The sequence below is a fragment of the Oncorhynchus nerka genome, linkage group LG22 (assembly GCF_034236695.1).
Source record: "Oncorhynchus nerka isolate Pitt River linkage group LG22, Oner_Uvic_2.0, whole genome shotgun sequence".
NCBI lineage: Eukaryota > Metazoa > Chordata > Actinopteri > Salmoniformes > Salmonidae > Oncorhynchus > Oncorhynchus nerka.
The window spans coordinates 69,703,684-69,764,631 of NC_088417.1; the positions used below are offsets into that span (position 1 = coordinate 69,703,684).

Here is a 60,948-nt window from a genome sequence, read left to right on the forward strand (position 1 = left end):
ACAAAGTTCATAGAAATCCTTGATGAAAACATGCTCCAGAGCGCTCAGGACCACAGACTGGGGTGAAGGTTCACCTTCCAATAGGACAACGACCCTAAGCACACAGCCAAGACAATGCAGGAGTCTCTGAATGACCTTGAGTGGCCCAGCCTGGACTTGAACCCGATCAAACATCTCTGGAGAGACCTGAAAATAGCTGTGCAGCGACGCTCCCCATCCAACCTGACAGAGCTTGAGAGGATCTGCAGAGAAGGTGCTTTAACAAAGTACTGAGTAAAGGGTCTGAATATTTCTGTAAATGTTATATTTCAGTTTTTTCTTCTCGCTTTTTCATTATGGGTTATTGTGTGTAGATTGATGAGGGAAAATAATTATTGAATCTATTTTAGGATATGGCTGTAATGTAACAAAATGTGGCAAAACTCAAGGGGTCTGAATACTTTCCGAATGGACTGTATGCTCAAATAGTCATCCATATATCCATCTTTCAAGCCAAACTACTACTGCTACTCCTACTACTACTACTACTACTACTAGCCTTAACCCTTGTGTGGTGTTCAGGTCTGTGGGACACATTTTCAATGTTATATGAAGAACATGTAAAATAACAACTTTTCATTGAGTGCACACTGCACCGCCCTACACATTTTTATTACATATGTGGTGTTCGGGTCCACTGGACCCAAGGGTAATAAAAGTGTGGAAAAGTGTATGTGTAGGTGAAAACAAGTCTAAATTAAACCAAAAGTTTTAGTGTGTGCCTTCTCTCTGTCTTCCTCCTCCTAACCTGGCTCTCTCCCTGCCTGTCTGCCTGTATCCTGCTATTCTCGCACTCTTTACCATTTGTAGTGTGTGAAACTACACAATGTCTTGCGGGAACCTGCACAATGTTATTATAATACATTAGTCTGATACATTGTAGCTCCTTACCACAATCAATCAGTATGGCAAAAATAATCTCTGCTCAGAGGGCCTTAGAAATAATTTTTGCAGAGAGAGAAGCTACAGTAGTGCGGAAGGAGCATCTTCCACTTTGGAAGATGAAGACATTTCAGAATATGAGGATTAAGTCTCTGTCAATTCAAAGTCTGACAGTGAGTTGGAAGAAGAGGATGAGATTGCCCCTCAGCCAGCCCCAGAACCAGCCCATCAGCAGCCAGCCAGTGGGCAACCAGCTCGTCAGCAGCCTGCAGGAGGAGAGATATAGATGTAAAACAAATGGTGACATTGAATGGTCTTCTTGCCCAAAGAATGAGCCACCCCGCATGGCTGCCAATGTGATACGGATGCAACCAGGGCCGGCGTGGATGATGGTTAGTCATGTGCAGGACATAAAGTCTTCTTTTGAACTGTTCATCCCAGACACCATCCAGAAAATCATTCTGGACACTAATTTGGAGGGAAGGTGTGTTTTTGGATAGAGATGGAAGGAGATGGACAAAACACATTTACATTTTTAGATCCAATGGGAAATCCTCAGAATCCCTGTGGAATGCAGAAACTAGCAGATAACATTTCCGTGCAACAATGTCTCTGGAAAATGTACACATTATTTCCAGGATTATCCGCTTTCGATAACTGAGCCACCAGACCAGCTCAGCGGCAGAGAGACAAGCTAGCTGCAATCAGGTCAGTGCAGAGAGACAAGCTAGCTGCAATCAGGTCAGTGCAGAGAGACAAGCTAGCTGCAATCAGGTCAGTGTAGAGAGACAAGCTAGCTGCAATCAGGTCAGTGCAGAGAGACAAGCTAGCTGCAATCAGGTCAGTGCAGAGAGACAAGCTAGCTGCAATCAGGTCAGTGTGGGACACGTGGGTGGACTGCTTGTGATGCTTCTTCATCATATGCGTGGAACTTGCAAGTGTATACAGGGAAGCCAGATGGAGGAGCCCCTGAGAAGAACCAAGGGATGCGGGTTGTCCTGGATGTGACACAAGGACTCGGTGGACACAACATCACATGCGATAACTTTTTTACTTCGCACAAGCTGGGACAGGAGTTCCTCAAGAGGAAGCTGACGATGGTAGGAACCGTATGAAAAAACAAGCCAGAGCTCCCACCTCAGGCCGACACGTCCCTAGTGTCCTACGTGCTAAAGAAAGGCAAAAATGTGGTACTCATGCTACATAGGGATGGGAGAATCTGTGGCCAGGAACAACAAAAAACAGAAATCATAATGGATTACAATGCCACAAAAGGAGGGGTGGACAATTTAAACAAGCTGCTTTCCAGACGATCCTGCAAACTCCACTTTTTACAGGTAGGCAGTATTTTGCTTGCCCTGGACTCCAGAGAAGTGACATAATATCCCTAGTTGTTATTGGCTGCTAACAGGAATGGTTGTAATGGCTGTAATGTCAGGCTACATTTGCGCAGCGATTATGTGCACGTGTTAGCGTATGTGCCTCGGGCATGTGTGTGTGTGGGTCGCAAACTTTTAACCAACTATTTTTGGGATCTTGCAGGTCAAAACGTTTGAGAACCACTAAGCTAGCTAGGGAGAGAATATTGCCATAAATATATATCTAGCTCCAAATATTGTTTGGTGATCAAAAATATTAAGTGTTTACTTTGCAAGCTCACCAGCAATGGGGCATCAGTCATAAATTACTAGCATAGGCCTAGCTACTGTTCTTTTGGTATGTCAAAACTGCTTGAAATGTATAATTGACTTACATTATGAATTAGTTGGAATTAGTTGCAAAGTATGTTATAACATAATCAAAATGTGTTATAGACAAGATAATGAAAAGGGCTGTCTGGAAGCCTCAATAAACAGTCATTGCATGTATAGGTTTTATTTTTTTACTTGACTTGAAAAAACATGTGACTTGACTCAACTTGAATTGTTCTTGGAAAGCATGATTTAGATTTGACTCGAGACTCGACTTGTTTGACTTGAGACTCAGATCTTGTGACTTGCTCGTGACTCAAATAATAGTGACTTTTATTTTACTAAGCAAGTCCGTTAAGAACAAATTCTTATTTTCAATGACGGCAGTGGGTTAACTGCCTGTTCAGGGGCAGAACGACAGATTTGTACCTTGTCAACTCGGGGATATAAACTTGCAACCTTTTGGTTACTAGTCCAATGATCTAACCACTAGGCTACCCTGCCGTCCCACCTCTGAATACTACTACATAGAATGAACAGTAAGTCATCAGTGATCTGTGATAATAAGATTACTTTGTACCTGTCTCCCCACTTCACTGTTGTGCAGATGCATCAGCTTGTTGGCGTGGGAGCCTGCCTTCTTCATCTTCATCGGGGCGTCAGAGAACTTGGAGCCCATGACCAGGCCATAGTGCAGGTTGTCTGCACATCCGCCCCAGCGGTAGCCCGGCTCAGGGATCTCCCCGGGGATGGGGCCGCATGAACACAGGCGCAGGTCCCCCGACGTGCACGCCTGCGCTATGGTGTGGCTGATGGCCGCCGCAGACAGGGCATACACAAACGCTGACTCCCTCGTGCCTGTTTGGAACAAGACAAGGCCTTTTGAGTGAGGGAAAATACATCAGTGAGTATAATTTTTGTAGTAGAATCTAACCTTTATCTATTGTATCATTGAACAGTTTGCCAAGTGAAACCTCAGTAAAAGTAACATCAGATAGTCACTAGACAGATATGGTTATACAGCCGGAGTGGATCATATGGATCTAATGTAGGTGAAGTGTGTACACAAAGAGGGCAGATATGTCAATGCTGGACGATGGAGGTGGGAGACAGGAAGAACCAGCCAGACCACAAAAACATCCCTGTATGAAGAAGACCACGAGTTTATTATTGGCCAGTGGCTTCTCAAGATTGGTCTAACAGTTGACAGATGGAGCTTGTCTTCTCCTGAGGCGTATCATCGTGGAGCTATCTCCTTAAATCTTTGATTAGGAGCCAGATCTTTGTTGTGTTTTTATATATATATATATATATATATATATATATATATATATATATATATATATATATCTTCACCCAAACTCAGTCAAACTGGAACTGACATTGGCTCTGCCTGGCTCAGCAAAGATCCCTTTGGCAATGGAAATAAACCCATCAAAGTAGAAGTACAGAACATGGAAAGACTCTCAGACAAATCACTGAAAGGAGTGTGCATATAATGAGACAATGATCGATCAAAATCTGTAGGCACGTACTGTATACATTACTAATGCTTTGTACTGGAAGGAGCAACTAAGAGCCTGCCTTTTCATACGACGTATGTTCAGTTGAGTTCGCAGATAATATTTAACATCTTGCAGTACTATAGAAAACCAGATGCGTGTAGGTAATGTGTGACATAAAAGGGATTTAAAACTGAGAAGGATGAGTTGTCACGAAAAAAGATGTCTAGATCCCTTCTAATAGTCACTGTCAAACTCAATACTATCTCTCACATGAAGAATGGAATCTATTGTGCCACAAAAGAGAGTCAAGGCACTGTTAAGCTATGAAGACAACCACATCAAGTACTTGGAACATAAAGAGAAGGACTTTGTAGCACGGATATTAGGGAGGTGGGTGGCTAGGGTGATAAAGGACTATTTTCTTTCTTTCAAGGGGACACAAAGAAGAATGGTAGCCTTTGCTTGGCCCAGTCTGCTCTGCCCTCAGAGCACAAAAGACCCCCAAGGACGATGATTAAGGCTTTAAACTCTCGCTTGTAAATGATCTCCTGCAACACTTGAATTAGCTTTTTGAATCCCACCAAGGACACAGAGTTTCTACTGTGCTGATAATTTGGTCTGAGATAATCACTCCTACTTCTATTGAAAAAAACGTTTGGGTTGCACACCTAGCACAATGGATCTCACACCACCATTTCAATCAATTGATCTCACAGCACCATAAACAGTAGGGGAGACTGGGGTATGTTGTCTCACTGGTTTTGGTATTTGGCATTTTATTAGGATCCCCATTAGTTACTGCTGAAGCAGCAGCTCCTCTTCCTGGGGTCCCACACAAAACATAAAACATGACATAATACAGATCATTAATAGACAAGAACAACTCAAGGACAATCTAAATGGCACTGTGCAATATTTGTAAGGTTAACATGTGTGCATTCTTTGAAAGAACCAATCCATCTGGTCTATTCATGTCAGCATGTCAAAACAGTGAGGTTAGGAGAATTTGTGTTTTACATAGATGAGGGGGAATTTTCTTTACTTTTTTTGTTTTAATTACGGGAGTATCCATGAACAATTATGTTTGTTGAAAAGAAGAGAGGGAGAGCTATATTTCAAACCTATTTTCTGAGTTCCAAGGTCCAGTCATGTAGTAACTAACATCTTTATTAGCATTGGGGTTGGTTGTCACTATCAACTCCATTATAATAAATCCCAAGCTCTTTTGTGCTTGTGCTATAAAAAGTTCCCTTCCTTGCCGCTCTCTCACACACTTATTTTTTATGTCTCCCCCCAATGTTGAATTTGTTAGAAATATCCTTAGTTCAAAGAAAGGCTTTTTCTAAGATGATGTATGCTATATTGCTTCATTTCCTGTTACAAAAAGAATAAGCTACTAGCAAACATTGTGACAACCAACAACATAATGTGTGACATCCTATCCCACGATGGGACTGGTTGTCACAGGTGGACAGAGTGTGTTTTGATGGCTTGTAACTCCATGTTGGAATAAGATATGAGGGTCCCCATTTCAACCCAATACCTTGGTCTTTCTCCTAATATTGAAAATAGCCTTTTAAGATATACTGGTGCTGAGAAATACACACAAGAGTAAAAAGTGTGACAGCCAACCCCGGTCTCCCCTAGATTGTGACCAGTAGGCCTACCTCTGTCAAGATCTGGACGATACCTCGAGGAGTCACTGGGGATTTCAATAGAGGAACAGTTCCAGCGCATGTCAGCGAAGGTCTTCTGGCAGGTCTTCTTGACCTCGCGGGCTGCAGCGATGATGGTCTGCATGAGCTCCAGGTTGCTCCGACACAGTTGGGCTTGTGACGACACCAGGCCGGGCAGCAGCTTGCAGTGTTGGGTCTGGTTGATGTGTAGGGACGTGGGTGTGTGAGATAGGGCCCTGGAACAGAAACAGACGTAATTATAAGTACTTCATTATGATGGCTTCAACTCAGAGGTTTCTATACTGCAAACATGTCATCTGAAAAATTCCAAGATCAAAATATTTCACGTTTTTGATATGAAATATGACATGATTTTATGAATACAAAATCCGATGCCATAGTTAAAAATCATTTTCTCACTTCTAACATACATACATTTTTAGGCCCATAACTATAGTTATGATACATACTGAACCATTGCGCTTCAAACGTGTTTTGAACCAGTCAAACAGATTATCAGAACTGTTGGAACTTTTTTAATTTTTGGCATTCGTACCACTTGACTTGGAAGATACAAAAATACCAGAGAGAGGATGCCAATGAAAATCTCTCAAGAAGTCACGAACAGGTAAAACATAACAGACCACAGCTTGGCATCAGACTATTCTCCTGATTTAGTTCAGCAGAGGAGGTTCCAGAACATGCCAAATGATGAATTCATCATAGGCAAAAACCCTGACCCAGATCTAACTGACAGCACTACATCTATCCATCTATCATCATCTACATTCTTCATTGTTAAAAGGATTGCATTCTACCGAGAATTTTGTTTGGCATAAATCATCTGATTACGAAATCTAAAAGGGGGGCACACATACTTGATTTGCACATAGACAGAACAGAAGATTAGTTCATAGAAAAACCACCAGAGAACCTGGTCAGTCAGTGTCTGACTGTTTTCTATGTCTTGTAGCAGCACTGCGAGGGAGAGAGAGTTCCGTGAGAACCAGCCAGTGCCTCCTGCACTATGGCCTGTTTCGGATTAGGAGTGAGGGGAGTGGCCACTCCATGCCCAACGATAAGTTGTGACAGACTCCCCTGTGCTCGTGGTAACCCAGAGCTCACAGGTGTTTATGGCCGCATCTGGTTCACATCCAGGCCCCGTAGAAATATCAAGGCTGGGAGAGACCCTTTCTACTATAGGATTTAGCACAATGTCATGCAATCTCCATCTCTTTCTCTGAGGCACATTTGCTGTTCGACTGTTATAGCCTATAGAAATCTTACAACAACTCACTCATAGGTTTCAGATGCTACAGATGGTAAAAGAAAACATCCCAAATCATGTGCAGGCATAAAATGTCAATCAATCTATGAACCAAAGAAAAATATGTACCAAAGTCAATGAGGAATATGTATATCTAAGGGAAGAACTTCCAAATGATGTCACTCTTGGTTATACTGATGTTTAACACACAAGCTGCGTGTTGCTTTCGAGTACTCTGTTCTAACAGAGTATTAATTTTTCACTCCATAATTCCCATTCAAATCTTCTCATTAACATTCATCAGGGGACAAATTGAGAACCTGGACTGAAATAACGCACAGCCTTTCTTTTAGTTTACCAGCAGAAAATGTGGCAAATGTTCATCCTCAGATGGACAATAAAGTTATATTATATTTTTCTGCAGGTGTAGAATAAATACAGTAGGAAACAAGAAGGACTTGGAGAGCCCCAGCTTCTGTTTTGCTGCCTATGCACAACACAAGCCACAATAAACAGTAAAGCAAAAGGAAGAATGCACACACATAAAAGACAACATAAAAGTTCCTTACAGCCATTTGATGCCGGAGCAGATCTGGGACAGCAGCAGAATGGTAAGCAGACAGAGTGGGAGGGTGTTAGACGTTTTCTTCATAATGATAGTGTTCCAACTTAGAGATGACAGTAATGCAGGTGGCTGTTGGCTTTTAGGCTCTTATAGGTGCAATCACAAGTCAACTGCCATGACACCGTCTCCCCCTCTTCCCCCTGTTTGGTGGAATACAAAAATACACCATTAAAGGAACACTCCACACTATTCAAAGCAAAATGTCAAAAGATAATCTATGCTATAATGGTTTTGTTCACTGCCATATTTCTTATGTATAGTGGAAAAGTCATAGAGATATCTAAAACCCTATTTCAAGAAATGTATTCATTGTGGAACTCCCCCCACACACACACAAACTGAATTGTATTTTCTGCTTAACTTCAGATACATTTCAGATAGTAATGTGATCAGTGGATGGCAACACCAGCAGCGCACACTACTCTACAGCAGACACGGTTGTACTTGTACAGGGCATTACCTCCATCAGATAGGGTTTTTAATTGTCTTGATAAGGAAGCTCTTTGAAAATAACTTTAATTTTATGCCTTAAACAAAACACTAATCTCACTGATTATAGTGATATTTAAAGTGGAAATAATAGTTGCATAACAGTATAATAACACTATTATTTGACTCTATTTTCACCATGTTGCAAATCTTCCTAAGCATCTCTAACCATGTGGGTAATACAAACCTATAGCCTAATTTATTACATGTTGCGAATTGTGATCTAAATTGGCTACGCTGTACAGGAGCACAACATCAGACCCTTTGGACATGTCAGCTACAGCACATGTGGTATAACGGTTAGCAAGCAATCAACTATCAGCAGGCAATCAGTTTAGGTAAGAATATCCGATTTTACATTAAAAACATCTATTCAACATTTAAACACATTTAATATTTCTTCACAAAACCTTAAAGTTGTGGTAGTTCCATTTGTCCCGATCTCCCATTTTATATAAGGTGCATTGGGTTTATGCGAGGGAAACCCCTCTATGCATGCAGAGGTTACTTTGGTATTTTGTGTGGGGTGAAACTGTCAATGAAATGAATAGTTTTCCCCATGATCACCTTCAACGAATATCTATTAAATTCCCGTTTAGCCGTATCAGCCACTAAACCTAAACATTGGAACTTTATTCCACATCGTTCTCTTTCAAATTCCCCTCCATCTGCATGTTTGAAGCTGTCTCCTTGTTATTATAGCCTTCTACCTCTATTCAGTCGCAGTGGGAACAATAGGTAAATAAAGTTACTCTTAAAATGTAGTTTGAGTCACGTTCAAGTTAATAAGGCAGCCTACACTCGAGTCCTTATTCGAAAATATCTTGGATATTATCTATCCAAACTCAAATCAGATATATAATAGCCTAATCTTTTAAATAGCCTAGTTCGTGTTCAACCAATTAAAAGCTATCAAACTCTGAAAATAAGCATGTCATCGATAACTTTAGACTTTGATAGTCATGTCATGAAACTAGACCATTGCTCCTCACCTTTAATGATGATTCGTGTCAGTGTAATATCCTTTTGAATTCAATATCCTCCACAAATTCGTATAAATCCACAATTTCGCAATTCAAATGAATCCAAAGAAGTAAGCATCGTTTACTCCCCAGCAACAGTGGCTACCTCTTCTCTCTCCGCAGGTTATTCAGCGTGCAGTGCCTCTCGCTGCGGAATGTGTTGGACTCATGGCAGTGGGGCAGCCTCAACTCATAAGTACTCCTGCGCCGCTTTGATCTCGCTGGTGATGTCAGGCACAATTAGCATAACAAAGCGGGTTGAATTTGGACTTCCAAGGAGATACGTAAGATACCCACACTGTCATTGTCCAATCTTGCTCTACATGTTAGATAATTTTAACCAGTTGCGCTATAGTTTTTGTTATATATTTTCGCAGTTTTATTTTCTAGGTTGCCCCCAACACTAATGCTCACAATAATGATAATAGTTTAATATATAATAGAAACCACGAATAGGTTCCAGTTTTAATGTCACATACACAAGTACAGTGAAATGCCTTTCTTGCAAATTCAAAACCCGACAATGCAATAATAAATAACAATGTAATACTAGAAAAAAACCCATGAGAAATAAGACGAAATATGAAAAACACAATAAGTAAGTAAGCATACTGCAGAGTCTGTTCCAATACCATATTTACAATGTGCAGGGATACTGCAGTAAATACTGTATGTATAGGTAAGGTGAAAAGGCAACATTATATAAGATTAACAGAGTAGCAGCAGCTTGTATGTGAATGAATGTCCGTGTGTGTAGAGTCTGTACAAACGTATGCGCATATTATGTGTGAGTGAACAGATGTTGTGTAAGTGTGTAGGGCCCTGTGAGTGTGCATAGACAGAGTACAAAACTAAAACAAAAGGTCAATAACGATACAAGGTTAACTCAGATAGTCCGTGTAGCTATTTTGTTAACTATTTATAAGTCTTATTGCTTGGGGATAGAAGCTGTCCAAGAGCCTGTTGGTGCCAGACTTGATGCACCGGTACCACTTGCCGTGCGGAAGCAGAGAGAATAGTCTATGGCTTGGGAGGTTAGTCTTTAACGATTTCCCGGGCCTTCCCACCACACCGCCTGATATAGATATCCTGGATGGCAAGGAGCTCAGCCTAATAGGCCCAATAATATATGATGATGATGATTATTATTTCTATTTTTAGTATTATGCTATTACCATCATGGGCCTGTTGTTTTATTATCAGCATTATGCATAAAAAAAAACTGAAATGTAATTCCAACTCAATGTGGACAACTTGAATATGCTGAGTTTTGTTAAATATATTCAATAATAATAAACAAAAACAGGGGCGTACTGAAAATGTTTCATGCACATAATGATTCCACCATGGTCACCTTATTAATAATTTTACAAGCAAGGCAGGTAACTGTTTCTGTGTTTTAATATCAGTGAATGTTCCCATGCATCGCCATATGCATTTTCTATTAACCAATAACTTGGCTCTCTTTGCTCACTTTGCCTCATGCAGAGAATTCTGTAACGCTCAGTGCTCTCCCCTCAGTAAAACAACCACACACCCAAGCGCTGTAACAACCATGCAACTAAGACACCTTCATTAAGAATGTTTCCACTGTTAACACGGTTCCAGTGTGTTGTTGTCTGACTGAGGCAGAGCTCCGCAGGTCATTTGTGTTTTTATTTTATTTATTTTATGGGGACAAACTTAATGAGAAAGGAGCGCACAACAATGTAGGCTACAATTACATTTCAGAACGCATGGTCCTATAGGACCATTAACTATGAGTGTAATTTATGTACATTGGATTACGAGGGTAAAAACGCACATGACAGAATAAAAAGTAGGATGGCATTTTATTTTACTGGCTAAACCAGCCCAGAATGAAATGTAATCATTTATAAATGAAAATGTAGAAAACAACGTTTATTAAGATGGGAAATGTTTTATGAACAGTCCTACTGGAATGTTACATTACATTATGGAATACTTTGCCGGCTAATTTTTGATACAGTCTTTGCAAAAACAAAAGACAAACTGGAAAAGTTATTTCGTGATATTTAAACAACACCACAATTCATCAGATTTTACAATGCTGGAGTAGGAACCTAAATCAACTTTAATATCCATGTTCCATTTTTTTTATACCTTTAATACCAGTATAATGACAGCCTTTTTCTTCTGTTTGGAAATTGTATGAAAACAGAAATGACATGTCCATTGAATATAACTGGCTTAAAAATGATCCAGGGAGGCTCCAGTTGCTAGCTGGTGGAGCCAGAATACACGGATGAGAAATAGAATCATGACATTATACAAAAATATGAAGTATTTTCAGCGTAAAGGAAATTCTATTGTCAACTGAAACTAGTAACACTATCACAGCCGCTCTTTCTCACATCATCTGTTTTTACTCAACAGGGGTCCTCTACCAAACAGTATTATTTTTCTGGTCGGGTATCATGAAACTTTCTTGAAACGCAATAATGGGAAAACAAATTAATACGCACGCGCACGCGCGCGCACTCGCCCCCCCAGTGTAGAGTGGGCTGGGCTCCAGACTGGCCTGCAGGCATGGTTTAAACCACTGACCTTGCTCCCTGCCCCACGCCCAACATGCTAGCAGATCCTCTACTGGCTGCTCCAGAGGGGAGAAGGATTAAGATCTGTCACAGTTTCTTACTGCCGGTTTGATCATGTGGGGTAGACACATTTACGAACCAGGACATGCCCACTTTCCCTCTGCACAGGGGGATTCTGTGGCCCAAATCTCTTTGGCAAACATGATACAATCCAAGGTTGTTATTTGACAGTAACGTGTCTAGGGAACGCTTGGAGTTTGAGTTAACCTTTTACTGCAGTGGGCTAAATCAGGGTCACACAGAGTAGACTTAAACAAATCCTATTTGTAGTGTGACTGCACTATGCCATGTTTCTGGTTCCGGCGGAGTGGGTGAAATGTGTTTTATGGCAGTAAACTGTGAATGGACATGGGTTGTACTGTGTGTGGGGAAGGAGGGGGCTGCAGCAGAGCTTACTGTAGCTGGAGCACTACAGCACCGTCCCAGGGTTGACCGTTTTACACAGAGGCTCTCCATTCCTGTCTGAGCCAGGATCAACATACAGGCCTTTGATCTCCCATCTCACCTTTCAACCAACACACAGGGGAAAGGAATCCTTGTGGCTGTTCTGACTGGACAGCAAAGCCACACGACTTCATAAAAATGAAAAACCTTAGTTGTTTTACCCAATAACAGCCAAACCTTCATCAAACCTTTGTTTGGATTTAGCACCTGCAATTATTCTCTGTATATGTATAACAAACTCACAATGCCTTGTTCTACCCCACCGAAAGAGCCTGAAGAGGTCTGAATACAATGCTTAAGCGTTTGGGAGGAATGGATTGTCCAGCTCACAATGTTGTGCCATTGTCTCCCCAATCACAAGTGTACCAGAGCTATAGCAAGAGGAGATAAGACCACTCACCTTTCGCCTCCTGGGATACAGGCCTGAATGGGCCCTGAGTCACAGCTACCCAGCAACTACCCCCTGAAAAGACTAACCTGTCTGGCATCCATTCAACCCTTTCCTTTTATTTCTCTATCACTCCTGTTCCATGTTTCTAAGCATCACCACCAGACTGGCAAGTTTCATCATGGTGTTGCATATACTTGTTTTAGCGCTCACATCAAATCAAATCGTATTTGTCACATGCCCTGATTACAACCGTATCGTGAAATGCTTACTTACAAGACCTTAACCAACAATGCAGTTCAAGGAATAGAGTTAAGAAAATATTTACGAAATAAACTAAAGTAAAAAGTAAATAAATAAGAAGGTAACACAACAAAATTACATAACAATTAACAAGGCTATATACAGGGGGTACTGGTACTGAGTCAATTTGCGGGGGTACAGGTTACTCCCATCTACAGGCACATCATTTTTTTGTTAGTTCAATCAAGTAACCAATGTGAATGCCATTGTATTATTGTGAGAAAGATCTGAAAGTTGATATATGCTTATGTTTGTAGCTCCCACAATGCAGTATACCTAACAATACAAAACAATACACAGAAATCCAAACACTAAAAAGAAAGAAATTAACTAATATCAGTACGAGCAATGTCAGAGTCGGGAATATAAATATATATATGGATATAATGTTGTGTATAGACAGTATGGACAGGATATGAATATGAAAGATGTGTACAGCAGTAGTTATATAGGATGAGACTTGACTAGAATACAGTATGTACATATGAAGTGGATAAACATTATTAAAGTGACCAGTGTTCAATGACTATGTACATAGGGCAGTAGTCTCTAAGGTGCAGGGTAATGTATCGGGTGTTAAGCAGCTAGTAACAGTGCCTAAGTTCAGGGCAGGGTACTGAGCGGAGGAGGGCTAGTGGTGTCTATCTCTAGATGGTAGCGGGGTGAACATGCCGTGGCTTGGGTGGCTGAGGTCCATAATGATTTTCCTGGACTTCCTGTGACACCGGATGGATTAAATGTCCTGGAGTGAAGGCACATATACAATGCAACTGAATTAAGTGTCCTCTTGTTGATGAATATTTCAAAAGATCCTCACTGTAAGCTTAACTTCTTCTGAAAGCAGATGGAAATCCTGGAAATCTCTGAGACACAGACAGACATAGCTCTTTCTGGCTTCCTGCAACATTATTCCATAAATTATTACCTCTTACTAGCTCAGACTTTGATGAAAATGGTCTATTTGAATTTTTTCATCAAATGTTTACCACCAAACACTACGGGATTCTATTATCAGTTTGTTCTGATATAAAACTGGATGGTTCCGACCTTGAATATGTGGACACCTATAAGTACCTAGGTGTCTGGCTAGACTGCAAACTCTCCTTCCAGACTCATATCAAACATCTCCAATCGAAAATCAAATCAAGAGTCTGCTTTCTATTCCGCAACAAAGCCTCCTTCACTCACGCTGCCAAGCTTACCCTAGTAAAACGGACTATCCTACCGATCCTCGACTTCGGCGATGTCATCTACAAAATTGCTTCCAACACTCTTCTCAGCAAACTGGATGCAGTTTATCACAGTGCCATCCGTTTTGTCACTAAAGCACCTTATACTACCCACCACTGCGACTTGTATGCTCTAGTCGGCTGGCCCTCGCTACATATTCGTCGCCAGACCCACTGGCTCCAGGTCATCTGCAAGGCCATGCTAGGCAAAGCTCTGCCTTATCTCAGCTCACTGGTCACGATGGCAACACCCATCCGTAGCACGCGCTCCAGCAGGTGTATCTCATTGATCATCCCTAAAGCCAACACCTCATTCGGCCGCCTTTCGTTCCAGTACTCTGCTGCCTGTGACTGGAACGAATTGCAAAAATCGCTGAAGTTGGAGAATTTTATCTCCCTCACCAACTTTAAACATCAGCTATCTGAGCAGCTAACCGATCGCTGCAGCTGTACATAATCTATTGGTAAATAGCCCACCCATTTTCACCTACCTCATCCCCACAGTTTTTATTTATGTACTTTTCTGCTCTTTTGCACACCAATATCTCTACCTGTACATGATCATCTGATCATTTATCACTCCAGTGTTAATCTGCAATATTGTAATTATTCGCCTACCTCCTCATGCCTTTTGCACACATTGTATATAGACTGCCCTTTTTTTCTCTACTGTGTTATTGACTTGTTAATTGTTTACTCCATGTGTAACTCTGTGTTGTCTGTTCACACTGCTATGCTTTATCTTGGCCAGGTCGCAGTTGCAAATGAGAACCTGTTCTCAACTAGCCTACCTGGTTAAATAACGGTGAAAAAAAAACACAAAAAAAACATGACATTTGTGTCTGTGACATCCTATACAACACCATAATCAATAAAAGCACCAAACTTTCCCTATAAAAAGGGAAAAAGCATCATCAAAGAGGCAGCTCACCAATGTGAAAATACTATCTTGATGTGTGGATTTTCAGGAACTCTTCTTTTGAAAACAGGCAATAGTGTACCTCACAGCAGGGTCCACAACAGAAACAACGATCACCATCCAATTTGTGCTCTACAGCCAGGAGAAGATAGGAGCACATCTTTTGTGTACCATTTGTTTATAACCATTCTTAAACTCTGCTTTGAGGAACCTAAACCCTTTCAAGTGACAGATGGGTGGCACTTAATTTGGTCTTCAAGGAGTGCTCAGGCCTGTATAGGACTGTTTATCCATTCATGGACCCTTTGGCAAATGGACTTGTCTGGATCCAGAGTCCAACACCATTGGTTACTAATTTCAAAGGTGAAATTATATATTTACAGATTAATTTAAAATTAATATCATAGTTCCATACTAAAATCCAGCCACACTATAATATTAAAGGGATACTTCAGGATTTAGGCAATGACGCCCCAAGAGTAAGATGAACTATGGATACCATTTTTATGCCTGCGTGCAGTTTGAAGGAAGTTGCTAACTAGGGTTCGAGCAATTGCTAACTAGCTTTAGCGCAATGACTGGAAGTCTATGGTGCCTACTAGAATGCTAGTAGATACAATAGACTTCCATTCATTGTGCTAACGCTAGTAAGCATAGGCTACCTCTAATTTCCTTCATACTGGATGCAGAGACATAAAAATGGTATCCATGAGTTGATCTGACTCTGGGGAAGTAGATAAAGGGCTTCATTGCCAAAATACCAAAGTATCCCTTTGAGTGATTTCTCAATTTGCTCTGCTGTAACTGTCATGGTTTATAAAGCGCTTATAAAGCACATACAAAGGAGGCCTTCACAAAGATTATGAATATGTTGTTCCTTGAAGACATTGTGAGATCAAATTAAATAACACATGAGCATTAAACTACTGAACAAAACAAATCAATATTTTCTTTAGGGTATTATGACATGAAATTAGGATCAAAAGTACTTTTTCGCCACATGCAGATAGAGGACACGGGAAATTTCCTGTAACATGAAAAGAGATGTCAGTGTCGGCTTCTACAGACCATCCATCATACGAGAGCATATTATGTCTGACGAGGTGTTGCTGAAAGAGGAGGAAAGGGGAGAGCAGGTGATAAAGGTAGCGGAAGGATGGAGGTAAACTACCTGGGTGGGGTGATGCTTCCCTTCACAGTTCAGATTCACTCTGCCAACACCTCTCAGGAAGACTGACCCAGACAAAGATGAAGGAGCCAACAGGGACAAGTGCCGCCACCACAGGACCACAGGCCTCTGCACAGCATAATAGATGAATTGTGCAGCAGAAAGACATGTTTCCTTTCTCCTCAGAATCGGTGGAGGGGTATCAGAATACTGGAGCACTCTTTAATAATGCGTGACGCTTAAATCTGAAAGTGGAGCAGCAGTAGAAAAAGGGGTTACCAAAGCAGTAACCTGATCACAAGTTAATCGTCTTTGCCCTCTGCTGGTAAAGGGGCACATTTTTACTGGGCCAAGCTCAGAGGACAAGCAATCAGTGACCGACTTGCTGATGCCCTGGCTTTAGGAGAGGGAGTAGATTTAAGGAAATGTCAGCAGTAGAATTAATATCTCAAGAATATCTATCTATACGTTGTATACACACAGCTTTGGAAGCGCTAAGTTTATCAATGGCTTTTCTATACATGTCACAAAGATATATTTCCAATAGTACAGTTTAGTTTTAAATGTCTGTCCAGTGCATGAAAACCTGTTTCTAGGTCTGATCGGCTGACTTGGTGTTGCGATAACTAAAATCAAATGGTCTGTTTGTCGGTGTTTTGAATTATGGGGGGCAATGCCATTTGTCCCCTGCAAAAGGAACCTTTAAATAAAATCCAGTTAAGCCTGTCTGCCTTCCCCTCCAGAGTGACCTTAAATTCTAGCAATGGACATGATTAGAATGCCACAGGTCTAACATTAGAACAGAACCTTTACTTCCAATAGGAAACCAGCACAGAAGTTCTAATTATGACAAGCAATTCCTTGTTTTGATGGGAGATGAAAAGGCGTTTCTTGCTTGTTATAGCAAGGGGTCCCAAAAACAACCAACCAAAAAGAGTCAACATGAGATACAGTACAAAACACCTGCAACGAGGTCCACCTTTATTTCTGTATCAGTGGAAATGAGAGGGATACCAATAGCTTATGGGACTGAGCAGAGCTAAGTTTAGGAGTTCCTTAGCTGGATGTAGCCACCAGGGTTGTGGTCAATACCATTTCAATTCAGTCAATTAAGAATGTAAACCAAATATTTTATCATAGAGAAGCATTGAGTAAAATTGAAATTTCAGTGTACTCCCTGAATTGAAAAGGAATGGACCTCAACCATGGTGGCCACAGCTAAGGAGAATGGGCTGTAATCCAGTCTGCAAACAAGGCTCTGGGCTTGTCAGTGACGACCCAGAGCACAGCAGAGACAAATCCGTTTGCTCAGCAGTTGACCGAGGACATGGAGATGTTCCTATCACACGGAGCTGAGCCCCAACAATACATTCTTTCTTGTAGGGGAGGTTTCTGCTGTTACAGATCACAGGAAGAATACATGTCCCTTGAAGTAATAGTTGAGATGGGGATGCACTGCTCTTTAATGCATAGATGGAAAGAAACTGTTTCTTGGTGTGTGAGTCCCAAGGTGATGAAAGAATCACTGGGTCAAACATATTTCAGTTTATAACCCGTTTGTTTATGCCAAAATACTATCATAAAATAATGGTTAATTGTGGTAATTTCAATTAGATAGAAACAAACAAGATTTATTCGGTTTTAAGTCAGGATCTACCTGAGATTAGTAGTTATTTTACAAATCAAACACTTTCCTCAAAACACTTTTTTTTTTTAAAGGAAAATATATACCTATGGGACTTACAAAATCAGTTGGGTAATCTGAAATTTGAACACCTTTGAAAGCACACAGAACCTCAGTCCTTTCTGATGAGCACTAGACACATATCTGGCAGGCAGATGACAAAAATAAAAATGTATTGCTTGTGGAAAATGTGGTCAGTACCTAGGTCAAAATCTAGAAATGACTGGGAAATTCTCTAAACGATGAGAGGAACAAGAATTTGGCGCGTCTGCACAGCATCCATCTTTTCACAAAACTTTTAAAAGTTTAGCATATCAGGAATGGTTGTCAGGATAGATTCAAGAAAGCAATCTTCTGGCTTTCAAGACTTCTCTATAGATAACAAACACAATGTAGAAAAATGTATAATACAGTGGTTTCGCTCACCCAAAATCTAAAAACGTCTTTCATGGTGTCTTTTCATAGAATATCTACATCATAGTTAAACATTAGGAAAAGCCCAAGGTTCCTTTAAGAAATACTGCATATTACAAGTGTTTTACTGATGACCTAAAATAGTTGATTTGTGAGAGCAATTATTGCATTGTCATCTTAAGATCGTTGTTCTACTTGGGTTCATAAGGCTTCTGAAGTGCCCTCCTCACAGCAGCTAACCTCAGAAAGGTCATAGGTTATTGCCCTAAACCGACCCAGAGCCCAAGGTCTCACTGAAGACAGACTGATTGCCTCCCTTCAAGATTTGAAGACATCAGCTTGAAAACAATACCCCAGTAATTGATGCCCAGTCCAGAGACTAGGCTAAGGATGTGTTACAAATCAGACAAGAGTGTAAAAAAATAAAATCACCCCCACCATTCAACATTTAAGATATTTACCCCGACAGTGGGAGGAATTAACATTTGTAGAAAGTGAAGAATCAAAAGCAACCAAATGGGAGGAAAAAGTTGGAAGTGCATAGGCCTACTGCACAATAAGCAATTATGAGATGAGATACTTCCTTTTGTTGTTGTCTAGACCAGTTCATATGTTTGAGATGTGTCTTCATGTTTGAGATTTCCCATTAAGATTACAAATTGGTAAGATAAACAGCAAGCTTCATGGTTTATTTGGCTTTGGATCCCATATCAAAAGGTGTGGCAATGCTTACATTCTCCAATCCTCAACAGAGCAGTCAGCTGCAAGTCCACTCCCCCCCCCAAAAAAAAAATCGAATTATTTAAATAAAATATGCTTTATAATCAAACATTTTCTTGATCAATAAAGGGGACTCTTAATATATTCCAAATTAATTGCCAAAATAATGTCGCCCTCTTGTGACTGCTTTGAACATTGATTTACTCACGATGATATGCCTGCTACAGCAATGTGAAGTCATACAATAAGAACATTGATTTACTCACGATGGTATGCCTGCTACAGCAATGTGAAGTCATACAATAAGAACATTGATTTACTCACGATGGTATGCCTGCTACAGCAATGTGAAGTCATACAATAAGAACATTGATTTACTCACGATGGTATGCCTGCTACAGCAATGTGAAGTCAATACAATAAGAACATTGATTTACTCACGATGGTATGCCTGCTACAGCAATGTGAAGTCAATACAATAAGAACATTGATTTACTCACGATGGTATGCCTGCTACAGCAATGTGAAGTCATACAATAAGAACATTGAGTCTTTTTAGAATTTTATTTTCATTTTTTGACAAATATATATGAAATGTTGAACTCTTAAGGAGACAGTATTTGGAGAATTCTTTACAGAAAATGAACTCTCCTAGACAAGAAACCATCATAAAATACATCTACATGATTGAACTAACCATTTCTATTTGTGCCAAGGAAGAGAATGATACAACTTATTGACAGTGAATTGATGCAAGTGATTCTTAAATTCAGTCCAATGTTATATGGTGCTGACAAAAAAAAGTTATTTCAAAAAGCCTGATGGGACTGTCATTTTCAGACATCTGTATTTTTATGATTCATGGGGTTGACTGTTAGTTTTGCATAAAGGCACACAAGCATTGGTAACCCTCAGGTGAGCATTGCTTTTTTTGTCAAGACATTGGTCCCATTAGGCAGTACAATTATCCAAACAACTTAAAACAAAAATGTTATAATAAAAAACAATGAATAAAATGACCAAAAGATTTAGATCATTCATGTATACAGGGAAATGTCTTCTAGTAAGTTAAAATGTTTATTGAGACCTAAATTAGGTTGGACATTTACTCAAGGGTACAGTGGGTCAGCAGTATAGGACACCAACTCAGAAACCTGCTTTATGCTAATAAGAGCTTGAGGGAACACCAACTTATTTACAGAGGATGAAGTTCAGAAAGAGACCTGGTCTCCTGTTGTATGAACCCCTGGAGGCTTCTCTTTCCCTGCCTGAAGGTACTCTCCCTCCGGGAAAATGGTAATATGACAAGGAGCCTTAGGAGGGTTTCAATGTTACTAAAGCTCCTAATGTCTGATGCCTTCAGAGTGTCGAGCACAGTGGCTGGAAGATACCCAGACATGGGATCCAACCACTTCTCTCTCCAAGACTTCATCTCTGTTGGGAGTGAGACCAGGTCAGGCATGTCATCTTTGTACATGCGGAAAACGTGAGCATTTACACTGCTGTTTTCTAGCTTCGACATGGCGTAAGGCACAATCTCCAGGCACCTCAGGGTACTGAGGACCTTCTCTGTGAAGAACTCACTGACCTCAGCAATGGAGTGCTCTATCACCTTCTGACTCACCGCCATTTTGTAAAACTGACTCAGGGGTTCTAGCAGCGCAGAGTGCAACAACGTTATCTGCAGCTTGGAAGCTAAAGAGACAGCTTCCTTGAACCAAGCCTTGTGATGCGTGTCGATATCGCTCTTCAATTCATTGAGGGAAGTTAGGAGATCGGGCAAGCTATTCATAGCTAGCAACACATCTAGGGGTTTTCCTTGAAGAGATTGGCTCAGCTTTTTGGTCGAGCTCAGGACATTCTTCAGCACGACAGCCGTGAAGATGAACTCAAAACGTCTGACTTTATCGAAGTAAAGCAGTGCTTGGCCACTCCCTAAGCTATTCTCCTTACTTTTCAGCTCATTCAAGCACAGCATGATTACCTCCAGGAGCTCTACCACCAAATCATGCATATCATGACTCTTCTCCCAGTTCTTAATAAGCTTGTCCCTAAGCTCATTACCCTTCCCCTCATCATGTTGGAATATGGCAATGATCACCTCTTCCAGTTTGATCTGTCGTTCTGCATCCTCTGTGAGCCACTGTAACATGTTTTCTACAGACACTGCACAGTCTGCTGCTGCCACTGCAGGAGATGACCTGGCTAGCCACACATTCAGAGACACAGCAGAGCTGACCATTTGCATTGCCAGGGGGTATTTCTGGGCTATTACAGCAGATACAGCCCTCATCCGAGACCCTACCTCACCAACACTTAGCAAAGCTTGCCCTCTACAGTACGCCATATTGAGCCCCCATTTCTCTGATAGGGCTGTTTCAATAGCATCAGCCAAGACAGCAGTGTCTTGGCTGAACGGGATGAAAGCTACAGTCTCCTCGCATTGAGTGTCCTGTTTGTCCAAGTACCTGATGCACAGGGGGACATAGAGCTGTCCCTCAATCTCAACCGCCTGTTCCGTTATTATTGTAAAGAACTGTGAGTCCCAGAGTTCCTTAAGTATTTCCTCACGCACAGGTGGGTCATAGAAAGACATAGCCTGCCTCTGACCTACGACCCTGTCCTCTACCATTGCGACGCCGCCCTGCGCCTGCCCCTGGGCGACTCCGTCCTGCGCCTGCCCCTGGGCGACTCCGCCCTGCGCCTGCCCCTGGGCGACGCCGCCCTGCGCCTGCCCCTGGGCGACGCCGCCCTGCGCCTGCCCCTGGGCGACTCCGTCCTGCGCCTGCCCCTGGGCGACTCCGTCCTGCGCCTGCCCCTGGGCCATGTCGCCCTGCGCCTGCCCCTTGGCTTGGGCAACGCCCTCCGACGCCTGGGCCACCAGCAGCGCGCCGCCCTCCTCCGCCACCAGCAGCGCGCCGCCGCCCTCCTCCGCCACCAGCAGCGCCGCCGCCCTCCTCCGCCACCAGCAGCGCGCCGCCGCCCTCCTCCGCCACCAGAGCGCCGCCGCCCTCCTCCGCCACCAGAGCGCCGCCGCCCTCCTCCGCCACCAGAGCGCCGCCGCCCTCCTCCGCCACCAGAGCGCCGCCGCCCTCCTCCGCCACCAGAGCGCCGCCCGCCCTCCTCCGCCACCAGAGCGCGCCGCCCTCCTCCGCCACCAGAGCGCCGCCTCCTCCGCCGCCCTCCTCCGCCACCAGAGCGCGCCGCCCTCCTCCGCCACCAGCGCCGCCGCCCTCCTCCGCCACCAGCGCGCCGCCCTCCTCCGCCACCAGAGCAGCGCCGCCCTCCTCCGCCACCAGAGCGCCGCCCTCCTCCGCCACCAGAGCGCCGCCCTCCTCCGCCACCAGCGCGCCGCCCTCCTCCGCCACCAGCGCGCCGCCCTCCTCCGCCACCAGCGCGCCGCCCTCCTCCGCCACCAGCGCGCCGCCCTCCTCCGCCACCAGCGCGCCGCCCTCCTCCGCCACCAGCGCGCCGTCCTCTGCCATCAGCGCGCCGTCCTCCGCCATCAGCACGCCGTCCTCCTCTTGCAACTCTCCTGCAAGGGGTTGTTCTGCCATATCAGCTTGGTGTTCCTCAACTGTCTGCTCATGTCTCTCATCAGGGTTTACATCAAAAGCTCTGAAATCTAAACACACACACACACAGTTAAATAAACACCCCTCTTGCCTTTATTTTCACTCTACTATTACATGGTTCATGTAGAATGTCATGATGAATCTTCATGATTTAAACATTCACTTACCACTTTCCAGCTTCAGACCTTTCATTTGTTTCTTCACCTAAATTACATAACAGAATTGAGTACATTTAAAACACATTTATTTGCTATGCATGACAATGCATCCTTTGCCAGGGGATAGGGGGGGTGATCTTGCTGTATTGTTTACTGTTATTATCTGTCTGTTTGTAAAATGGACAATTCATGAATAAAATAATTGTATGCATATCTATACCAGGCATTTTCTGGATCAAAATGGGGCTTAGGTGGTGGCGTGGCCATGGGCCTTGGCAAATGGTGTGGTCGATGACCGTAAATTTTAGGAGGCCCTCCTGTTGGCCTCAGTGAGAAAATGTAGCCGTTTTAAAGCAAATGACATGCAATTCCACAAAAAAAGAGATTCAAACAAAACTAAATCTATGGGGGCCCCATGACAAATACTCCGGAGTTCAAATTTAGATTCCCCCTGACTGTCATGCTTTTATTTTGGTGATTTGTTCTCAAAGATGAACTTACTTCAAAATGTACAGGTCCATTATCGTTTCTACATACTTTATATCTGTGGTTTAATTTTACACAAAAAATAATTAATCACCCCCCACCCCAAAGAAAAACAAATGTTTTGTGTGTGTGTGTGAGATAGATATATATACAGTGGGGGAAAAAAGTATTTAGTCAGCCACCAATTGTGCAAGTTCTCCCACTTAAAAAGATGAGGCCTGTAAATTTCATCATAAGTACACTTCAACTATGACAGACAAAATGAGAAGAAAAAAATGGTTCTGGCTCTCACAGACCTGTAACTTCTTCTTTAAGAGGCTCCTCTGTCCACCACTCGTTACCTCTATTAATGGCACCTGTTTGAACTTGTTATCAGTATAAAATACACTTGTCCACAACCTCAAACAGTCACACTCCAAACTCTACTATGGCCAAGACCAAAGAGCTGTCAAAGGACACCAGAAACAAAATTGTAGACCTGCACCAGGCTGGGAAGACTGAATCTGCAATAGGTAAGCAGCTTGGTTTGAAGAAATCAACTGTGGGAGCAATTATTAGGAAATGGAAGACATACAAGACCACTGATAATCTCCCTCGATCTGGGGCTCCACGCAAGATCTCACCCAGCGGGGTCAAAATGATCACAAGAACGGTGAGCAAAAATCCCAGAACCACATGGGGGGGACCTAGTGAATGACCTGCAGAGAGCTGGGACCAAAGTAACAAAGCCTACCATCAGTAACACACTACGCCGCCAGGGACTCAAATCCTGCAGTGCCAGACGTGTCCCCCTGCTTAAGCCAGTACATGTCCAGGCCCGTCTGAAGTTTGCTAGAGAGCATTTGGATGATCCAGAAGAAGATGGGGAGAATGTCATATGGTCAGATGAAACCAAAATATAACTTTTTGGTAAAAACTCAACTCGTCGTGTTTGGAGGACAAAGAACACCATACCTACTGTGAAGCATGGGGGTGGAAACATCATCTGTTTTTCTGCAAAGGGACCAGGACGACTGATCCGTGTAAAGGAAAGAATGAATGGGGCCATGTATCGTGAGATTTTGAGTGAAAACTTCCTTCCATCAGCAAGGGCATTGAAGATGAAACGTGGCTGGGTCTTTCAGCATGACAATGATCCCAAACACACCGCCCGGCAACGAAGGAGTGGCTTCGTAAGAAGCATTTCAAGGTCCTGGAGTGGCCTAGCCAGTCTCAACCCCATAGAAAATCTTTGGAGGGAGTTGAAAGTCCATGTTGCCCAGCAACAGCCCCAAAACATCACTGCTCTAGATGGGGTCTTCTTGGAGGAATGGGCCAAAATACCAGCAACAGTGTGTGAAAACCTTGTGAAGACATACAGAAAACGTTTGACCTCTGTCATTGCCAACAAAGGGTATATAACAAAGTATTGAGATAAACTTGTTGTTGACCAAATATTTATTTTCCACCATAATTTGCAAATAAATCAATTAAAAATCCTAGTGTGATTTTCTGGATTTATTTCTTCTCATTTTGTCTGTCATAGTTGAAGTGTCCCTATGATGAAAACTACAGGCCTCTCTCATTATTTTAAGTGGGAGAACTTTCGCAATTGGTGGATGACTAAACCTTTTTGCCCCACTGTGTGTGTGTGTGTGTATATATATATACACACAGAGCACCATAATTCATTGGACAGTGATTCTTTTTTGTGTTATTTTGGTTCTGTACTCTAGCACTGAGTTTGAAAGGATACAATGACAATGAAGTGCAGACTGTCGGCTTTAATTGAAGGGTATTTTCATACATATCGGCTGAACTGTTTAGAAATGACAGCACCTTTTGTACATGGTCCCCCCATTTTAAGGTACTACAAGTATTTGTTGAATTGGCTTCACAGATGTGTGTTAGGCAGGTGTATTCATTTTTGTTGTTAGTGAATGAGCTGTTGACGAATAGTATTGATTATAGACTTTGCTATTGCCTTTTGAGGTTGTTGTTGGGGTTTGACAACATGAGGAAGACAGCAGTGTCGATGCAAATGAAGCTGGCCGTAATAGGGCTCAGAAATGAAAATCAATCAATCAGGAACATTGCAAAAACCCTGGGCCCAAGTCAACAGTTTGGTTCATCATTAACAAGAAAAAACAACAACCGGTGAACTCAATTATGTCAAAAGATCCGGTAGACTGAGGAAGACCACTGTGCTCTCTCTTTAGCCTCCAAACTCATTGGACGGCACTTCATCGTGCAACAAGACAATGACCCTAAACATACTGCTAGAGCAACAAAGGGGTATTTGATGGCCAAAAAGTGGAAAATCCTTGACTGGCCGAGTCAATCAGCGGATCTGAATCCAATTGAACATGCATTTTACATGCTGAAGAGGAGACTGAAGGCAATAAGTCCCAGGAACTGAAGATGGCTGCAGTACAGGCCTGGCAGAGCATCACCAGGGAAGATACCCGGCATCTGGTGATGTCGATGCATCGCATACTTCAAGCAGTCATTGCATGCAAAGGATATGCGACCAAATATTAACAATGAATACTTTATTCTACACTATGTTAAACTGTCCAATGCTTTTTGATGCCCGAAAATGGGGGGGGGGGGGACTATGTATACAAGCTTCTATGATTTCTAAATGGTTCATCCGATATGTATGAAAATACCCTCAAATTAAAGCTGACGGTCTGCACTTCACCCCAATTGTCATTGTATCCATTCAAACTCAAAGTGCTAGAGTACAGAACCAAAATAACAACAAAAAAGATCACTGTCCAATGAATTATGGTGCTCACTGTATATATCAAAAGTTTGGACACTCACTCATTACAGGGTTTTTATTTATTTTTTACTATTTTCTACATTGTAGAATAATAGTGAAGACATCAACACTATGAAATAGTACATCATGTAGAAACCACAAAAGTGAAACTATTCTTCAAAGTAGCCACCCTTTGCACACGCCTGGCATTCTCTCAACCAGCTTCAACTGAAATGCTTTTCAACAGTCTTGAAGGAGTTCCCACATACGCTGAGCACTTGTTGGCTGCTTTTCCTTCACTCTGCGGCCCGACTCATCCCAAACCATCTCAATTGGCTTGAGGTCAGGTCATATGATACAGCACTCCATCACTCTCCTTCTTGGTCAAATAGCCCTTACACAGCCTGGAGGTGTGTTGGATCATTGTCCTGTTGAAAAACAAATGATATCCCATCTGGTTCACGCTTAGCGGGACTCGCTGCAGAATGCTGTGGTAGCAATGCTGGTTAAGTGTGCCTTGAATTCTAAATAAAATCACTGACAGTGTCACCAGCAAAGCAACCCCACACCATCACACCACCTCCTCCATGCTTCACGGTGGGAACCACACACGCAGAGATTATCCGTTCACCTAATCTCACAAAGACACAGCAGTTAGAAGTAAAAATCTCACATTTGGACTCATCAGACCAGACCAAAGGACAGATTTCCACCGGTCTAGTGTCCATTGCTCGTGTTTCTTGGTCTTCTTATTGGTGTCCTTTAGTAGTGGTTTCGTTGCAGCAATTCGACCAAGAAGGCCTGATTCACAGTCTCCTCTGAACAGTTGATGTGGAGATGTATCTGTTACTTGAACTCTGTGAAGCATTTATTTGGGCTGCAATTTTTGAGGCTGGTAACTTACGAACATATCCTCTGCAGCAGAGGTAACTCTGGGTCTTCCTTTCCTGTGGCGGTCCTCATGAGAGCCAGTTTCATCATAGCGCTTGATGGTTTTTGCAACTGCACTTGAAACTTTCAAAGTTCTTGGCATTTTCAGGATTTACTGACCTTCATGTCTGAAAGTAATGATGGAATGTTGTTTCTTTTTGCTTATTTGAGCTGTTCTTGCCATAATATGGACTTGGTCTTTTACCAAATAGGGCTATCTTCTGTATTCCACCCCTACCTTGTCACAACACAACGGATTGGCTCAAATGAATTTAGGAAAGAAATTCACACCTGTTAATTGAAATGCATTCCAGGTGACTACCTCATGAAGCTGGTTGAGAGAATGCCAAGAGTGTGCAAAGCTGTCATCAAGGCAAAGGGTGGCTACTTTGAAGAATCTCAAATATAAAATATTTTGATTTGTTTAATACTTTTTTGGTTACTACATGATTCCATGTGTGTTATTTCATAGTTTTGATCTCTTCACTAGTATTCTACAATGTAGAAAATATTAAAAATAAAGAAAAAATGGAATGAGTAGGTGTGTCCAAGATTGACTGTATATATATATATATATATTTATTTTTTTTACCGTTTGGACATAGGCGGCCCGAGAAAAAAAAAACAGTTAAGCGGCCCGTCCAAGACTTTTCTATGCAGACAAAAACCAGTGTATCAATAAAATCAGTCCTTAAAACATCTGCTTTGGAATGCTAGAATGAGTATGGCTTTTAATTTACCTGCTCAAGACATGGGATGCTTTCTGGGTCAACTTCGATGCACTTCTCAATGACCTCCCTTAGTCTTTGAACAGTTGGGTAATGCATGAGAAGCATCACGGTGTCGGTTTTGCTGCCCTTGCAGACAGTGTTCTTCAGCAGAGCCCTCATGGAGTTCAGGGTGGTCTTCATCAGGTCCCACTCCATACTGACGCTCGGTAGAACAGCCACCAGTCTGAGCAGCATTGTCACTGTGGGATGGCTTTGAGATTCTGGGTGAAGCAGTATCTCAGAGATAGAAGCTGGTGGTGACATGTCCTGATATTTCTCTTTCCACACTGTGGCCCAGTTACTGATATCCTGCTCTACTGTGTCAGGATCAGGGAGGTCAGACAGGTAGAGACTGTATAGCTTGTCTGTGGACTCTGCGCGGATTGGCTCTGAAATGGGCTGTGGATTGCAGGTGGGAAGAAGAGACAGGAGCTTCAAGGCTTTCAAATGACTGTCGGAGAAGTTGTACTTCATTTCGTCAATGAGGCAGCGCAGTACAGGAACACTAAAGTTGTCCCTGTAGTACACCTCTGGAGACTCATAAGAGTTAGCTTCCTCTGGGAAACCTACTTGCTGAGGGGCCACCTTGGATGCTAGTTGGAATGCCTCTTCAAACCAAGGTGTGTGTACAGTGCTTATGTTCTCCAACATCTTGTTCAGTGTCTCTATGATTGGTACGATCTTCTCCACCTCACAGATGATGTCAGCAGGGTTACCACAGCGGAAAACAGTGCTGCAGTTTCGAAGAGGAGAACATGCGTTCTTCAGGATCACAAGTGTGACGATAAAATCCATCTCTCTCAAAGCAGTGGCGAGGACCTGTGCATGTAGCGACATAGTGCCCGTGGCGCTGGAACTAACTGAATCCAGGCAACTCAAGACTCCCTCCAATGTGTCGACTAGGAGATCAAAAAAGTCCTCCCTCTTCTTCCACCTGGAGCAACAGGTTTCTGGAATCTCCTCCAAGGCCTCCCGAGGTGTATTCAGTAACCCATCCACGGCCTGTGCTAGCTCTGCCTCCAGTCCAGGTGACTGGTCAAAGAACAGTAGAAGATCTTCCACAATTCCCAGCATCTTTGTGACAGGTGGGCAGTGTACACTTCCTGCTAGCCAACAGGCAAGACCACAAGACTCACTGGGTGTGATGACAGACAGAGGATAGCTCTCGAGGAACTCCAAAGACATCTTCTTCAGGCTGTGACAACCTGAGCCCATGCGCATGAATGCTTGTCCACGACACTGACTCATCGGCAATCCCCAATCTTCGGTTATAGTTGCTGAAAGGTTCTTGACTTGAACATCAACGTCACAGGTTTCAAAAAATCGCAAAAAACCAATGAGCTCTACCTTGGGGGCGCATTCCCCAACATATCTGACAAAGACAGGCAGATAGCTCTTATTAGCAATTACAACAGGTTTATCTGTGATAAGAGAAAAGAAGGGGGACTCCTGTATTTCTAAGAGTATGACTTCCCTGATGGATTTTGTGAGAAGCTCTACCATTTCCTCCTCTCCTACGTTAAGCGTGAACTTGCCATCTCTTCCAAACCAGTGGCACAGGCCGAGATCCTGGATGAGAAGGACTTGATCTTCTTTGGAGAGTTCGGAGAGCTGGCACTTCTTTTTCCCTAGACGTGCAGCCAGTCTGAAAACCATTTCCAAACTCTGTCGATTATCTCCAGTGTGCCCATTCTCATCCACCGCTTTCATTTCCTGGTTCTCTTTCTTGTCAGAAGACTGATTCTCAAGGTCCTCTGTTGTATCTTTGCCAAGATCGACTGAAAATATAAAAGGTAAATTATTGAATTCAATTTACTCAGTTCAAGTTCTATAATTTTCTATCAGAGAGAGTTAATTTATTTAGTCACTTGACAAAACCTAGGTCCATCCATATTACCGACATACTAAATGGTAAGTGTTATTACATATTTAGTACCTTACAATTACATAGTCACATGGGGATTCATTGTAACAAATATTTTCTATAACATACCTTCCATGTTGGCTTCAGAGTTCTTCATCAGACTTTTGGATTCTTTATCCTAAAAAACATAAAATAAAAAGACATTAAAAGGAAATCATTTATTTTAAAATGACAACATTTCAGTATAGGCTGCTCTGAAAGACTACATAGGTTTAACGTATTAGACAAAGTAATAATCATGGACATTTATTTCAACAGCGAAAACTTACCAAGCAGATGCCCTCTAAAGCCTGGGGAGTGACCTTCAAGCACTTAGTCACCATCCGGTCCAGATCTCTGCTGAAGTTGGTTCCCACCTGCAGCATGGCCAGACATGGGGACCTGTCCTTGGGGCTGGTGTTCCTCAGGTATTCCTGAAACATCTTGTGGCGCATCACTTCCCCACAGTTCTCCAGTACTGTGCTGGGTAGCACAGACATGATCCTCAGCAGTGTGTTGATGTTCCCAAAGTACTGCATGAGTGGCAGACGGAGAGTCTGAAAGATGGTGTCTGGGATGGTCACGGATGCAACTTTGGTCTTCCACTTCACCCTCCAGCAGCACAACTCGGTGAAGAAGTTGTCGGAGTCAGGCAGATCACTGGCGTAGAGAGGAGGCTTTGACCTCAGGATCTCAAACATGTAACTCACAGTCACAGAGCAGGGAACCAGGGAGAGGAAGTTTAGGGCCTCCTTGTGGTCCTCAGAGAAATGATCCTTAACAGCATTGGTGAGGTTGTCCACTAGGGGCACACTTAGTGCATCTTTGTAATACAGAGCTGGTTTCATCATGCTATCCCTGGACGCAGAGGAATTATCAGGCACTTTTATCTGCACACCTAGACTCTGGGCGAGCGCACAAGCTTCATCAAACCAATTCTGGTGAAATACTTTGATGTTTGTTTTGACCCTGTTAAGAGTAGCCACTATACCACTGATCTGGCAGAGTTGGGATGCTGCGCTGAAATGATCCTTCTGGAGTCCTGCACTCAGTTCCCTGGTGAAGGACGAGGTGTTCTTCAGGGCTACCATGGGCACAATAAAATCAAAGTCCCTTATCAAACGCAGCAGTGCTCCAGCTTTTAGAGAGAATGAGGATTTCCACCTCTGTGGGTTGCTCTTGATTTTCTCCAAACATTCGACAAGGGGCTCCAGCATCTGCACAAAAACTTCATAGGAATCATGCTTCTCCTGCCAGACGGTACAGAACTTCCCCTGCAATTCTTGAACCTTTTCATAGCTTTCCCTAAGACCAAATGCAATGACATGATCCAGTTGTTTCTCAAGCATAGGCATGCTCCCAAAAAACATCAAAACCTCTTCAAAAACATCCAGGGCCCGCTTGACTGATGACACAGGGGTGGATTTTGACCACCATATGTTAAATGAGTAACAAGAGCAGTGTGTGCATATTGCAAGGGGGTACTTTTCTTGGATTTTGCAGGCAAATGCTTTCAGCTTGTAGGAGACATCACCAGATCCTAGGTAGGCCTGACCTCTGCAGTAACACAAATCGAGATGCCACTCTTTGGTGACAATTTCCAATATGCGCTCTGACATGGCATCACAGTCAAGATCCACATCCAGAAATCCCATGAGCTCCAATCGCATGACATCAAAACTGTCCACAAACCTGAGGAAGAGAGGAAGATGTTTTTTCTCCCCTAACTTCACAACTCGGTCGATGAACAGAGAAAAAAAGGAAGTGCCCACCTCCACAAGAATTCCCTCCCTGACAGCATCCTCGCATACTCTGAGAACTTCTTCCATCTCAGACTTCGACACATACTTCAATGAGTCTTCCACCTCGCCATCCTGTTCAGCAGAGGCCTCACCAGGCTGTCTGCTCTGGCTGTTATATGCAGCTGTCACAGCAACCTGCAGAGCAGATTTGAGTGCCTCCTTATTAGTTTCTGTGGCTGGGAGTTTCGGTTGCCCCACTCTCTCGGTCTCCATCTCAGAGGGTATGTCCTGTGGTTCTTCTTGTGTTTCTTGTACATTCTCTTTTAGAGTGTGATTCCCATCATTCTCAGAGACAGGTTCTGAAATAAAGCAGTGAAGAGCATGAGCCAAGAAGGAATAATTAATAAAAACATAGGTATTAATGCAAATATTTTGATATTTACACAATACTGCAATAAATATTATACAATTATTATATTAATAATTGTACTTCCTTACCAGCGTCAGGCTGCATCTCTATTACCTCATCATCCTATGAACAGAAAATAAAAGCATTAGCAAAATAACGCTTTTGTTCAGTAACTGAAACCTACAAATGCAAATATTAGTAAGAAAACAAGTTAAGAAATATCCAACATCCACTTACAGTACTTTAATTTTGTTTAGTTTTTCAAATTATTTGAAATCTTCAGTTTATTTGATTGCAGCGCAAAGACTTTAAAAACAACAAGAACACAATAACTGTTATATTTAAATAAACTTACCATATGCAAAAACTGCAATATGTCAATATGCTTCTCCACATAGGACTCAACCATGTCTTCCACATTGAAGTGCACGTCTTGATTGACATAGACAAATGCCATGTTGCACAGTCTCTTATCCTCCGGTGTGGCTTTCAGGTAAGACTGGTACCGCTCCAGCACCATGTTGTACTGCCCATACACGTCTGCCTCTGCGTTCACACAGGGGATGGTGCCCAAAACTCTCAGCAGGCTCTGCACATTTGGGTAAAATGCAATGTCTGGGATTTTCAATGTTGCAAACACTGTTGTGGGCAGGATCCTCCGCTTGCTAGCATGTCTCCACTTCACCTCCCAGCAACCAAGCTCATCGTAAAACGTGTCGGGCCGAGCGAGGTTGTTCAAGTTTGCGTCCGCCACTTTATCCCTGCGGATACTGAAATTGTGGTCAGCCATGTAAGACGGCACCAATGAGAGCCATCTCAGAATCCGTACCATCTCCGTGCTGAACACCCGCTTTACCTCCGCAACAAGGTACTGTAAGATCTGCCTGCTCAGAGTCTCTCTGTAGAAATCCTCCAGAGGGGTTTCAGTTGCAACTGCCTCGCCAGTCTCAGGCGAGTTCTCATCCGGCCTAGCAACCTCCACTCCCAGCTTCTTAGCCCTGCCCACTGCATCAGAAAACCACTTCCTGTGGAATATTGCGATCTCCTGCAGATGTTTGTTGACCAGCTTTAAGGCGTTGGAGATTGTGTACTGCAAGGTGCTGCTGATGCTGATGGCTCCCCTGAGACTCGGGTTGAGGATACTCACGCAACAGAGGGTATTCTTCAGAACAACCAGGGTGATAATGAAATTGAAGTTCTTCAGGATTGGCTTGAGTTTGGCCATCTGCTCACAAGTAGCGGTGTCTGCGTTCGCAGCCGAGCACACCTCGTTGATGCAGGCGAGGAATGGTTCAAGAATGTCCAACATGGTCTGGAAGGCATCAACACCATACTCCCAGGTGTTCTGGGAAGCCTCTATGATCCTGTCCACTTCACCTTTAAGGTGGCTGTATGAAGACTTGATTTTCACCTCCAGTCTTTCCCAAAGATCTGGGGATCCTCTAATTATTTTGGCGACCTCCTCCACTGTGTTCACAACCTTCTGGATATAAGGTATGGGCATCGAGCGGATTAGCCACATGTTAAAGGCATATGGGTCACTAGGTGCTAGCACTACCTGAGGAAACTCCTGCAGAATCCTGCTGGTGAGATCCTTCATTTTCTGACATAAACCACCTGTGGTCAGGTAGGTAAGTCCTCGACAATGCTCCATCCGCAGCCCCCACTTATTCCGAATTTCTGAGAGCAGCATGTAAAACAGGCCCTCAGCATCTGCATAACAGGGCAGGAAACCCATGAGGTGTTTCTGGGGGAACCCTGCCACAGTGACGGACCTGATGAAAACTGGGATCTGATCTTTTCCCTCGATGTTTGTTACATCTTGAAGCAGGATGGAGAAAAAGCGTGCCAACCTCAAACTGTTCCGGATCTCCTCCCGCATGAGGTCCTCGCTGAACTGGAGGACTTCTTTCTGGTCGATTTTTTCAACACAGATGGGATTGAGAGACTGTTGTCCTCTGTGGTCTCCCATCGGTTCATCTGTGTTGGGGTTTGCATCGTTCCCTATGCTGAATCCAGTGAAGGCAAGGGTTTCCTTAAAGTAGACTTTAAGGATTTCCTTTGCTTTGGAGTTAGCGACATCCTCTCTCTTTTGTTCCTCTTGCTGTAAATCACATGTTGCGCTATTCTCTCCTGGCTTATCTTTCACCTCAGATGGAGCATCATCTTCTGTAGTAAAGGAGAAAACATGGACAAGAAATTGAAAAAAGTGTTTCTACAAATACCCTATCAAAAGGTGGACTTTCCTAACTTAACATAAAGCCTATGACAATACAGACCACATTACTATGCACTACTAGTTGCTACCCAATTACACGTCATTTCTGGTAGGAAAATAGATATAATTTTGCAGCGAGTGGCCAAATATGGAAATATTTGATTCTTATGGTAAAACAAACAACAAATGAGAAGAAATAGATTTACCAAACCAATCCCCTTTTGCTTTCTTCAAGGATGCAAGCTCTGCCTCAGCCTAAATGGATTAAAGACATACTTAGATGTAAACTAGAATTAATGCAATAGTATCAGATTATACACTTACTGAGATCAGGTTAGGATGACTATATTGGGTACAACATTCAGGGTCATGACCTTATAAGGGACACTTTAAACCACTTGTGTGTTTTAAACGTGACAATACTTACAGGTTCTCTTATTCTTTTATTCCGGTTGTGGCCTGATGGATTGTTCAAATGGCTTGTAAAATCAAATCTGGTTGGAATAGCACCCTCTTTCAAGGATGTTCTTAAAGTGCTCTGGAAAAGAAACAAGCAAATAATTATAACAATTTCAATGCCACTCTTTTTGCATGCCTGAGTAAGAACCTACAGGGAGAAGCATGACCTTCTAATACAGACCTACTAGTGGTCTTCAGATAGACCTAGTGCATTATGATTAAGCTAGTCCCAACAAGTCTATATGACTTACACATCACGTCACACAGTATGTGGGAAACCTATTCTACAATAGTTTTTGATTCCCCTAAGCATGTGACAAGACATTATTTCTAGTGTGCAAGATATTTTATTCCGAGAGCAATGTACATAATACAAGGTGCAGTGAAATTTGTCGTTTTACAGGGTCAGCCATAGTATGACATAGCCTACATCCCAAACCCGGTCAATGGGTCGATTTGCTAATGCATAGATGAGTCATCACCTGAACAGGTCATCTGTAACTCAAGACTCCGCCCTATTCCTGAACAATATAACTGACTGAAAACGTAAAATTTATGTTTTTTTTGCAATATACAGTGCGTTTGGAAAGTTAATGGACCCCTCAACTTTTTCCACATTTTGTTACGTTACAGCCGAATTCGAAAATGGATTCAATAGTTTTTCCCCCTCATCAATCCACACAAAATACCCCATAATAACAAATCAAAAACAGATTTATTTTTTATTTTTAAATGCTGCACATTTCTTAAGAATAAAAAAACTGAAATATCACATTTACATAAGAATTCAAACCCTTTACTCAGTGCTTTGTTGAAGCACCTTGGGCAGCGGTTACAGCCACGAGTCTTCTTGGGTATGACGCAACAAGCTTGGCAAACCTGTATTTGGGGAGTTTCTCCCATTACTGTGCAGATCCTCTCAAGCTCTGTCAGGTTAGATGGGGAGCGTCGCTGCACAGCTATTTTCAGGTCTCTCCAGAGATGTTCCTGACATGTGCCCTCTACTGCGGTAAAATGCCTGATTGGTGGAGTGCTGCAGAGATGGGAGAATCTTCCAGAAGGACAACCATCTCCACAGAGGAACTCTGGAGCTGTCAGAGTGACCATCAGGTTCTTGGTCACCTCCCTGACCAAGGCCCTTCTCCCCTGATTGCTCAGTTTGGCCGGGAAGCCAGCTCTAGGAAGAGTCTTGGTGGTTCCAATCTTGTTCCATTTCAGAATGATGGAGGCCAGTGTTCTTGGGGACCATCAATGAAGCAGAAGTTTTTGGTAGCCTTCCCCAGATCTGTGCCTCAACACAATTCCTTCAACCTCATGGCTTGGTTTTTGCTCTGACACGCACGGTCAACTGTGGGACCTCATACAGTGGGGCAAAAAAGTATTTAGTCAGCCACCAATTGTGCAAGTTCTCCCACTTTAAAAGATGAGAGAGGCCTGTAATTTTCATCATAGGTACACTTCAACTATGACAGATAAAATGAGATTTTTTCTCTCCAGAAAATCACATTGTAGGATTTTTTATGAATTTATTTGCAAATTATGGTGGAAAATAAGTATTTGGTCACCTACAAACAAGCAAGATTTCTGGCTCTCACAGACCTGTAACTTCTTCTTTAAGAGGCTCCTCTGTCCTCAACTCGTTACCTGTATTAATGGCACCTGTTTGAACTTGTTATCAGTATAAAAGACACTTGTCCACAACCTCAAACAGTCACACTCCAAACTCCACTATGGCCAAGACCAAAGAGCTGTCAAAGGACACCAGAAACAAAATTGTAGACCTGCACCAGGCTGGGAAGACTGAATCTGCAATAGGTAAGCAGCTTGGTTTGAAGAAATCAACTGTGGGAGCAATTATTAGGAAATGGAAGACATACAAGACCACTGATAATCTCCCTCGATCTGGGGCTCCACGCAAGATCTCACCCCGTGGGGTCAAAATGATCACAAGAACGGTGAGCAAAAATCCCAGAACCACACAGGGGACCTAGTAAATGACCTGCAGAGAGCTGGGACAAAAGTAACAAAGCCTACCATCAGTAACTCACTACGCCGCCAGGGACTCAAATCCTGCAGTGCCAGACGTGTCCCCCTGGTTAAGCCAGTACATGTCCAGGCCCGTCTGAGGTTTGCTAGAGAGCATTTGGATGATCCAGAAGAAGATGGGGAGAATGTCATATGGTCAGATGAAACCAAAATATAACTTTTTGGTAAAAACTCAACTCGTCGTGTTTGGAGGACAAAGAATGCTGAGTTGCACACCATACCTACTGTGAAACATGGGGGTGGAAACATGGGGCTGTTTTTCTGCAAAGGGACCAGGACGACTGATCCGTGTAAAGGAAAGAATGAATGGGGCCATGTATCGTGAGATTTTGAGTGAAAACCTCCTTCCATCAGCAAGGGCATTGAAGATGAAACGTGTCTGGGTCTTTCAGCATGACAATGATCCAAAACACACCGCCCGGGCAACGAAGGTGTGGCTTCGTAAGAAGCATTTCAAGGTCCTGGAGTGGCCTAGTCAGTCTCCAGATCTCAACCGCATAGAACATCTTTGGAGGGAGTTGAAAGTCTGTGTTGCCCAGCAACAGGCCCAAAACATCACTGCCCTAGAGGAGATCTGCATGGAGGAATGGGCCAAAATACCAGCAACAGTGTGTGAAAACCTTGTGAAGACTTACAGAAAACATTTGACCTCTGTCATTGCCAACAAAGGGTATATAACAAAGTATTGAGATAAACTTTTGTAATTGACCAAATACTTATTTTCCACCATCATTTGCAAATAAATGTATTAAAAATCCTACAATGTGATTTTCTGGATTTTTTCTCTCTCATTTTGTCTGTCATAGTTGAAGTGTACCTATGATGAAAATTACAGGCCTCTCTCATCTTTTTAAGTGGGAGAACATGCACAATTGGTGGCTGACTAAATACTTTTTTGCCCCACTGTATAGACAGGTGTGTGCCTTTCCAAATAATGTCCAATCAATTGTATTTACCACAAGTGGACTCCAATCAAGTTGTAGAAACCTCTCAAGGATGATCAATGGAAACCGGATGCACCTGAGCTCAATTTTGAGTCTCACAGCAAAGGGTCTGAATACTTATGTAAATAAGGTATCCGTTTTAATTTTTAATACATTCGCAAACATTTCTAAAAACCTGTTTTCACTTTGTCATTATGGGGTACTGTGTGTAGATTGATGAAGGAAACATTTTCAATAATCAATTTTAGAATAAGGCTGTAGCTTAACAAAATGTGGAAAAAGGGAAGGGGTCTGAATACTTTCAGGATGCACTGTAACTAGTGATGGGGGGGAAATCTATATTTACATATCACAATTTTATTTTGGACTATATTATATCAATACTTTGACTCCAGGCATCAATTTGTAAAAAACAAACAAAGTCAGTTGTACCTCCAGTTGTAACCTCCTATAGCTTGTTCTCCATCTTTAAAGAAAGTGAGCCAATAACATGTTTTCAACACTTATTTCCATGACACATTTTCTCATGCTCTCTCGTCTCTCTGCAAGCAGACAGATATTGAGCAGAAGTTTTCCCAGAAGTTTTCCCCCAAAAATCTTAATCTGCTCAGAATATATTCTGTTTGCATCAATATGTTTGCAAGATCAAATTGCAGGATTGAATTGCAATATATATAGAATTGGGAGCGTTGCAATATTACTCGTATAGGCACCTAAGTATCGTGATAATATATTATTGCTAGGTCCCTGGCAATTCTCAGCCCTTGATAACTGGTCTCTTCAGTAAATAATAATACTTACATCACGACAAATCAAGGAAGGCTCAAAATGATTTGCACAAATTTGGAAGGAATTGTGTAACTCCTCAGGGGTTTTTGGCTCCAAGTCAGATCGATGACAATTATTCAACCATTGTTTACATCTGAAAGGAAAAATTCACAGGATTAGATTTCAAAACTGCAATAAGGATAGGCCTGCCCCCATGCTATAGACTGATGAAAAGGTCTATCTGCATATCACTAGCAAACCGTCCTGTGACTGTTTAGCGACATGGAAGGTAGGTCTACTACCGTAAACCACGGTAATGGATTTACACTGAGATTGATTTTTTTCACACAAAATGCCAAACAAACACATTTATTTCAAAGTTAAACTAATCATACAACTCTATGAACAAGGCCTACTTTTAATAGAATTTACACAGATATTTTTCTGGAAGAACTTCCAGATATTTACTGGAAGAACTGTGCAGATGCAAAGTTAGGTAACAGAATTTCGGGACAGAATTTCAGGACATTCTCAGTTTTTTGCATGACCAAGTTTTCCCTCAAAAATCTTAAATCTGCTCAGAATTAAGATACAAATATGTCTGCAGATGGAATGAAGTGTCAGCTATTATATGAAACCTTTGTTTGAGGAAAAAATATTTTGGTTATTGAACTACAGTAAGTGAAGTGGACCTACACCCTGTAACAGAATTGTGGTAACGAATTTCATCATGCATCTGTATTGTAGTGTAATTTGTTTAACACTGTTTTGGTTACTACATGATTCCATGTGTTATTTCATAGTTTTGATGTCTTCACTATTCTTCTACAATGTAGAAAATAGTAAAAATAAAGAAAACCCCTTGAATGAGTAGGCGTCAAAGGGGAACCACTACTTCAAGGTCTCAGAGAAAGTGACTTCACCGATTGAAACGCTATTTAGCGCGCACCACCGCTAACTAGCTAGCGGTTTCACATCCGTTACATATATAAATAAATCTTTCTGAATGACAAAATATTACATCAATGTACCTCAAAATCGTTTTGATGGAGTGACTTAAAAAGTTGAGATGACACAGAAACAATTTTTTGTTGATCAAGACTACTTGCATCCAGGGAAAGGGTTCAAAAAAATTGTGACAAAGTGGTTTTCCCAAGTTACCCTACGTTTTAAGGAAAGGAGAAATATTTGCTAGTGTCTGACATACGCTGGTGGCTTTGATTAAAGGGTCCTTTTACCGGTTTGTGTGTGTGAGTTTGCGGATTCTGTACAGGCCTATATGTTCATTCAGAAAGTTTCCTAAAGTAGCCTGTCTGGACTGTCAATCCTTTGTCTTGATCACGTTGAAGGAGAGGTTGTTGTCCTGGCACCACACTGACAGGTATCTGACCTCATCCCTATAGGCTCTCATTGTTGTCGGTGATTAGGCCTTCCAGCATTGTGTCGTCTGCAAACTTAATGATGGTGTTGGAATCATGCTTGGCCACACAGTCGAGGATGTACAGGAGGGGACTAAGCACACACCCCTGAGTTGCTCCCGTGTTGAGGATCAGCGTGGAGATGTGAAGTTGCCTACCCTTACCACCTGGGGGGTGGCCCGTCAGGATATCCAGGATCCAGTTGGAGAGGGAGGTGTTTAGTCCCAGGGTCTTTAGCTCAGTGATGAGCTTTGCGGGCACTATGGTGTTGAACGCTGAGCTGTAGTCAATGAACAGCACTTTCACATAGGTGTTCCTTTTGTCCAGGTGGGAAAGGGCAGTGTGGAGTGCAATTGAGATTGCGTCATCTGTGGCTCTTGAAGAGGGTTAAACCAAGTCCTCATACCTTTTAAAGGGTTAACAAACTGTGTTACGATTAACTGTAAGGTCTTCTCTTCTCGGAGATCTCTGTGTGTGTATTAACACCTGTTTGAGTGTTGTGCCCTTCAGACAATATCAGAAGGCGGAAACCTCCTACGTTCATACATACTCCTCCTGTCTGGGCCCCACCTGGCTATCTGAGGTTCTGAGAATACGACTGCTTTTCTGAGAACAAGGCTGCCGCAGGCCTGATGAAAACAGCCACCGGTCAGAAGATGCTTGGCCTCGTTCACCTTGTTATGAACCTATACTTGTGATGAAAGATCAAGTTTCGGTCAAACCCACTTCTGAGCTTTTAATTGCTGAGAAGATGGTTGCTGCTGTCAAGTGGAGGTTAGATTTATTATAATGTTGTTGCCAGGGAAACTCACACAAGGAGGACTGGAAGAGGCTATATGAGTTACAGGATGTCTTAGCTCTCCCCAGGTTCTGCAAAATGACTATCATATACTGTACTCTGTACCAACTTCTGCCTACAATTTTATTACTAAAGGATCATTTTAATACTTAAACAGAGTGTTTCCTTTCCATTACTAATGTATGTTCGATAATTATATAGAATTGATCATTGGTTGAAGAAATTGACCAACAATCTGTAGGATGCGGATCTAGGATTTATCATGATGGTGCTGATGTGAGCCATGACCAGCCTTTCAAAGCATTTCATGGCTACAGAGTGCCACAGGTTGGTAGTCATTTAGGCAGGTTGCCTTGGTGTTCTTGGGCATAGGGACTATGGTGGTCAGCTTGAAACATGCAGGTATTACAGACTTGGTCAGAGACAGGTTAAAAATGTCAGTGAAGACACTTGCCAAATGATCCTATTTACACTTTGTAGTCAATTTTGACACTAGAATAAATGTTTTGACTCATATCAATGCCACATATGTCGTTTTCAAAACGAGAAGTTGCTTTTTAGGGGCAGTTGACCTCTAATTCCAATGCTTCTCTAGCGCAGAGACCCTTAAGAGTGCATAGTTCTTCCTGATGTTGTACGACCTCTAGGTGTTGACACAGTGAGCCCAGCCGGTAAGACACCTGTCCCCCCCATGGACCGGCTCGCACATAAAACATCCTCCAAGGCTGAAAAGAAAACGTGCAAAATATGTATACTGTCTTAATAAAACATTTTCCACCACCATGCTAGTGGCTATTACTACTTCCTGATGTTGTGGTGCGCATTCAAACAGGAGTAAACGGACGCTGTGTGTAACACCCAGGAGTTGTCAGAAAATCCGAAAACGGGCGGGGAAAATGGTGTTTTATTAAGACCGTACACAATTTCCCACTGACCCATTAACCTGAGTTAAGGAGGAAACCGACGCATCCTGAATGAAGGATGTTTTACGTACGAGCCGGTCCATGGGGGACATGAGTGTTTTATCGGATGGCCACATTAAAGTCGGATGTAAGAAGACAAACAATGTAAAAGAAATAATAGCGCCATATTGCGGCTGGTAGGCTTCTACACTGTTAAGGCAATGTTATGGTTAAAATAACTGTGCTTACAATTATTAACGGTATACATGACAAACTTGTGGGGCTAGGCCTGCCCTGACTTCTGTAAGGTAACATTTTGAATCAACCATTTTCGGGGAGCTTATATTCATGAAGCTCACACACGTGATGCATTGATTCAACATACACTCAGTGGCCATTTTATTAGGTACACCCATCTAGTACCGGGTTGGACCCCAGTTTGCCTACAGAACAGCCTGAATTATTTGGGTCGTGGAACCCAATGTTTCAAGATACCTGACGTGTGCCAGGAAAATATCCTCACCAGCACACCACTGCCACCAGCCTGTATCGTTAACACCAGGCAGGATGGGGTCATGAACTCATGCTGCTTACACCAAATCTTGACTTTGCCATAAGCATTATGCAACAGTGAACGGGATTCGTCGGATCGGATCGCATGCTCACTGGAGCCACTTTTTGCTTTTAGCGGATAGGAGTGGAACTCGGCGTGGTCGTCTGCTGCAATAGCTCACCCATGACAAGGATCGACCAGCTGTGTGTTCCGAGATGCCGTTCTGCACACCACTGTTGCACTGCACCGTTATTTGCCTATGATTCTTGCCCTTCTCATTTGACCTCTCATTAACAAGCTGTTTTTCGATCACAGGACTGCCGCTGACTGGATGTTTTTTTGTTTGTCATACCATTCTCGGTCAACTTTAGACACTGTCGTGCGTGAAAAGCACAGGAGGCCAGACGTTTCTAAGATACTGGAACCAGCGTGCCTGGCACTGACGATCATACCACGCTCAAAGTCGCTTAGGTCATTAGTTTTGCCCTTTCTAAAATTCAATCGAACCATAACTTAATGCTTGATGCCTGTCTGCCTACTTTATATAGCAAGTTACGGTCACGTGACTCACTGTCTGTAGGAGAGAACCATTTTCCTGAAGAGGGTGGTGTACCTAATAAACCGGCCTGTGAGTGTATTTGGACCATCGTCAACATAGGGAGGGGGTGTAACCTGCTATATCAAAGCTAGATAGTCTGCTAGCTAGTCTGATTAAACAAGCTGTAATACAACATTCGTATTTACAGCCGGAAACTCATGCCTTCAAAATCATGTAAATGTTCCTTACAGGTCAGAATGTTGAATAAAATTACATTTAAACTTTACTGGTTGTGTGTACGATTTGTCCTTCACCTGCCCAAAAATTTAGACAAAATATCCGCAGGAAAGTATTGTTTACAGAACTTCTTAGAAAGCCGGTAGGTATATGGTTCGGCACCAAAGTAAAGTTAGTTTTAAATACACTCAAAACTCCTTGTATATAGTCTTGTTATTGTGTTGCTATTTCCTTTTTTATTGAGCAAATATTTGTCTTACTTTTTAACTCTGCATTGTTGGGGATGGGCTCGTATGTAAGCATTTCACTTAAGTCTACACCTGTCGATTGACACATGAGGTGACCAATAAAATGTTATTGGATTCAGTTCTCTTGTCAATAGCTATTGAACCAAGCATGCCATGACAATGAAAATGGTATATTCTGAATCAGGGAAGGATGGAGAACAAACCTGAAAATTTACATTGTCTTATTTGGATTTCAATTGTCAAAAATATTTTATCGAAGACAATGTTCTCCATCCTTCCCTGATACAGAATATACTACTTGCCATGGCATGCCTTGTTCAATAGCTATTGACAAGAGAAAACCAAACATCCAATATAAAACTAACTTTACCTCGGTGAAGAATGAGTCATATAGAGAGCAATAGTAATGGCTAATTCCACCATGGTTCGTTGGACAAAACCTACGGGGAAATTGAGTTTTTGGTTAAATGCCAAAAAAGATGGTCTGTAGTAAACAAGCTTCAGAGATCTTATACATTTTGTTCGCAGATAAATCTTCATCAGCTGTCACTGTAAATGTTGCAGCATTTATGTAAAAAAAAAATTAAAGCACAAAAAGGATTCATAAATCATGAAGATCATGTTAACTGACTGACTGATAATGTCATAGAACAAAACGTATAAGATCTCACAAGCCTGTGTTAAACATAAGGTCTGAGGTTATCATAAAACTCTTTCCCCATAGGAATGGCTGAACTAATGTTTTTTAGGACTACAAGCTGGCGACCCCTATAGACGGTTTGGTTGTTCAGCAACAAAACCGACGCATGCGCAACTATGGGGCAAAACAGAGGGGGTTGGCTTAGATTTTTAACTATATTTTGTATCCAATGCTTATTGAAAACATACATGTGCACCTGTCTCAAATACATTGTTATAGTTGGTTTGCTAGCTATTAGTATTGACATGAAACAGTAAAAATACCTCAAAACAAGACATGGTATCAAAAACAAGATGAAACGCGTCACTTACGATTTCCCACATGGCAGTTTGTCATTGTTGTAGCCATCTGGCCATCCAGAATCACAACAACTCACGGACTTCTGCTCCACTGAAGCATGCGCATTGTTTTCGTGACGTTGTCAGCTTACCCATCTATACCTACCCACCCTCTAAAAAGTTTGGTAAACAATAACTAGCTACTTTGCTGTGGATATTTGATCTCAAATTTCAAGCAGGGGAAGGACAACCGTGCAGACAATCCGTAGAGTAAGTTTAAATGTAATTTATTCAACATTCTGGCTTGTAGGAACATGTACACGATTGTGCAAGCATTGTTTTAGGCTGTATATAGACCCATTTGGGATTTAGTGGAGGGTAAACACAGTTTATGCACCTTTTTAATTTGTGTTTACGCACATTTTTATTTAGTTAATTAACGCTCACACACGTTTTATTGCGTTCCCAGCGTTGATCAACGGTCACAATGTTCATTTTCTTGATCGGAGTTCAAAATCGCGACTGCCTCTCTGCGAAGAGTGGACTCATGATTCAGGTATGCTCGTTATGTTCGCCTACTCCCCCCGGATTTGTCGTGTTAGAGGCACCTTCATTCACCACTCTGTCCAAAGCCAAACCTCAAGCCCAGGCACAGACGTGAAACGAACTACCTCAGCCCAGACCAGTGGTGTAAAGTACTTAAGTAAAAATACTTAAAAGTAACTACCTAAGTAGGTTTGGGGAGTATCTGTACGTTACTATTTATATTTTTGATGACTTTTACTTTACTACATTTCTAAAGAAAATCATGTACTTTTTACTCCATACATTTTCCCTAACACCCAAAAGTACTTACATTTTGAATTCTTATCAAGACAGGAAAATTGTCAAATTCACTCATTATCAAGAGAACATCCCTGGTCTCCCTACTGCCTCTGATCTGGCGGACTCACTAAACAGACATGCTTCATTTGTAAATGATGTCGGAGTGTTGAAGTGTGCCCCTAGCCATCTGTAAACTATTTTTAAAAAACTAGAAAATGGTGTTGTCTGGTTTGCTTAATAAGGAATTTTAAATGATTTATACTTTTGATACTTAAGTATATTTGAGCAATTACATTGACTCCTGCGGTGTCAGACATATCTCCCCCCCCCCCAAAAAAAAACTGCTCTGAGAATGAGTGTACAACTGGCAAATAGCCATCTAACTGAAATATCAGCTACTATCTGGCTAGAAGGATGGTGTTAGAAGCTAACATTAAACAGATCTTGACCTCAGCAGGAGCAATTGGCTGAAATTAAGCTAGCTATAATCTTAACAAAAGATGGGCTACATAGATTCACATAAAATAACTTTGCTTTATAGCGAGTAGTGAGAGACAGTGGTGAGGCAGACTGGGGTGAGGCAGGCTGCAATGCAGAAGGCAGCAGAGTAGACACACAGAGAGAGGAAGTGGTTACCAAACTTGGGGTCCTCTGAAATGTAAAATGGGATCCCTGAGAGAATCTGTAATTGCATCAAACACAATAACATGTTCTATTCAAATGCATATAGAATACAACTATTTGTATTCTATTTGGCATTTTACAATACAGAATTGCAGTGCAGCTCACATGAGATACTAAGAACATGAACGTGATTAAAAACATTTCAATATAAAGATCTCCACATCCTATTTCTCTGGACTTTCCTAGTGTCCAGTCCAAATAAATATTTTTCTGAGGGCGACCTGATGTGCATTGTGTAACTACATAAAATTACATTAGGCCTTCCCTATTGACCTGCATGAAAATGGAATCAAACAATGCAGTTCTAAAATTGTAATGTTTTGGTTTATATCGGTGGTGGTTCGTCTGATCTCGATCGCCCACTGAAGTTTATAGTTTACCCACCTTTGTTTTACCACTACATCACTGATACCAATTAATTGTGTATTACAACTTGATTAATCTGACTACCCAATTTAGCTAGCTAGCTACAGTACAACATATGAAGAGGATGTTGTCAGATTAAAGATAACTTTCATAACTTTGAGGGATGACCAGGGACCCTCACTAAAACATACTTCACCCTTAACGTTACGCAATTAATACGGTTTACTTAACCACAATGTAGCCTTTTAGCAAGCTAGCTAGCTGGCTAGCAAACAACCCATCTTTGCCATTACCATCAACGTTAGCACAAGCTAGGCTAACTAGCAAGCTCTAGAGGTTTCAATGGATCAGCCAGCTAGCTAGTTAGCTAATTAGGAATACCAATTTTACTTTAAAAAGTATAGTTTGTAGTGGATTGTACACGATTTACATCTAACCCAATTACATTGCACTTACCGCTCCGAGTCCAATGGAAATCTGAAAAATGGGACGTCTGATTTATCTGTATAGATATTACAATTTGGTGCCGCACAGCGGTTGGGCATTTTGGGATCCATGCACTCACTGGTTCAGAATAAATCGTGCATCGTGCAATTAATCCGAAATCCACCCGTATTGAATCTTTAGCTTAATATTTGTACAAAGTCTTTAAATTAACTTTGTACCTAGCTAGGTAATTTAATTATTTCATTCCGTAAAAAGTTGATTTGTTGAGCGGTGTAGTTGCCCGAGTGTTCCTAAACCAGGAAGAACACCTTTGTAAAGCGGAAATCGACACCGCTTGGCGCATTGATCTCTGATCTCAGTACAATGTGCACAATTGTATATCTTTGTATTTTTCCTTATGTGTATGCAGTGGCGTATCAGTACGATTGTAATGCATGTATTTTGATAGCTGTATTTTTTAAAGTTCCGCATATGACAACCGAGTAAATTATATCGGAATACCACGAGGCCTCATAAAACGCCTACTTGTCACGTGACAAGATGACTGAACGAGTTCATGGTTGTCAAAAAAGCCTATTAAAAGCTTTGAAAACGGTGGTTATAACAGAAATAGCTACATCTTATCATAGACATACATTGAGAAAAAAAATGCACTTTACTGTGAATTGTGTGATCAAAGTCAATGAGGAAAGAAACATTTAACAATTTATTTCATACATGCAGCTATCACACAATAAAATGGTGTAAATAAATGTATGACAATAATAGCAATTCTTAGACTGAATCAAAAACGTTGATCTTTATTTGTAATCATTCTTACAAGAAAGAACACAGTCTTAGATCAAAGCAGGTAGCCTAACAGTTAAGGGCGTTCGGCCAGTAACCGAAAGGTCACTGGTTTCGAATCGCCAAGCCGACTAGGTAATAAAATCTGAAGATGTGCCCTTGAGCAAGGCACTTAACCCTAATTGCTCCTGTAAGTCGAATTGGATAAGATCATCTGCTAAATGACACAAATGTAACTGTATTTCAAGCACATTGGTCTTAGAAGAAAGTACTTCCAGAAGACTTATGTAATAAGAATACATTTTCAGTTCTGTAATTTACATAACCAGTTGCATAAACATTTTAAAAAATGACCTATACATAAATTCAAATCACAAAAAACTTTAGTTGAAACTAAGTGTTTTGGTGCATACTAAATCTAATGATTCCCTCAAACTTGCAATGGTCATTGATCAACTTTATACAGCCAAAATAAAGTGGTTTCAAGTCAACATATCAAACATCCAATAAGTAAGAGGTCAGCTCGTCACAAATGCTGAAGACAGACTACAATTTATACAAGAACAAGTCAACAGGCTGGCATTCTTGCTCATTAGGGTCATGAAATTAATTGGATTTAACTTTCATTGTGAGGGTACATCTTAACGTAACTATCAACCATAAAGTCCAGGTCATGTCTGGCATTATAATGTATGTTTAGAAATGCCAGACTCTTGGAATCTGTGTTTGTCAGGTGTGTTCTGCAGGTACATCTGAAAACGTTTACGAGAAGCATTGCCGTCGACATCCTCAAGGCCCAGGACTGACAGGTTGCTGAGCACCCTCACGAATGCAAGCACATTGGGGAAGAACTTCACTTCAGCAAAACTGCAGCGTCTCATGGACGGTGAAGGGCAGGGTCACCTTGCCCCTATGCTTCCACTTCACCCTCCAGCAGTGAAGCTCAGCAGGGGGAGTGTCTGCGTTTGGAAGGTCGTTCCTGTACATCTCCACGTTGTTATCTTCAAACATGTTGAATTTCAGCTGCCCCATGACAGCAGGGACGAGCGTCAAATATCTCAGGGTGTTAAGGTGGTTCTCAGAGAAGAGGTTGTCCAGTTCTTTGATGACCTGGCTCACCACTGGGGCAGTCAGGTGCTCTTTGAAGTAGCTCTCGGGCTGGATTTCTGTTCCAGCTTCTGGGCGGTGCTTTCTCAAGTAGGTTAACAGCCTCTTCGAACCAGAAATCATGGTACACCTCAATGTTATCCAAGACCTCGTTCAGCAAGTGCAACACAGCGGTCAAGCTGCTTGCAGCAAAGTAGACATCTATCGTAGGCCTTTGCAAGTTCTTGCCGAAGGCTGTTGTGAATGACATGGTGTTTTTCAGTACAACCAACGCTGCAACAAACTCAAAATCAGCCAGAGCCTCTGATATCTCCAAGGCATCATGTGTGTCTTGGTCATTCCACCTCAGATCTTCATCGTCATGAACACTATCTACGCAGAGCAGTAGAGATTCCACGACGTCGACTGCCACCTCAAATGTATCATGCCTCATTGTCCAGTTGGTATGGCAGGCCACTTTCAGATCACTGGCCTTCTCTTCATTGCCCTGATGGAAAATGGAGATGGCATTCTCCAACTCCAATTGCAGTGAAGGTAACTTGTTGAAAAAAATTATCAATATTCTTGAAAGTAGACACGACAATCTGAATGCCTGTCAAAGCCACTCCACTTGCCAGTGAGACATTCAAGGCACAGGTGGAACTTGGTGTGTGCACTGCTGTGGGATACTTCTGTGAGTTTGGTTGCAATGGCTTTCATTTTGCAAGAATGCACAAATGAGCTTAAGTGGGCCTGCCCTCTGCAGTAGTCCATATTCAAGCCCCATTTCTTTGTCACCTCAGTCAGCAGCCTCTCCATCAGGGTCTCCTCATCTCCCTCAAAAGGAAGGAATCCCACAAACTTCTCCCGCAAGCAGTTGGCCTGGTTAAAAAAAAACGTAAGAATATGGGGATATGGCACTCACCTCATTCGGTACTCCAACAATGCCTGGAAGTTGCTTGGAGTGAGACCGTCGCACTCCTGCACCTCCTCAGTATGTCTATTCAGAGGTATGTTCTGTTTCCCCAACACCAGAAGAACTTCAAATAGTGATTTGAGATATTCTCTGTGCTTCTTCTCCTCAGAGGTCAGCTGGGGGGGTGGTTTGTCTCGGAGTCATCTTGGCCTTCACCATCATCTTTGCTAATCTTTGATTGGTCCAGAGTCCTCTATAGGAAAATGAAGTAATATTGATTAAAAATAAGATTAGTGTAACTTTTTGCTTATGTGGGTCCTGTGATATTTTTTTATTTTACCTTTATTTAACCAGGTAGGCTAGTTGAGAACAAGTTCTCATTTACAACTGCGACCTGGCCAAGAAAGCATAGCAGTGTGAACAGACAACAACACAGAGTTACACATGGAGTAAACAATTAACAAGTCAATAACACAGTAGAAAAAAAGGAAAAAAATAGTCTATATACATTGTGTGCAAAAGGCATGAGGAGGTAGGCGAATAATTACAATTTTGCAAATTAACACTGGAATATAAATGATCAGATGGTCATGTACAGGTAGAGATACTGGTGTGCAAAAGAGCAGAAAAGTAAATAAATATAAACAGTATGGGGATGAGGTAGGTAAATTGGGTGGGCTATTTACCGATAGACTATGTACAGCTGCAGCGATCGGTTAGCTGCTCAGATAGCAGATGTTTGAAGTTGGTGAGGGAGATAAAAGTCTCCAACTTCAGCGATTTTTGCAATTCGTTCCAGTCACAGGCAGCAGAGAATTGGAACGAAAGGCGGCCGAATGAGGTGTTGGCTTTAGGGATGATCAGTGAGATACACCTGCTGGAGCGCGTGCTACGGGTGGGTGTTGCCATCGTGACCAGTGAACTGAGATAAGGCGGAGCTTTACCTAGCATGGACTTGTAGATGACCTGGAGCCAGTGGGTCTGGCGACGAATATGTAGCGAGGGCCAGCCGACTAGAGCATACAGGTCGCAGTGGTGGGTGGTATAAGGTGCTTTAGTAATAAAACGGATGGCACTGTGATAAACTGCATCCAGTTTGCTGAGTAGAGTATTGGAGGCTATTTTGTAGATGACGTCGCCAAAGTCGAGGATCGGTAGGATAGTCAGTTTTACAAGGGTAAGTTTGGCGGCGTGAGTGAAGGAGACTTTGTTGCGGAATAGAAAGCCGACTCTAGATTTGATTTTCGATTGGAGATGTTTGATACGAGTCTGGAAGGAGCCAGACACCTAGGTACTTATAGATGTCCACATATTCTAGGTCGGAACCATCCAGGGTGGTGATGCTAGTCGGGCGTGCGGGTGCAGGCAGCGAACGGTTGAAAAGCATGCATTTGGTTTTACTAGCGTTTAAGAGCAGTTGGAGGCAACAGAAGGAGTGTTGTATGGCATTGAAGCTCGTTTGGAGGTTAGATAGCACAGTGTCCAAGGAAGGGCCAGAAGTATACAGAATGGCGTCGTCTGCGTAGAGGTGGATCAGGGAATCGCCCGCAGCAAGAGCAACATCATTGATATATATACAGAGAAAAGAGTCGGGCCGAGAATTGAACCCTGTGGCACCCCCATAGAGACTGCCAGAGGACCGGACAACATGCCCTCCGATTTGACACACTGAACTCTGTCTGCAAAGTAGTTGGTGAACCAGGCAAGGCAGTCATTAGAAAAACCGAGGCTACCGAGTCTGCCGATAAGAATATGGTGATTGACAGAGTCGAAAGCCTTGGCCAGGTCGATGAAGACGGCTGCACAGTACTGTCTTTTATCGATGTCGGTTATGATATCGTTTAGTACCTTGAGCGTGGCTGAGGTGCACCCGTGACCGGCTCGGAAACCAGATTGCACAGCGGAGAAGGTACGGTGGGATTCGAGATGGTCAGTGACCTGTTTGTTGACTTGACTTTCGAAGACCTTAGATAGGCAGGATGGATATAGGTCTGTAACAGTTTGGGTCCAGGGTGTCTCCCCCTTTGAAGAGGGGGATGACTGCGTCAGCTTTCCAATCCTTGGGGATCTTAGACGATATGAAAGAGAGGTTGAACAGGCTGGTAATAGGGGTTGCGACAATGGCGGCGGATAGTTTCAGAAATAGAGGGTCCAGATTGTCAAGCCCAGCTGATTTGTACGGGTCCAGGTTTTGCAGCTCTTTCAGAACATCTGCTATCTGGTTTTGGGTAAAGGAGAAGCTGGAGAAGCTTGGACGAGTAGCTGCGGGGGGGCTGTTGGCCGAGTTTGGAGTAGCCAGGAGGAAGGCATGGCATGAAGTTTTCGATAATCATGGATTTAATCGGTGGTGACCATGTTACCTAGCCTCAGTGATAGGGCATTGTCTCATGATGAAAAGGGAAATACATCCACACTAGTCATTCAATTTAATCCTAGAATATTATTGCATTGCAAAGCATTCAGAAAGTATGCAGACCCCTTGACTTTATCCACATTTTATGTTACAGCTTTATTCTAAAATTGAAATACCCCCCCCCTCAATTTACACCCAATTCCCCATAATGACAAAGAGAAAAGAGCTTATAGTTTTTGTTGTTGATGTATTACAAATAAAAAATAGCATATTTAAATAAGTATTCAGAACCTTTGCTATGAGACTCGAAATTAAGCTCAGGTGCATTGTTTCCTTTGATCCTCCTTGGTGTTACTACAACTTTATTGGAGTCCACCTGTGGTAAATTCAATTGATTGGACATTATTTGGAAAGGCACAAACCTGCCTATATAAAAGGTCCCACAGTTGACAGTGTATGTCAGAGCAAAAACCAAGCCATGAGGTTGAAGGAATTGTCCGTAGAGCGCAGAGACAAGATTGTGTCGAGGCACAGATCTGGGGAAGGGTACCAAAAAAAATCTGCAGATTTGAAGGTCCCCAAGAACACAGTGGCCTCCATCATTCCTAAATGTAAGAAGTTTGGAACCACCAAGACTCTTCCTAGAGCTGGTCACCAGGCCAAACTGAGCAATCAGTGGAGAAGGGCATTGGTCAAAGAGATGACCAAGAACCTGATGGTCACTCTGACAGAGCTCCAGATTTCCTCTGGAGATGGGAGAATCTTCCAGAAGGACAACCATTTCTGCAGCACTCCGCCAATCAGGCCAATACAGTGGCCAGATGGAAGCCACTCCTCAGTGAAGGGCACATGACAGCCCGCTTAGGTGCCTTTTGGCAAATTCTAAAGGATCATGAAAAACAAGATTCTCTGGTCTGATGAAACCAAGATTGAACTCTTTAGCCTGAATGCCAAGCATCACGTCTGGAGGAAACCTGGCACCATCCCTACGGTGAAACACGGTGGTGCTGGCAGCATAATCATCATGCTATGGGGATGTTTTTCAGTGGCAGTGAGACAAGTCAGGATTGAGGGAAAGATGTACGGAGCAAAGTACAGAGAGCTCCTTGATGAAAACCTGCTCCAGAGTGCTCAGGACCTCAGACAGGGGTGAAGGTTCACCTTCCAACAGGACAACACAGGAGTGGCTTTGGGACAAGTCTCTGATTGTCCTTGAGTGGCCCATCCAGAGCCCGGACTTGAACCGATCGAACATTTCTGGAGAGATCTGTAAATAGCTGTACAGCGACGCTCCCCATCCAACCTGACAGAGCTTGAGAGAATCTGCAGAGAAAGAATGGGAGAAACTCCTCAAATACAGGTGTGCCAAGCTTGTAGTGTCATACCCAAGAAGACTCGAGGCTGGAATCGCTGTTGAAGTTGCTTCAACAAAGTACTGAGTAAAGAGTCCGAATACTTATTTAAATGTGATATTTCAGTTTTATTTTAAATACATTTGCAAACATTTCTAAAAACCTGTTTTTGCTCTCATTATGGGGTATTGTGTAAAAAATGTTTTTTTTAATCATTTTAGAATAAGGCTAATGCAACAAAATGTGGAAAAGTCAAGGGGTTTGAATACACAGTACATTGAAACAGCCTCAACATAAGATGCACAACTTACTTTTCCTCAATTTCATTTGCCTTGCTTCATCTTCACTCTGTAGAATATAATAGCAAGAGAGAAACAATAACAAGCTGTTTGATTTCAATACATTGAGTATGATTTGTTAGATTACCAGCTCTTTAATCCTCTTGTGTTGCCTACTTTGTGGCTTATTGAGCTGGCTTGATAAATCAAAGATGGTTGGTGTGGCATTATCATTCAGCCTTGTCCTGTAGGAACTCTGGAAATATGAACGATTTATTAAACTACCTAAATTGATGGGTGTAGCACTAAATAAGTACACATCTCTGTTCAACTACATCAATTTCAAATGTTAAACGTTTCAGCAAGGCCAAAACAAATGCCAAGCAAATTGCATCAGTATCACTTACTGCTTTACAAATCATGGATGGTTCAAATTGCTTAGCACAAAGTCTGTAGTGTCTGTTCAGCTGGTCAGGTGTTTTATCTTCAAGATCCTTGCCATGACAGTTTTCCACCCACTGCTTGCATCTGTGCACAACAGACAAAACAAACCATTCTCATTCATACATTTAGCTTCATTGAATGAGATTGAACATTAAGAACGAGTTATTCAAACACTGACGTCAGTGACCAATGAGAAAAACGACCCTCTCTGACTTCCTGTAAGAGCTCCTCATGGATACAACTTTAAAAAATAAAAACAGTTCTCATTTATATATTTAGCGATCATTGAATGAGATTGAAGAACTAGTTATTAAAATAATGAAGACATGATTGCTATAGTTAATGGTATAATCACATAATAACATTGTGTGTTGTGTTGACAATAACATGCAAACTAAAACATTGTGTATCACTAGCAAGCAGCTTGCTGTATGTTTTCATAACGTACTGATTTGCAAACCCCAAAAGTCTGGTTATACAATTATTCTGCAAGCATGCTGCAAAACTAGCTACAAGCTAGCCAAATAGCTTGCACAGTGCACATATTTAGCTGACAGCTAACGTTAGTTAGCTTAATGTGCAAAGTCAAGCATGGAAGACCGTCTTAACGTACGTTTCAGTGTCCATTGGAAACTTGAATAGCGATGCTGACCGATTACTTTTTATGGTGCAATTTGGAGCTGCGCAAAAGTTTGCCATGGTTTGCTTATGCTAGTATAATGCTTTTCAAAAGTAATTTACTTCAATATTAATTTATCCAGAAATTAGTAAAGAATGGACTCCCACGCAACAGTGCTTTATGTGGCCTGGAGGAATCAACGCGACGCGCGATTAAATCACGACCTTCCCACAATGCTTTGCTAACATAACTCAGTACGCATGTTTGTCACTGTCCTGTTCATATCATCTCAGGGTTCCAATACTGATATTAGCTTTCCTTGCGCCCTTCGGATCCACACAAGACATTTCAGAGTTTTGACATGGTTCATGTTTGGCCCTCCGAAACTCGTTAGCCAGGTATAGGACAGTATTTTCTAACTTACCATATTCCTATTTGACTAAAATTACAGTCCAACAGAAGGGCAGTTGAATCCAGTGAGTAATCAATGAATACATTTCCTTGTTAGGTATGTTATTACATGATTTCCCATTTCAAAGGCAATAATTCCACCAGAGAACCATTTTGGTATAATTTTATTGAATAGTGTCACTTTTCCTGGATGTACAACACACATTTGTTTATTTCCTACCAGATGATTTGAAGGTGATAAAAGGTGTGCTGTACGTAATTTATCTATGGTAAAACCTAGTGATAGATAAATTATCAACTTTACATTAAAATAAACAATACATTCATAAAACAAACACAGTAAGACAGCAGAGAGAATGCATACAGCGAATAAAAGTGAAGGTGTAGCAGATCAAGCTATGGCAAATGTCCCTTCCTTATGAGAAGTAACTAACAGAAAACAAAAAGCATGCCAAATTGAGGTACCCAGTCTTATTGTATTAGTAAATCTTGCCACACAAAGCCCATATTATCACAATTTGGATTAACAACCATTATGGATGGTAAAACAGCAAATAATCTATTTTCATTATTTTAAAACCCCTTTGTAAAGTGCCCATCAGTTCCATATTCTTTCTATTCATTTTCAGGCCTCCTCATCCCACTCATCCAAAGACTCAGATCCTCTCCAGGTCTTTGGGATGGTCAGGCAGGTCCTCCAGGAGAGCAGGGTTCCTCCTGTAGATGTAAGCGCTGGCATCGTCGTCCAGATTCACCAGCTCTGCCAGTGAGGACACACAGGTGTCGTGGTCTGTCAGCATCCCAGGCAGGTGGGATGACTTGCGCTGGATACGACAGGAACGACGGACTGGTGTCAGGAACTTCAGATCCTTGATGGTGTTTTTTCGCTTGGAACCACTTGCACATGCTTCAGTGTTGATTGTTCTCTTAACACTAGAAGGGGAAAGATATAGACAGAATTGTGTGGTTAGTTGACAGCCATGTTCAGTTTAATATACATTTCAATATAGAGATGTGAAGTAGTGATGTTCTCCATGACCTCCAGTATTTCCAATAATTGTATGGAAGTGATTTTAAAATAGGTATTTAAGATAAGAAATAGCACCTTTGAAGGTATGGAGTTGTCTTCAGATTGTATTTCACTATGGAGGCTCCCTCTGGTGTAGTCTCCATCAAGCATTCGTCATCATAATCACTATCAACTTCCTCAATATAACCCTTCCTTACTTTCTGCTCTGAAGCTCCCTCTCCTACTTCACTTTTCACTTCCTCAGACCTGTCAAAATTATTCTCAGCAAACTCATTCCTTTCTTCAAATCCATAATTTGTCTCAACCTCCACAATTTTCTCTTCAGATTCCTTTTTCTCATGTGGCTCTAAAAGGAAAAAAAGAACACACCAATGAATAACACATGAATAAAGTTTACATGATAAAATGTTACTCTCACATGATTTGAACCTTCCAGTTGCATGATTTGAATCAGGCAGATGATGCCAAGTGAGCAAGTAAATTTGACTGTTTGCTGTGAATGTAAATGCACTGACCACAAAACTTACCATCCACACTTGCTGAGGGCGTCTCCAATGCCTCCAAAGCATCACAAAGGTTGACCACAACCTGTGATAAGACACAAGACAGTGGTGGTTAGGTTAGATTTAAGAATTTTGATGAATAAAATTACAGTACCAAAAAAATAAATTACTAAACAAAGAATGTTTCTTACATCATTCATTTGAACCTCTGGATCAATAGGGAGAAAATATGTATCAGAGTTGTCAAGCAAGTCCAGCGTCGTGTTCATTATCAGTGGAGTTGAGGCACAGGCTGCCTCCTGCTCAGGGACCACCTGGTCATTTTTAGGCCGAACAGTCGATTCAGGCTCAGGACCAGGTTGTTGTGACGTCTGATCAGAGAAATGAGGCTCAACATTGGTCTTTTGTGGTGAGAAGGCTGTGGATACTGCGTGGACTTCAGGCTCGGACTGCACAACTGGTTTATACTTTGGGAGTGCCACTGCCGATATGGGAGGCCTTTTCAGAGTCTTTCCCTTGGATGCCAGCCACTCCGCCAGCTTTGCTCTGGCAATCAATGATTAAAAACATCAGTTAAAACCAGTGGTGGAAAAAGTATCCAATTGTCATACTTGAGTAAAAATAAAAAGATAACTTAATAGAAAATGACAAGTAATCGAGTCACTACGTAAAATACTACTTGAGTAAAAGTCTAAAAGTATTTGGTTTTAAATATACTTAAGTATCAAAAGTAAATGTAATTGCAAAAATATACATGAGTATCAAAAGTTAAAGTAAAAATAATTTCAAATTGTGTATGTATATATATATACTGCTCAAAAAAATAAAGGGAACACTTAAACAACACAATGTAACTCCAAGTCAATCACACTTCTGTGAAATCAAACTGTCCACTTAGGAAGCAACACTGAAACACTAAATTTCACATGCTGTTGTGCAAATGAAATAGACAACAGGTGGAAATTATAGGCATTTAGCAAGACACCCCCAATAAAGGAGTGGTTCTGCAGGTGGTGACCACAGACCACTTCTCAGTTCCTATGCTTCCTGGCTGATGTTTTGGTCACTTTTGAATGCTGGCAGTGCTTTCACTCTAGTGGTAGCATGAGACGGAGTCTACAACCCACACAAGTGGCTCAGGTAGTGCAGCTCATCCAGGATGGCACATCAATGCGAGCTGTGGCAAGAAGGTTTGCTCTGTCTGTCAGCGTAGTGTCCAGAGCATGGAGGCGCTACCAGGAGAGAGGCCAGTACATCAGGAAACAGACTCCATGAGGGTGGTATGAGGGCCCAATGTCCACAGGTGGGGGTTGTGCTTACAGCCCAACACTGTGCAGGACGTTTGGCATTTGCCAGAGAACACCAAGATTGGCAAATTCGCCACTGGCGCCCTGTGCTCTTCACAGATGAAAGCAGGTTCACACTGAGCACATGTGACAGACGTGACAGAGTCTGGAGACGCCGTGGAGAACGTTCTGCTGCCTGCAACATCCTCCACCATGACCGGTTTGGCGGTGGGTCAGTCATGGTGTGGGGTGGCATTTCTTTGGGGGGCCGCACAGCCCCCATGTGCCCGCCAGAGGTAGCCTGACTGCCATTAGGTACCGAGATGAGATCCTCAGACCCCTTGTGAGACCATATGCTGGCGCGGTTGGCCCTGGGTTCCTCCTAATGCAAGACCTCATGTGGCTGGAGTGTGTCAGCAGTTCCTGCAAGAGGAAGGCATTGATGCTATGGACTGGCCCGCCCATTCCCCAGACCTGAATCCAATTGAGCACATCTGGGACATCAGGTCTCGCTCCACCCACCAACGCCACATTGCACCACAGACTGTCCAGGACTTGGCGGATGCTTTAGTCCAGGTCTGGGAGGAGATCCCTCAGGAGACCATCCGCCACCTCATCAGGAGCATGCCCAGGCGTTGTAGGGAGGTCAAGAGCGTCTGCTAAATGACTTAAATGTAAATGTATACAGGCACGTGGAGGCCACACACACTACCGAGCCTCATTTTGACTTGTTTTAAGGACATTACATCAAAGTTGGAACAGCCTGTAGTGTGGTTTTCCACTTTAATTTTGAGTGTGACTCCAAATCCAGACCTCCATGGGTTGATAAATTTGATTTCCATTGATAATTTTTGTGTGATTTTGTTGTCAGCACATTCAACTATGTAAAGAAAAAAGTATTTAATAAGAATATTTCATTCAGATCTAGGATGTGTTATTTTAGTGTTCCCTTTATTTTCTTGAGCAGTATATATATATATATAAATAAACTAAAACGGCACAATTTAAGTAAAAAAAAAATGTACACATAACCGGGGACACACTACAACACGCAGACATCATTTACAAACAAAGCATGTGTTTATTGATTGACCAGATCAGAGGCAGTAGGGATGACCAGTGATGTCTTGATAAGTGTGTGAATTGGACCATTTTCCTGACCCGTTATGATTTCAAAATGTAATGGGCACTTTTGCAGGTCAGGGAAAATGCATGGAGAAAAAAGTACATTATTTTCTTTAGGAATGCAAAATTAAAAGTTGTCAAAAATATATATAGTAAAGTACAGATATCCCCAAAAACTACATAAGTAGTACTTTAAAGTATTTTTTTACTTAAGTACTTTACACCACTGGTTACAACTATTTTGAGCAGTTGACAAAAGTACCAAAAATATCAGTTATTGGACAATTCAAGAATGTTAAACAAAAATTACAAACCTTTTCTCTTCAGCAGTCTCTGTGTTAGCCCTGTACTGGCTTAGGGTGCTGGCAACCGGAGGCTTGCGAACTTTGTCAGTTGTCATCTTAGGCTTGGTTCTCTGTGGCAGCTCTTTCCCCTTTGATGTCATGGCAGACCTACTGGAACTTTGGAGAGCTGTGGTAAGTAGAGCCATTCTGGCAGGAGGGACTGCAGAGCAAAAGCCTGTTGGACGGCATGTGGCTGGGCACTTGGAGACTGGAGGAGGCCCATTGGACACAGACTTGGATTTTGAGGGTTGACATATTTGAGGGGGCTTGAACATGGAACGCTGAGGCAAGTCAGCAACAGCTTTGGGCCTGATCTTTGTCAAATTCCCAGGCTTTTGGCTTTCAGCTTTGGGTGCCGAGGTCTTGGTAGAAGCTTTGCTTTCTACACCTCCCTCCAGGCCACTAGGCTTCCTGAAGGAGCTTATTTTGGATTGGACAACCTTGCCTTTGTAGGTGCCAGGGACAGGTTTAGCTGGGACGGTAGCTGGCTCTGAGGCCTCTGCAACCAGTTTTCTCTGTCTGACAGCCTGTTTGGTGAGTAAGGTTTGGCTGAAAGTGTTGCGTCTCTTTGTATCGCCAGCTGTTGCCATCTTGACCTTCTTCAGAGCATCTTCTCCCTTTCCCAAGTCCTCCTTTTTATTGCTCTTGGAATGCAGAGGGGCAGATGGAGCTGCCACTGTTTTAGTAGGAGCAACTCTGGTAATAAAGGACTTAGTGGGTCCACTTGCTGGTCTGGCATTCTCTTTGTTACCCTAATAATAGCAGACAGGACAAAGAAACAAGAAATAATACATTGTACAAAAAAGTAGTAGGCCTAAGAGAAAAAAAAGAGGAAAAAAAGAGCTACATTACCTTTTTGAAGTTGGTGTTCTTTCGTGTAACTGTATCCATTGTCATTGGTGTCACAAATGGCAGACCCCCTAAATATTTACACATATACTTGTTCAGTAACAGAGCTTGAATAAATGGTTAAAAAGCCAGGGGAAAAATGTGTTTTACAAAGGAATTCAGCTTGTATAACGTTAGCTGGCTACTAAAATGTCTTCTCTGTTTAGTCATCTATATGGCTAGTTTACCCACCTAACTAGCAGCTTAGCCTCTAGTAATAATAATATTTGATATTAGTATTGTTAGATAGCTAGCCGAAAGCCGTTTTTTCGACCACGTTGGCTTGCAAAACGTAGATTAAACTGGCTAAATGTATAGTACGTTAGCTAACTGGAAAACTTCAAAATACGGGTGTCAATTTCAATAGCAAAGTAGATAACAATTTCAAATCGCGCTTACCTTCTGATTCAATGTATTGTAGACAAAAATAAAAACCGCCAGCCACAAGATAAAACGTCCCTCGCAAAACAAACCCGGATTCAACGTTGGCGCTGTATTACGGAAAATGAGATTGGTCGAGATGTTGTCGGGAAAACTCAATTTAGCCAATCGAATGTCTCGAGGTTAGGTCATAGGACAATTTGGAGGAGGGTTTGGGCGGGTTCATCTGCGATGAAGGCGTACGTCTGTACTTTTGAATGTTTGAACCATAATAGAATTCCTAAAATACTGTCTGACTGCTACACCCAGACCAGAGAGGAAGACAACATTTGATATAACTTGTATAAAAAAAAATGTATAGACTGATTAACGCCCTAACGGTAATCCAACTTCAGAATCACCTACATGCTGCTTTATTGCCCGAGATCAATTGTGTATTGCTGCGTTCATAACCAAGTGTGAAGATGGTAATTACAAGTATGCTATGTTGTTTTTATTGATTTTAACAACATGTACTTTTTAACAAATTTAAATGTAACTTTCAAATGCTGTGTTTTATGCTTTGTTGCCGTTTTTATGTGTATGAAATGATGTAAAAAATATATGAGCTGTTTTTAAAGGAAATGTGTTAATAACATTTTCCAAAAGAAAAATGAGACTTGAAATTGAGCTCAGGTGCATCCTGTTTCCATTGATCATCTGTGAGATGTTTCTACAACTTGGAGTCCACCTGTGGTAAATGCAATTGATTGGACATGATTTGGAAAGGCACACACCTGTCTATGTAAGGTCCCACAGTTGACAGTGCATGTCAGAGCAAAAGCCAAGCCACGAGGTTGAAGGAATTGTCTGTAGAGTGCAGAGACAGGATTGTGTTGAGGCACAGATCTGCGGAAGGGTAGCAAAACATTTCT

At 42.2% G+C, this 60,948-nt stretch overlaps 3 protein-coding genes, 2 long non-coding RNA genes and 1 pseudogene across 5 annotated transcripts in view; 1 reads left to right on the forward strand and 5 right to left on the reverse strand.

The window, feature by feature from the left end:
• Window positions 1-9,380, reverse strand: part of LOC115105566 (protein Wnt-11-like) — a 19,416-nt gene extending 10,036 nt beyond the window's left edge. The window contains exons 1-4 of the mRNA XM_029627749.2: window positions 9,167-9,380; window positions 7,630-7,825; window positions 5,785-6,029; window positions 3,193-3,470 (exon numbers count right to left, since the gene is read on the reverse strand). Of these exons, the coding sequence (XP_029483609.1) occupies window positions 3,193-3,470; window positions 5,785-6,029; window positions 7,630-7,712 (606 nt within the window). The 5' untranslated portion in view covers window positions 7,713-7,825; window positions 9,167-9,380. The remainder of the gene's footprint in view (window positions 1-3,192; window positions 3,471-5,784; window positions 6,030-7,629; window positions 7,826-9,166) is intronic.
• Window positions 9,381-22,678: 13,298 nt separating this feature from the next.
• Window positions 22,679-46,567, reverse strand: LOC115105567 (uncharacterized). The gene is made up of 12 exons (XM_029627750.2): window positions 46,242-46,567; window positions 38,271-38,391; window positions 34,448-34,558; window positions 34,227-34,275; window positions 32,158-33,971; window positions 31,892-31,925; window positions 29,942-31,752; window positions 29,742-29,790; window positions 27,719-29,526; window positions 23,318-23,360; window positions 22,826-22,862; window positions 22,679-22,708 (listed from the first exon to the last, which is right to left on the reverse strand). The coding sequence occupies exons 1-10, from the start codon at window positions 46,340-46,342 to the stop codon at window positions 23,355-23,357; spliced, it is 5,904 nt and encodes a 1,967-aa protein (XP_029483610.2). The 5' UTR covers window positions 46,343-46,567; the 3' UTR covers window positions 22,679-22,708; window positions 22,826-22,862; window positions 23,318-23,354.
• On the forward strand, window positions 44,061-55,929 carry LOC115105570 (uncharacterized). Its single transcript, XR_010460545.1, has 3 exons — window positions 44,061-44,180; window positions 44,380-44,466; window positions 55,107-55,929. It is a non-coding gene; the product is annotated as an uncharacterized LOC115105570 (long non-coding RNA).
• Window positions 47,017-49,025, reverse strand: LOC115104775 (52 kDa repressor of the inhibitor of the protein kinase-like; annotated as a pseudogene).
• On the reverse strand, window positions 49,285-54,301 carry LOC115105569 (uncharacterized). Its single transcript, XR_003859882.2, has 4 exons — window positions 54,061-54,301; window positions 53,411-53,531; window positions 53,037-53,073; window positions 49,285-52,696 (listed from the first exon to the last, which is right to left on the reverse strand). It is a non-coding gene; the product is annotated as an uncharacterized LOC115105569 (long non-coding RNA).
• Window positions 54,624-60,336, reverse strand: LOC115105568 (cytoskeleton-associated protein 2-like). Its single transcript, XM_029627751.2, has 7 exons — window positions 60,053-60,336; window positions 59,618-59,685; window positions 58,736-59,517; window positions 56,202-56,556; window positions 56,035-56,095; window positions 55,583-55,853; window positions 54,624-55,410 (listed from the first exon to the last, which is right to left on the reverse strand). Exons 2-7 carry the CDS (start codon window positions 59,660-59,662, stop codon window positions 55,134-55,136), a joined length of 1,791 nt encoding a protein of 596 aa, XP_029483611.2. The 5' UTR covers window positions 59,663-59,685; window positions 60,053-60,336; the 3' UTR covers window positions 54,624-55,133.
• Between the last annotated feature and the right edge of the window lie 612 nt (window positions 60,337-60,948).

Excerpts from the sequence above, each read along its gene's own strand:
- LOC115105567 (XM_029627750.2), bottom strand. The coding sequence starts at position 46,342 with ATGGATCCCAAAATGCCCAACCGCTGTGCGGCACCAAATTGTAATATC. Across the intron at positions 34,276-34,447 it reads ATAAAAGAATAAGAGAACCT|GCTGAGGCAGAGCTTGCATC; the intron begins GTAAGTATTGTC and ends TAATCCATTTAG. Across the intron at positions 31,926-32,157 it reads TATTGCAGTTTTTGCATATG|GATGATGAGGTAATAGAGAT; the intron begins GTAAGTTTATTT and ends TTCTGTTCATAG.
- LOC115105568 (XM_029627751.2), bottom strand. The coding sequence starts at position 59,662 with ATGACAATGGATACAGTTACACGAAAGAACACCAACTTCAAAAAG. Across the intron at positions 56,557-58,735 it reads GAGACTGCTGAAGAGAAAAG|AGCAAAGCTGGCGGAGTGGC; the intron begins GTTTGTAATTTT and ends ATTGATTGCCAG. Across the intron at positions 55,854-56,034 it reads GCCCTCAGCAAGTGTGGATG|AGCCACATGAGAAAAAGGAA; the intron begins GTAAGTTTTGTG and ends TTTTCCTTTTAG.